At 37.8% G+C, this 72,089-nt stretch overlaps 5 protein-coding genes and 1 long non-coding RNA gene across 6 annotated transcripts; 5 read left to right on the top strand and 1 right to left on the bottom strand.

The window, feature by feature from the left end:
* The first annotated feature begins 24,375 nt into the window (after positions 1 to 24,375).
* Positions 24,376 to 25,575, top strand: LOC145126053 (uncharacterized). The gene is made up of 4 exons (XR_013716282.1): positions 24,376 to 24,462; positions 24,828 to 24,871; positions 25,000 to 25,143; positions 25,234 to 25,575. It is a non-coding gene; the product is annotated as an uncharacterized LOC145126053 (long non-coding RNA).
* A 3,136-nt stretch (positions 25,576 to 28,711) lies between these two features.
* LOC145127546 (uncharacterized) lies at positions 28,712 to 30,252 on the top strand (the record flags this gene model as incomplete). The annotated part of the gene is made up of 2 exons (XM_079062724.1): positions 28,712 to 29,279; positions 29,472 to 30,252. Coding segments are annotated over 2 exons (1,332 nt in total), but the record flags the coding sequence as incomplete, so codon positions are not given.
* A 16,755-nt stretch (positions 30,253 to 47,007) lies between these two features.
* Positions 47,008 to 49,223, top strand: LOC145123844 (uncharacterized). Its single transcript, XM_079059050.1, has 2 exons — positions 47,008 to 48,171; positions 48,364 to 49,223. Exons 1-2 carry the CDS (start codon positions 47,088 to 47,090, stop codon positions 49,125 to 49,127), a joined length of 1,848 nt encoding a protein of 615 aa, XP_078915176.1. The 5' UTR covers positions 47,008 to 47,087; the 3' UTR covers positions 49,128 to 49,223.
* A 2,256-nt stretch (positions 49,224 to 51,479) lies between these two features.
* LOC145127545 (uncharacterized) lies at positions 51,480 to 52,272 on the bottom strand. The gene is made up of 2 exons (XM_079062723.1): positions 52,227 to 52,272; positions 51,480 to 52,168 (listed from the first exon to the last, which is right to left on the bottom strand). The coding sequence occupies exons 1-2, from the start codon at positions 52,270 to 52,272 to the stop codon at positions 51,480 to 51,482; spliced, it is 735 nt and encodes a 244-aa protein (XP_078918849.1).
* A 2,494-nt stretch (positions 52,273 to 54,766) lies between these two features.
* On the top strand, positions 54,767 to 55,780 carry LOC145127544 (uncharacterized). Its single transcript, XM_079062722.1, has one exon. The coding sequence runs from the start codon at positions 54,767 to 54,769 to the stop codon at positions 55,778 to 55,780; it is 1,014 nt and encodes a 337-aa protein (XP_078918848.1).
* Positions 55,781 to 55,957: 177 nt separating this feature from the next.
* On the top strand, positions 55,958 to 56,980 carry LOC145127543 (uncharacterized). Its single transcript, XM_079062721.1, has 2 exons — positions 55,958 to 56,434; positions 56,579 to 56,980. Exons 1-2 carry the CDS (start codon positions 55,958 to 55,960, stop codon positions 56,978 to 56,980), a joined length of 879 nt encoding a protein of 292 aa, XP_078918847.1.
* Positions 56,981 to 72,089: the final 15,109 nt, after the last annotated feature.

The raw sequence follows: 72,089 nt of genomic DNA, 5'->3' as shown, positions 1-72,089 counted from the left end.
TGAGCTTAAGAAGAGGGTTTTGGTGAGCATTTTGGAGTTCTTTCAAGAAGGGGAGTTGCTAGGCAAGCTTAGATCGGTTTGGTGCCTCAAGAATCTGTATTCTGGTCATCTTGCAAGACTTCTAGAGGTAAAAAGCTTGCACCTGTCCATCTAAATCCTTAGATCTAACTAGGGTTTTCTAGTTTATCCCTTTTTGGTTGGTTTTGGACCTCTTTTGGTGAGTTAAGCAACTCCCTGAGGTGGGAATGTCAGATTTGAGGTCCCTTAGTCATTTAGAAGCATAAAAATGGGATCTTGAGGGATGTATTGGTCTCATGCATGGATTAAGGACCTTGGAAAGGTCTTAATGGAGGTGTTGGGTGTTTGTGAGACATGCAAGGGCATAAAGTTGGCAACTTTATGCCTTAGAATGTTTAAACAAGTCTAGATCTGACTTTTGGACGTGATGGAATCGAGCATTAAGCACTTAATGGAGAAAGTGCTTAAACTGATTGTACGCTGGGCGTAACCAGCTGTACGTGGCGCGTAGTCCCTAAACCCTTAGTACGCTAGGCGTACGCAGCACAATTGGGCCCTAAACTGTTTTGGGCCTTTGAGCCTTTAGGCTTCATTTGGTTTTTGGGCTTGATTGGATTCTGTGAGTTAGGGGCTTTTTCATCTGTTATGGACCATGGATTCAATGGTTGGGCCTTTTGGGCCAAAACGCCCATTAAGGTTATTGGACTTGGACTTAGGGGCCCATTAGCAAGGATAGGGTATTTGGGTCTTGAGTGAGGGTTTGGAGGTTGGGTTGTCCTCTTGGTTAATCTAAAGTCATAATATTGATTATGTTCTTATTATTCAGCTCGGGAGGTTGCGGTCGGTTAGGAGATCGGCTTTTGTATTCAGCAAACTAAGGTGAGTCTCCTCACCATACCAATGGGTCTAAGGCACCAAGGCCGACCCATTATATGATGTGTAGTATCCTAGTTGAGATTGTATTATGTGATTTGTTATTTGGTATGAGCTAGGAAGTATGCTATTGATATATGTGGTACTTGTATGGAAGACCATGGGAGAGCCCATGGCACTTGGATGTAAGACCATGTGGAGAGCCCATGGCTTTCCTATCAAATACCATGGGAGAGCCCATGGAACTTAGGTGTAAGACCATGTGGAGAGCCCATGACATCCTGGAGTAAGACCCTAGGGACGAGTCCACGGCATCCCTATCTGTTGTACGCATGGCTTATGTGATATGTGTGTAGCCTTGATTAGCTATCAGGATATGTGTATGTGTATTGTGTGTGGTATGCTCTGGGGAACTCACTAAGCATTAGCTTACAGTTTGTGGATTAGTTTCAGGTACATCGGAGCCCAAGGGCAAGGGCAAGGCTTGATGGCACGACGTGCACTCTCTCACCGATATTTTATGGGACACTCTGATGCTTTTGAATAAAGTTGTAATGAATATGGATTTGAAAACAATCTGTTTTGGGATTTCATGGTTAATGGAAATATGTTTGACTAATTAAAAATGAAAAAAAAATACACTTATAGTCTTTTGAAAATTTGGGTCGTTAAAGATAGATGTGTTGGGTTTTGATCATACTAACACTCCTATGGTGTACATACAACCCTAGAAACCTTGGATCTATGTTTTCTCTAAATACATGCAAATTTGATTTCCAAGGTTTACAACCTAAGTAGCATGTTATGGGGTACTTGTAATACAAAAACTTTATGTAGAATAATATACCTTTCTTTTGTGGTTGAATGCTTGGAGTTTTAGAGCCTAGCACCAATAGTGTGGATGCCTCAAGTGGTGTCACAAAACACCCAAAACAACCTGGAAATACTTGATAAAATATGATGCTTGCTAAAATCGACCCACCCTTGTTTCTCACACACTCTAGTGCCAATTCTAGAACGAAGGACCTCTTTATATACTATGGAGGATTGGGGTTACACCCTAATACCCATGACTCTTCATTTACCTAGGATCCATGGGTTAAAAGCTCCATGGACTATCCATGGACTTCCATATACTCTTAGCCCATCCTAAATAAATCTTAGCCCATTCCATATATATGCAAGAGTCCATATTTAATTAGTTCCATTTGATCATTGAATTAATTCCATAAATCAATTCTTGATCAATACTAATTAAATAATATTAATATATTATAACAAATAATATATTAATGGATCATAAACATCTTATTATCAGAAATATATCCATACATATTGTTAGGTGAAGTGCAACCCAAATGGACCATGCCGGGTCGGGTCAAGTCATACCAAATATAGTTACGGATTTAGACACCTTATCCAACAGTCTCCCACTTGGATAAGTCTGATAACTATAGCTACAAGTATAACTTCAGGAACCAACCAGCAATCGTAGATCTTTTAAAACTCTATTGAACTATCGTCATTTTAGATAAGTGATCATATAATCCTCTGTTCTCAAGATATCAGCCGGACAAATACATAGAACAATGTCGTACTTATTCTCCAGCAGTTGTTTCTCAATCTCTGATTTGTTTGACATAGAACTAAATTGAACACATCAATTAGGTTCTGACTGGGCCCGGTACATAGGTCAAAACCAAATCATCGAGGGGCCCAGATATCGCTACTAATCCTAGAAGGAACAGATAAACTTCGACTCATATGCTTGTACTGACTACTTATTGAATTATGAACAAAAGCACGTTTTATAACATCGAGTTACCAATGCGTTTTCGTAGAATCAATGCATAACCAACTCATAGTCAACAACTCATATCTCTAGGTTTGAAGATTTATATGATGTTACCATCTCACGATCACTCGAGATGAATTCCATGAAGTGATACAAGTGAGCGTGGGTTTAATCTAATACTCAGAACTTATGAGCACTCATGAATGTTGTAGCAACCATTGCTATGTCTAATGCACCTTAGAAAAATCTTACAAGCCAGATTCATGACAGTCTTGATTCAATACTTACTTCCAACGTATGACCGACTGTGGAGAGTTTGAATAAAATAATTATTCTAGAAGTCAAAACATGCAAAATTGAAACAATAGTAAACGATCAACATAGGAGAGTAACTCTTTACTCATAAATAAATAACAACTTTTATTTAATCATCAAATGTGAATTGCATTTTACAAGTTTCAGAAAACTATCTAATTATTAAAACTAATATCGTCTCTCAGCCCAATGCTTCTCGCATGCTGCAAATGCCTAACCCTAGCCAGTCCCTTTGTGAGGGGATCTGCAGGATTCTCTTCCGATGATACCCTCTTTGCCACGAGGAGTCCTTCTTCTATTTTGTGTCTTATGAAGTGATATTTTCTGTCAATGTGTATGGATCTACCGTGATCTCTAGGTTCCTTGGCTAAGGAAACCGTATTATTGCTGTCACAGAAAATCTCCATAGGCTCCTGTATAGCTGGTACAACTCCAAGGTCTCCAATGAAGTTCTTCAGCCATATCGCCTCCTTTGCCGCTTCACTTGCTGCTATGTACTCTGATTCACAAGTAGAATCAGCTACTGTCTACTGCTTGGAACTTTTCCAAGTAATTGCTTCTCCATTTAGGGTAAAGACCCAGCCTGACAGAGAGTGAAAATTATCCCTATCAGTCTGAAAACTAGCATCGCTATACCCTACTACTCTCAAGTCATCACTCCCACCGAGGGTGAGAACCTAGTCGTTAGTCCTCCGTAAGTACTTGAGAAAGTTCTTTACCGCAGTCCAGTGAGCCTTGTTGGGGTTTCCCTAATATCTGCTGACCATGCTCAAAGCAAAGGCCACATCAGGACGAGTACAAGTCATAGCATACATGATCGAGCCAACAGCGGAAGCATATAGTAATCGACTCATCTCAGCTATATCAGCTTCTGTACTCGGACTCTGATTTTTACTTAGTCTGGCATTGTGCTGGATCGGTAACTCTCCTTTCTTGGAATTCTCCATATTGAACCTCTTCAACACTTTATCCAAGTAGGTACTCTGACTAAGTCCAATTAGTCTTTTACTCTTGTCTCTCAATATCCTTATCCCTAGGATATAGGCAGCTTCTCCAAGGTCCTTCATCGCGAAACACTTCCCAAGCCAGGACTTTACTTCCTGCAAGGTTGGGATGTCATTTCCTATGAGTAGTATGTCATCCACATACAACACCAAAAAGCTAACTATACTCCCACTAGCCCTAACATGTACATAGGACTCATCCTCACTCCTCGAAAAGCCAAACTCTTTAACTTTCTCATCGAAGCAAAGATTCCATCTGCGAGGTGCTTGTTTCAATCCATAAATGGATGTCTCAAGCTTACACACTCTATTAGGGTACTTTGCATGGACAAAACCCTCTGGCTGAGACATGTAAACATCCTCAGCCAACTTTCCATTAAGGAAAGCGGTTTTGACATCCATTTGCCATATTTCATAATCATGAAATGCAGCAATGGCTAGCATAACCCTAATAGACTTAATCTTTGCCACTGGTGAAAAGGTCTCATCATAATCAACTCCCGGAGTTTGAGAAAAGCCCTTTGCAACCAGTCGCGCCTTATAAGTGTGTACATTACCATGCATATCGGTCTTCTTCCTTAAGATCCATTTGCACCCAACTGTCTTACGACCCGGTACATTGTCAACCAAGTTCCAAACTTGATTGTCATACATGGATTGTATCTCGATGCCCAAAGCCTCTTTCCATTTACCAGCCTCAAGGCCTGCCATGGCTTCCGTGTAGCAGTTAGGTTCATCCAGAATTACCAGTGTACTATCACTGATAAGCGTATCACCTTCCGCAGTAATATGGAAACAATAGTAATGCTCAGGTGCATTCCTAACTCTCGTGGAACGCCTCAGAGGTATGGGGTCATCTATCGGATCAACAGGAGTTTCCTCCTTAGGTTGGTCACTAGGGTTTGAGGTTCCTTCATCACTTGACTCTTGAATTTCTTCAAGGTCAATTTGCCTCCCACTGTCTCCTTGGCTTATAAATTCTCTCTCACAAAAGACTCCTCTCCTTGCCACAAAGACCACATTCTCACTGGGTATGTAGAAGAGGTACCCAAGGGATTTCTGTGGGTAGCCGATGAAAATACACCTCTCGCTTCGAGGTTCGAGTTTGTCGTGAGACTCGCGTCTCACGAAAGCCTCGCAACCCCAAATCTTGATGTGGTCCAGATTGGGAACTTTTCCGGTCCACATCTCATGAGGTGTTTTGGCAATCTTCTTTGTAGGGACTAGATTAAGGATATGGGCAGCAGTCTTTATGGCATACCCCCAGAATGAGATTGGTAACGAAGCTCGACTCATCATGGAACGAACCATGTCCAACAAGGTTCGATTGAGCCTCTCAGCCACACCATTCAGCTGTGGTGTCCTAGGAGGTGTCAATTGTGAGACAATCCCATATTCCTTAAGATAGTCAAGGAACTCAATACTAAGATACTCTCCTCCCCGATCGGATCGGAGCATCTTGACGTTCCTGCCCAGTTGATTCTCCACTTCCTGCTTAAACTCTTTGAATTTCTTAAAGGTCTCTAACTTATGCTTGATTAAGTAGATATATCCATATCTACTATAATCATCAGTAAAAGTCACATAATAGCGATTAACATCCCTTGTGGCAGTTTTGAAGGGTCTACACACATCAGTGTGTATGAGGTCCAACAAACCCTCACCCCTCTCACACGTACCAGTGAAGGGTGACTTTGTCATTTTTCCAAGTAAACAAGACTCGCAACTATCATCTGATTTTAGGTCAAATGATTCCAAAACTCCGGCCTTTTGGAGTTGGCCTATGCGCTTCTTGTTGACATGTCCAAGATGACAATGCCACAAGGATGCTTTATCCAAAGTAATAGAAGAATCAATATGAAATACATTATTTCCTAAGTTGTCTATAATCGACACAGTTTCATATACACCATCATAAGGTAATGCTTTAAAATAAAACACATCATTATAAAGATCATCAATAGCACTAATTTTATTATCAAATGAAAAGGTGAAACCTTGCTTGTACAAACTATGAAAGGAAATAATATTTCTCACCATTTCTAACGAGTAACAACAACTATTCAAATCTAACATTAACCCATTATTAAGCAATAAAGAATAAACTCCTATCTTGGTAACAGGTGATGCTTTCCTATTGCCCATGATTAAGTTTATCTTGCCGTGCTCCACTTCTTCACTATTTCTTAGGCCCTGCAAATCACTACAAATGTGAATACCACAACCTGTATCAAGCACCCAAGAGTTAGTATGCAATGAGTTTTTAGACAATATAGTGTAAATACATGCATGGGTAGGTTTAACTTTCTCATCCTTTACATCCTGCAAGTACTTAGGGCAGCTTCGCTTCCAGTGCCCCTTTTCATGGAAGTAGAAGCATTATGCTTCCTTTGGGTTTGAAGAAGGAGGAATGGAACCTTTCTTGGTTCCACTTGAAGAGAAGCCATCAAGAGGCTTTCCCTTGGTACCCTTCTAAGGAGTCTTCCTCTTCTTCCCCTTTCCCTGCCCAATTGCTAGTACAGGGGTTGTAGTAGGAGTAGGTGTAACAGTTGATTTACCTTTAAGACCACTTTCAGCGGTCCTTAAAAGTCCTTGGAGCTTACTTAGTGTGACTTCCTCCTTGTTCATATGATAAGTCATACGAAACTGATCATAACTTTGAGGTAAGGAATGGAGAATGATGTCAATCGCCATGTCCTCAGGAAAGTCCACATTAATCTTCAATAATCGGTCTACGAACCTTTACATTTTTTGCAAGTGACCGGTGAGGGGTTCTCCCTTTTTCATCCTAGCTGTTATCATGGAGGAAATGATTTCATACCTCTCCTGACGAGCACTCTGATCGTACCTATCCATCAGATCCTGGTGCATCAAAAGGGTAGAAATCTTCATAGGATTTCTAGAGTTCTGCTGTCATTGTGGCCACCTTAGTGGCATCTTTCTCATGGGTAGTGTACTCAGCAATCTCCTCAGGAGTAGCAGTTGACTCATCGATAACCTTTAGCTCCTTATTGAGGACATACCCTTTGCCCTCAGAGCGAGTAATCATTCTGATGTTCCTAATCCATTCATTGAAATTGGAACCATCAAAAGTGACTTTCCCACACAAGTTCATTAGGGAAAAGGAGCCTGTAGGGTTTGAGCCAGTAGCAGTGTTGGAAGACATCTGAAAAGAAAGAAAGACAAGTTTTATTAGATAAAGAGTCCCTAATAAGTCACCCAAATGAAGTATTAAGGCTAGTATCCCACAAACTATATCATAACTTGGAAGAGGGATGCCGTAATCCAAACTATAAAATATTTGAAGGTAGGTAAATGACGATTTACCAATTTCCACCACGAAAATGAAATATATTATTAAGTTTCATTGGATTTTAAATTCCTAGATCTTTTGAGATAGATTGAACTTTCAATGGCATGTTTGAATCTCGATTGTGCCCTCTCTAGTTTGTGACTGGGATGCCAGGATCACAAACAGGGTGTGAATAACCATGCAAATTGACTTGGTACCCTTAATTTTATCACCTAATTGATGTGCCGGTTAACCATACACGCTCCACCGATCTATGATAAAACTTAAGTCACCCTTTTCCACTCTTACTAGTCCTAGTTAGTGTGCCGACTAACCACACGCGCTCTACTAACGACTTGGTAAGGTACAAAGTGTAATTTCATGGGTTAGCACCTATTTCACATTTTCCTTAAGTAACTAAGATTGGGAATTAATAAAGGTTTAGTTACTTTATAACTTCATTATACTTTTAATCAGTATTAAGGTCCTATCCTACCTGTTCGGCTTTGTGAATGAGGCCTACTAACGGTAAGACTGACTTATTCTTATACATATAGATAATAATTAAACTATTAATATTATAGAAGTATAAGGGTTGAATTTTAAACTTTTAAAATTCCAAGGTTCAATTTGGAAATTAAAGTATTAATGTGTGAGACTTTACAAATTCCAAACTTGAGGGCGCGTATTGAAACTATTCAAGACTTTACATTTCATAACTTATGAGTTTAATGGTCCATTAAAGTGAAGACTCTTCACTTTGTGTAACCACTTATTCTTTAATGACATTTTTAAAGAAGTGACTTTGCGTTATCCATAACTTGAGGACAAGTTATGGACTCCATCATTAGCCATTAAGATCAAGAATCATACTTACAAGCAAATTACACATAATTCCTATGATCTTCTAAAACTCATAAGAACATGAACATTCATATCAAAATTTCAAGAATCATATTAACACATATAAAAGATGGAATTTTGATATTAGCCATTGTAAATGGATTAGCATAAGCATTACACCATCTAAAACAAGTTTTAAAACACCAAACCAGTTTAGGGTAATGTTTCTAGTCCATTTCCAGCAGCTAAACTCGAAAATATGCATTCAGGGGCTCCTACTCGTTGAATGCAAGAACCTACTCGACGATTAGGATGAATTATCACATGGACTTGTCAAGTCCCCCCATGGACTCGGCGAGTTCATGCTGCAGAGTGCATATTTTTTAGCTTTTTCAACAAGTTTGCATCAAGTATCAAGAAAACAAGCCTAGGCTCTGATACCACTGTTGGGTTTTGAGCATACTAACACTCCTATGGTGTACATGCAACCCTATAAACCTTGGATCTATGTTTTCTCTAAATACATGCAAATTTTATTTCCAAGGTTTACAATCTAACTAGCATGTTATGGGGTACTTGTAATACAAAAACTTTAAGTAGAATAACATACCTTTCTTTTGTGGTTGAATTCTTGGAGTTTTAGAGCCTAGAACCAAAAGTGTGGATGCCTCAAGTGGTGTCACAAATCACCCAAAACAACTTGGAAATACTTGAGATAATATGATGCTTGCTAAAATCGGCCCACCCTTGTTTCTCACACTCTAGTGCCAATTCTAGAACCAAGGACCTCTTTAAATACTATGGAGGATTAGGGTTGCACCCTAATACCCATGACTCTTCATTTACCTAGGATCCATGGGTTAAAAGCTCCATGGACTATCCATGGACTTCCATATACTCTTAGCCCATCCTAAATAAATCTTAGCCCATTCCATATATATGCAAGAGTCCATATTTAATTAGTTCCATTTGATCATTGAATTAATTCCATAAATCAATTATTGATCAACACTAATTAAATAATATTAATATATTATAACAAATAATATATTAATGGATCATAAACATCTTATTCTCAGAAATATATCCATACATATTGTTAGGTGAAGTGCAACCCAAATGGACCATGTCGGGTCGGGTCAAGTCATACCAAATATAGTTACGGACTTAGACACCTTATCCAACAAGATGAAAGATAGAGGTTAAGAGATAGAGAATGGAGTGGAACTTCATAAGTTCTTTATTTATTGTATTGATGTAATCCTCTTTTTCTTGCTATGGTTTGTATGATGTTTAATGGTAACATCCGATGTTTGTAAATGTTTTTATAGGACTAAATTTTTGTTAAATGTGGGTTGATTCCCAGAAGTTTTAAAACCATAGCATTTTAAAGTTTGAAAAAAAAATTGGGGTGTTACAAGGGTGGTGCTGATGGGTGGGTGGTGGCGGGTGATGGTGATGGATGGTAGTGGAGATGGGTGGTGGTTGGTGGTGGTGGTGATGGTGGTGGGGGTGTGGGTGGTTGTGGCGGGTGGTAGTAAAGATAGGTGATGTATGATGTGTGTTGGAGGTGGGTGCTGGTGGTTGATGGTGAGGGTAGTGGTGGGTGTGTGGGTGGGGTGGTGGATGTGAGTGATGGTGATTAGTGGTGGTGATAGGTGGGTGGTGTTGGGGGTGGTAGTTGGTCGTTGTGGTGGGTGGTGTTGGTGATGGTGGGTAGGTGGTGGTGGTGCTGATTAGTAGGGGTGGTGGTGTTGGGTAGTAGGGGTGGTGGTGGTGGGTGGTAGTTGGTGGTAGTGACGAGTGGTGGTGGTGATGGGGGTGGTGGTAGTGGTGGCGGGTGGTGGTGGTGGTGGTGATGGGTGGCGATGGGTGGTGGTGATGGGAGGGTGGTAGAGGGTGGTGGTGATGGGTGGTGATAATTGGTGGGTAAGCGGTGGTGGGTAAGCGGTGGGGGTGGTGGTGGTTGGTGGTGGTGATGGGTGGTGGTGGTGACGGTTATGGTGGTGGTGGTTGGTGCTGATGGGTGGGTGGTAGAGGGTGGTGGTAATTGGTGGGTGGTGGTGGTGGGTAAGCGGTGGGGGTGGTGGTGGTTGGTGGTGGTGATGGGTGGTGGTGGTGACGGTTATGGTGGTGGTGGTTGGTGCTGATGGGTGCTGGTGGTGGAGGATGGTGGTGATGAGTGGTGATGGTGGAAGGTGGTGGTGATAAGTGGTGGTGGTGGCAGGTATTGGTGATGTTGGTGGCGGGTGATGATGTTGGGTGGTGGTGGGGGTGGTGGAGGCGGGTTGTAGTTATGGGTGGGTGGGTGGTTATGGGTGGGTGGGTGGTGATTGGTGGTGGTGACGGGTGGTGGCGATGGTTGTGAGTGGTGGTGATGGTAGTGGGTGGTGGTGATGGTAGTGGGTGGTGGTGGGGGTGGTTGTCACACCCCCGAACCGGGACGGCGAAAATGTCTGGGGTGGATGACTTCATGTACAATATCATAACAATTAAATATGAATGAAACATAGCAACCAAACATCATACATTGGAAATACTCACTTACATAGTTTACATATTGAACTTGTTCATCAGTTACACAAAAGTAAAATAAATAAAAGTAAAATTTATTGATGTCGCACCACTTGATCTCATAGTCAAGCTTATTACAAGTACTGGGTCCCTGAGAATACAAGTCGTTTTGAAAAGAATCAACTAAAAAGGTGGTGAGTTCATAAGCATTTTTGTAGAAAAATGGTTTTGTACTTGTTTAGAGTAGTTCTCATAGTGCTTTCAGAAAATCTGATATTTTCTATAAAATAATTTGTAAGTCTCATTCTAAAACTGTGAATATACACATGCATGTCCTTTGTTATCTTTTGTTTGTAGAAGTAAAGCAAACGTTCCCAGAAAATCCGATATTTTCTAAAAAGAAATGGTTTGAAATGTTTGTGTCCGATCTTATATTAATACATATGTGTTAATGTTTGCGAAAATAAAAACAGAATGATCCCAGACAACCCGATGTTGTCTGCGTAAGAGAATGCTGGAATCTCAACCATCGAGGTTGAGTACCAGCGCGTATAGGTTACAGTTTTATCCAAAAAGAAGGTTTCACATAATTTTTATAACGTTAATTCCTCTAAGTGAGCCGTTATAACCATACTTGATAATGACAATTTCGTCTGTCATGACCTCTTTGGGACACCGAAGAAATAAGGTACAGTTTGTCACCTTAGACTGGCCTAGTCTAACTGTAGCGAACAGCTCAGGTGTGGGGCGTCACCCCCGTATAGATCTATACACAAACTCACGCTCTCCCTCCAAGAGACTCTGGTTATAACTACAGGCTACGATCATACACTCAATAGGTGTCAACCAACACGTCTCACTAGATCCTTAATCGAATTTACACGAAGAGAAACATATAAAGCATATTCCAGGCCCAATGAACATGTAAGTGAACAACTAAGGCCCACTCAGCATGTAGATCATTTCAAGGCTCATAAGAAATGAGTTTGTATAATCTGGGCCCAATATACATGTAAAATGACAACTAAGGCCCACGAAACATGTAAAAGGACACTAAGGCCCACTAAACATGTAAAAGGACATTAAGGCCCACTAAACATGCAAAAGGACACTAAGGCCCACTAAGCATGTAAAAGGAGACTAAAGCCCACTAAACATGTGTCACACCCCAGAACCGGAACGGCGGAAACGTTCTGGGGCGGAGGACGTCATGCGTAGTATCACAACAATTGTATCATAGCAAGCATAGTAAACACAACCAGACATTGAATACATATATGAAAAAGGTTTACATTGTTTAATACATGGCTTTGTTTATATCAAAGTAAAATAGAAAGTCGTGACTCTAATGCTCCGACTTCTCCAAACTCCTAGAGATTCCTGTCTACTAATTCCCTGAGAATACAAGCAGTTTGAAAGTCAGCATAAAGCTGGTGAGTTCATAAGCATTTAGTTTTGGATAAAATATTCTTTGATCCCTTTTAAAAGTGTTTCTCAAGAAAATCCGATATTTCTTATGAAAAGCGTGTTTGAAAACCCGTTCCTTCCACGACTTCCAGATTCATACAAGTTATGTACAATCCATGGTGTCGTGGAATGAATGTGAATATCCGTGAGTTACATGTTATCAATTTGTTTTGAAAAGCCGAGTTATCCCAGGAAAATCCGATATCTTCCCAAAAGTTGATGATTGGTTATCCATTTTCAACTGAGATGTACAAGTATCTACCATACTTATATTGATAAACGTAGTTTTCTTTTAAAAACTCTGATTACTCCTAGTGAGGTATATTAGTCTTATTACATAAATAAAACTAAATAAACGAAAACGTGATGAACTAAATCCCGAAGGTATTATTAATACCCTCCAGTAATTAAATCGGTTATTGCATTGAAATTAGTTCACTTGATTCATTATTACCAAGTAAATTTGTGTTATCTACGTTGCGAGTTTCATGACCATAACTGACTGGATACAGCACGTATCGGGGCCGGTATCCTTAATGACTTTGTCACCCGTAGACCTTCCGGTCCTACTGTAGCTAGCAGTAAGGTGCGCAATTCTCAGTCCCATATAGATCTATACACAACAGTCACGCTCTCCCTATAATAGATTCTGGTCACAAATGCTATTCCTCCACTCTATTTATCTGGGGTGAGTGTTACCGAGGACTTGTCTCCAACTAGGCTAACAAATTTACAAGTAATAATACTGAAAACCCTTTTGGTGAATAACATGAATCCTTTACGAAATGATACATTTTCTTTACGATTCATAAGTTTATTACCTTAGTTCTGAAAACTATTTCTGTGATTTGATTTCATAACTGTTTGGTAAAACTGTTTTCCGTGTTCAAAGTATACTGAAAATATATTTATCTTAAACAAAATAATATATTTTGAGCACAAGATTCCTTATGCTTTTGCTTATATTCCCCCCCCCCCTTGAAAACATGAAAAACTCGGAAAAGCGTAGCGGTATGAACTCACCTCGGGTGATTTGAATGAAGGATCGACACGAAACGCTGGATGTTCAAGTGAAGCCTTGAACACGATTTTGATCCTAATTAACATGCAATGACACATAAAGGAGTCAAATGAAGGTATTTCACCACTAAATGTGATGGAGGACCACTCTAGGAACTTGGGACTACTTGCACTAAGTGTTAGGACCTTAAAGGATTGCATGAGGGAGGTGTATGGCCACCTTAAAGGTGTGTACGGCCATGGGTGTGCGGCCCAATGGGTGTGCGGCCCTACATTCATGATGGAAGGTGTTCTTGGGGTGTTTCAAAGTCCATACTTGCAATCCATGAAGTGTCCTAGGGTTATACTCAATTGTAGTGCAAGTTAGGGGTCCTAGGAGTGGGTTTATGGTCCTAGAATGAGTGTGTGGTCGCACACTTGGGTGTGTTGCCGCACACTTGGAGTGTGCTGCCGCACAAGGGTGTGTGCGGTCGTACACCCCACACACAAATGTCCAAAAATGCCATTTCCAAGGTACCACAAGGCTAAGGGCATGTCTATCTCGAATATGGAAATCAAGCTCTCACTTTGGAGGGTGATTTAGGAGTGTACGGCCACCCTTATGAAGGTGTGCGGCCGTACTCCTTCATATGAAGAACATGATGAAACTTTGATGAATCAAGGCTTAGATGAAGTGGTCCTTCTAGTACAACAAGATAAGGGATAGATTACTCACGTTTTGAAGCCTTGGGAGGGTTTGTGGTTGAAGAAACTTGAGAGAAATGGTGTTGTGTGCTGCCAAGATGTTAAAGGAATGAAAGGAAAGGGGTCTACCCTTTATATAGGGGTGAGAGTGCTACCTAAGAGTGAGTGTGCTCCCAAGGGAGTGGGTGTGCGGTCGCACACCCATGTGTACGGCCGTACACTCCTTCAAAAGGTGTGTATGGCCCGGTGTTCTCACTATGTGACATGCTGGCTCATTCCTAATCTCAACCTTGGTCAAATTCAAGCTTAGAACACTTAAATGAACCCTTAAATAGCGCCAGAAATCAACAAAACAAGTTGAATATTGATTGAATTGACTAAGTGTACAAGATAGAAGTTCCGGGTTGTCACATCATCCCCCCGTTAGAGGAAATTTCGTCCCGAAATTCAAGAATAGAGGTATAACTCATGGACTTGGAAAAGATGAGGTACTTCGGTTTCCTTGGATTCTCGTGTTCCCAGTGAATTCAGGTTCCCTCTTGGTGTTTTGGGCGGACCTTCACTATCGGGATGTGACGCTACTTCGTTCGCTTGACTTCTCGGTTCGTGAGTTCAAATAATTCCTACACGAAGCATATACTCTCTTTTAGCTCGTTATAGTCGAGGGGAATCGCAAGTGTCTCATCGGACAGACACTTCTTTAGATTTGATACGTGAGAGGCGGAATGGAATTTGCTAGGTTCTCGAGGTAACTGGAGTTCCTACGTTTACTGGACCGATCCTAGCAAGGATCCCGATCGGTCCAACGTATCTTGGGTTTGGCTTTCTATGCTTTTCAAAACGTTTCAGTACTTTCCATAGTGTGGCCTGCGAAAGGACACCTCCACCAATCCGGAATTCCAATGGTTTTTTTTACTCTCAATCGGCGTAGCCCTCTCGTACGATTTCTTCCGTCGTTTCTCGGATGATCTCAGAATTCGTACGGGTGCTGTCGGGGACTTGACTCTTGACTATTTGCGTGTCGCCCGCCTCAACCCAGCACGGAGGGGATCTGTACTTTCGACCGTAGAGGGCTTCGAACGGTGCAACCTCGATACTGGGAAGGTCACCGTTGCTGCAAGAAAGTTCAATTAAGGGTAGATGTGTGTCCCACGACACATCTTCAATTGTCCGGATTGTTCCCCTACTCTGTCCTTCACTTTGCGGATGATACTCTTCGTATGAATACTTTCGAGTTTCGAAGAGAGATGAATTTTTTTCGAAGTTTGCATCTAGTTTGTCGTTACGAGCGACGGGAGTTTCGCGATCGAACAATTCAAGACAAATGGGTTTGATATGACGTAAACTTAGTCGGACTAAACAGGATGACGTTGTAGAATCATGCGTTATGTTAGTCCGGGAGGGTCGTTTGGTTAACACATTGGTGTCCCTAGATGAATGTCTCTGGTGTTTTCTGGAACTATGAACTCTCGGAGGAATGGTTCCCACTAGATTTTTCTATGATTTCTTGGCGTATACAAGTCATGTATAAACACAACTGATTCTAATGTATACACCAGGCTACCATAAATTTACTCGTTGGGCTATAAATATTATAAGAACGTCATGATTTAATTTGGACGAGAAAGAAATCACGATTATGAATAATTATTAAGGTTTTTGAAAACGTACCCAAAACACGATAGGGTTCTTTGATGCTTCCCTTCGTCTGAGGTCAGACTCCTCATGTCTCCTCATCATTCTTCTCGGTCGGGCAGTCTCTTTTGAAATGTCCTTCATTACCACAGAGATAACAGATTGGACTCGCCCCGCCATTGGTAGTCATAGTGACGAACTTGACTAGGGTCCTACAGTTACGGGAGGTATGTCCCTTCCGGTTGCATCTAGTGCAATACAACACCCGACAGACTTTATGATGATGGAAGTTGCATTTGCTGCAGAGCGGGAGGTTTCCCAAATAGGGTGAGGTAGAGTTGACTGGGGTATTGACTATCCCAATCCGTTGCCTTTCCATAGGTCTTTGGGTTGAACAACTTCCGTGGATCTTCCGTTTCAGTATGTTAGGTCGGAGATCAGAGGTGTCCTTTCTGGTAGGCATGGCTTGCTGAGATTGGTTGACACTAAGGTTTGATTTGCCATTAACACGTCCACCCAAATTTGTGTTGTTAGCGTTAAGAACAGCTAGGGCGGCTGCTACGGCTGCTGTGACAGTAGCTTGGAACGTAGCTGAGTCCATCTGAAGGATTGGTGTCTTACCGGTGGGTTGGTTACGTTTCTTTGGAGGCATGATCTGCTATATGTCAAGGAAAGAAGTTTGTGAGCGACAAGAGTTGCCTCTGGATATATATGCTAAACGTTTATCTATGCATTGATACTGTCCGTTTTGCTATCTGACTCTCATCAATTTGACTCACATCCCCATGATGTGATCCTAGCAAAAGTAAAAGAGATTCGAGCATAGTAAAGTTCACATATGATAAACTCACTAGCTCCTTACTGCTCAGCTCATTGGGCTGGCCGAGTAACTCTCCTATTCTCTCCGGCTCCAAACGATATGGAGGGTTAGCTATAAGAGTAGCTCCGGGAGTCAAGTCGATACAGGATTCAACTTGACGCTCGGGAGGATTCCCTGGAATGTCTTTGGGAAAGACATCAGGAAAGTTGCAGACTTCGGAGGCGCTCTCGAGGTCTTTAACTTTTTGCGTCACATTGACAACATGAGCCGGAAATGCGTAGTATCCCTTTCGTGGATACTTCTGGGCTGTGATGCAGGAAATGATACGAAGGTTCGAACAGTCTTATTATTGAGTCTAGTGAGGTCCTTGTCAGAGGGAAGATCGAGAATAATTGCCTTCTTGAAGCAAAAGGACGTCGGCACGAATAGAGGCTCAATCGTCCTATGCCGATTAAGACATCGAAGCTTTTCATGGAGACCAATATGAAATCGATGGGGAAAAAGAACGATCGTCTAAAGTGAGGATACATCTTATGATATACGCTTTAAAGTCAAAACAATGATAGAACTTTGATAAGTTTGCTCCATTTGCATGTTACCGACCTAAGATATACCTTGACAGTGATAATCTTTAACCGAATTATGGTTGTTGCCACTATTGTTGGTATTAAGATTAAACAGAGTTCGGAAAATTTGACCTAGGAGTAGGTCTACAACATACCAACAGAGGAACAATTTGACAACATAAAGATCTAGTGAATCGGTACTTGCAAAACGAGAATGTCTACAGGGAAAAGACTTACTTAGAACATAACTATGAAAGTTATTCTTTAAACCAAAAGGAAGAATGAGCAGAATATTTCCTACTGGCGATGGGCACTCCTCGGACGGAACCTTAAGTTAGCCAGCTGGCGCTCCATGTCAAGCAGGCGGCTCTCGTATATTGATTGGCGTGCTCGGAGCTCTATGACCTCAGCTCGAGTTGCAGCTAACTCTCGTTGCTGGGCTTCATGGTCTCTCAAACTTCTCCCATGAGCAACTTCGATATTGTGAATACGGTTTGTGTTGGCATCCGAGTCTGCCTCAAGTTCCACAGTTCGTTGAATGGCCACAACGTTTAGTTCAACATTGCGGGACACTCGGCGGATTATGATTGGAAGGGCTCTATCTGCGGAGCCTCCTCCGTCCACATTGTAGAAACGGCGATCCCCATTGTACGGGCGGGGTTAGCCTTGTTCATGACTCCACCTATCCAAGCTTCCGACCCACATAGGCGTTGGGCCTTCGAATACAAGCTGAGCGTTGGGATTTGGTATTGGGACCACTGGGGGTAGGTTCTCGATTTTGGGTTCCGAGTCCATCTCTTCAGGAAATGGTTCGGCAAAGCCATCGTCAAAAGGGATTTCATGGTTTCCTTCTGGCTCTGGCTCGATCCATCCGCCATCTCCTTGGTTTGGAAAATACGGGTCGCCAGGAAGATGAAATCCAGCCATGCTATCTACGAGAGGTGATGGTAAAGGAATAGTTAATAGGTATTGAATCTAATAATACTTCCAATGTATTATAGCTGCCTGATTGGTTCTTGAAGAAGTGATTCTTGGGTAAGTTTCCGGTTTGGTCGTTATAGCATCCTAAAATACTCCTATAGTATTTTAATCCTTATCTTTGGCTCTAAGACTCTTCTGACATCTAGGTAAGTTTTAGGCTTGCTGCAACACCACAGTCACTCCCAAGCACATGTTGGTCATGTCTCGACTGAATATAGTTGATCAGGCTATATTCACCCTAGACATGATTACATAACTCCCCAGGTTTAACCGTGATGTCCAACATCCAAATACTTTTGTTTTGTTTTACTTACGTCACGGATTCTGATACTCGGGTATATTTATATACCTTATAAAAATACTTGTATTTTTGAAAGTATACTTTTAGTTTAGAGCACTTAGGCCCCTTAGTATTTATAGTTGTATACCATGTAAGGTTCGGTATACTTAGTTCGCTATAAACAAGGGCTCTGATACCAATCTGTCACACCCCAGAACCGGAACGGCGGAAACGTTCTGGGGTGGAGGACGTCATGCGTGGTATCACAACAATTGTATCATAGCAAGCATAGTAAACACAACCAGACATTGAATACATATATGAAAAATGTTTACATTGTTTAATACATGGCTTTGTTTATATATCAAAGTAAAATAGAAAGTCGTGACTCTAATGCTCCGACTTCTCCAAACTCCTGGAGATTCCTGTCTACTAATTCCCTGAGAATACAAGCATTTTGAAAGTCAGCATAAAGCTGGTGAGTTCATAAGCATTTAGTTTGGAGAAAATATTCTTTGATCCTTTTTGAAAGTGTTTCTCAACAAAATCCGATATTTTCTTATGAAAAGCGTGTTTGAAAACCTGTTCCTTCCACGACTTCCAGATTCATACAAGTTATGTACAATCCATGGTGTCGTGGAATGAATGTGAATATCTGTGAGTTACATGTTAACAATTTGTTTTGAAAAGCCGAGTTATCCCGGGAAAATCCGATATCTTCCCAAAAGTTGATGATTGGTTATCCATTCTGAACTGAGGTGTACAAGTATCTACCATACTTATATTGATAAACATAGTTTTCTTTTAAAAACTCTGATTACTCCTAGTGAGGTATATTAGTCTTATTACATAAATAAAACTAAATAAACGAAAACGTGATGAACTAAATCCCGAAAGTATTATTAATACCCTCCAGTAATTAAATCAGTTATTACATTGAAATTAGTTCACTTGATTCATTATTACCAAGTAAATTCGTGTTATCTACGTTGCGAGTTTCATGACCATAACTGACTGGATACAACACGTATCGGGGCCGGTATCCTTAATGACTTTGTCACCCGTAGACCTGCCGGTCCTACTGTAGCTAGCAGTAAGGTGCGGGATTGTCAGTCCCATATAGATCTATACACAACAGTCACGCTCTCCCTACAAGAGACTCTGGTCACGAGTGCTATTCCTCCACTCTGTTTATCTGTGGTGAGTGTTACTGAGAACTTGTCTCCAACTAGGCTAACAGATTTACAAGTAATAATACTGAAAACCCTTTTTGTGAATAACATGAATCCTTTACGAAATGATACATTTTATTTACGATTCATAAGTTTATTGCCTTAGTTCTGAAAACTATTTCTGTGATTTGATTTCATAACTATTTGGTAAAACTGATTTCCGTGTTCAAAGTATACTGAAAATATATTTATCTTAAACAAAATAATATATTTTGAGCACAAGATTCCTTATGCTTTTGCTTGTATTCCCCCCCCCCCCCCTTGAAAACATGAAAAACTCGGAAAAGCGTAGGGGTATGAACTCACCTCGGGTGATTTGAATGAAGGATCGACACGAAACGCTGGATGTTCAAGTGAAGCCTTGAACACGATTTTGATCCTAATTAACATGCAATGACACATAAAGGAGTCAAATGAAGGTATTTCACCACTAAATGTGATGGAGGACCACTCTAGGAACTTGGGACTACTTGCACTAAGTGTTAGGACCTTAAAGGATTGCATGAGGGAGGTGTATGGCCACCTTAAAGGTGTGTACGGCCATGGGTGTGCGGCCGTACACTCATGATGGAAGGTGTTCTTGGGGTGTTTCAAAGTCCATACTTGCAATCCATGAAGTGTCCTAGGGTTATACTCAATTGTAGTGCAAGTTAGGGGTCCTAGGAGTGGGTTTATGGTCCTAGAATGAGTGTGTGGTTGCACACAAGGGTGTGTGGTCGCACACTTGGGTGTGTTGCCGCACACTTGGAGTGTGCTGCCGCACAAGGGTGTGTGCGGTCGTACACAGGTGTGTGCGGTCGTACACCCCACACAAAAATGTCCAAAAATGCCATTTCCAAGGTACCACAAGGCTAGGGGCATGTCTATCTCGAATATGGAAATCAAGCTCTCACTTTGGAGGGTGATTTAGGAGTGTACGACCACCCTTATGAAGGTGTGCGGCCGTACTCCGTCATATGAAGAACATGATGAAACTTTGATGAATCAAGGCTTAGATGAAGTGGTCCTTCTAGTACAACAAGCTAAGGGATAGATTACTCACGTTTTGAAGCCTTGGGAGGGTTTGTGGTTGAAGAAACTTGAGAGAAATGGTGTTGTGTGCTGCCAAGATGTTAAAGGAATGAAAGGAAAGGGGTCTACCCATTATATAGGGGTGAGAGTGCTACCCAAGAGTGAGTGTGCTGCCAAGGGAGTCGGTGTGCGGCCGCACAGCCATGGGTACGGCCATACACTCCTTCAAAAGGTGTGTATGGCCCGGTGTTCTCACTATGTGACATGCTGACTCATTCCTAATCTCAACCTTGGTCAAATTCAAGCTTAGAACACTTAAATGAACCCTTAAATAGCACCAGAAATCAACAAAACAAGTTGAATATTGATTGAATTGACTAAGTGTACAAGATAGAAGTTTCGGGTTGTCACAACATGTATATTGTTTCCAGGCTCAATAATGACGTAATTATATATATATATATATATATATATATATATATATATATATATATATATATATATATATATATATTAAGTTCATATAAGCTAACATGTCTAGATGTTTTAAAAGTATACATATATATAAGTTATACAAACTTGCATCTAACTCATGTATAAGAGCTTTTAGCATGATAAAAATAATTTCTTGTTTTTAACCTTTATGTCCCTGTTTTTAGAAAAATTATAGAAAAATCATCGTAAGTCGAAATTCGGATCGGTAAACTCTGAGAGTTTGGAAAATGAGACTACTTTATTAGAATTTTAATGGCCTCAAACCATTGTGAAAATGTTCATCTTCACAGACTGGTCCGAAATCATTCCTGAAATGATAGACAGTTTTGTAAAAATCGCCAAAAATTGTAGAAAAATCGTATGAACGCGTGCGAGTAGTCATTTTAAAGGTATAAACCTGAACGTTTTGCATGTAAAACAGTTTTGAAAAATATTATCATTAAGGTGGTTAAAACAGTCCGTAATTAGACCAAAACATTCTTGTTAAAAGCTGATTGTTGAGTTTAGGTTATAGATGTTTGAACATAACACTTGTTTTTGCTATTTAGAGTGTATAATCTCAGATCTACAAGTTTATATGTATTATATATGACAACACATACTTTTCTCATGGTTTTTATGAAGATCTAAGTGATAAACTTCATGTTCAAGTAAAGATCTAAAAGTTAAACACACAACACAATGGTACATGCAAATATCCAACGGTTAAACGAGAGTTGACTTGTATTCTCCCCTGAAAACATGAAAAATATGAAAGATATGGAGGTATGAATCTCACCTTGGGGTTTTTGAGATGTAGATGAAGAAGAAGATGAAACTTTGAACCTAGCTTAAGTTTTTGGTGAGATCTCGAAATGGAGGTGGTTCTAAGGTCCAAAATCACGAAAATGAAGTTGTAAGAGGAAAGATCTTAGCATAGACTTGAAATAGAACATCTATAGATGAATATTGACTTACCAAGTTATGATCCTTGAAGAGAGCTTCTTGAAAACACACATACCTTCCACGAAAATTGAAGGAAAGAATGAGGGAGTTTCTTTGAGTTTGAGAGAGAATAAACTAAGAGTTTGAGTTTGAAAATCAAAAGTGAACAGGTTATGGTGGTGGTTTGGCCGAATTTAAGGAGGAGAGGGAAGTGGTGGAGTTCTTACATGTTGGTCAAAGTTTTCATGCATGGATACATGATGTGTAATTAACATGTTTATATGTGTTGTAATTATGAGGTGTCACAATTATAAACCACTTCTTATTTTCTTTCTTTCTTTATTTTTTTTGGCCCAAAGGTGGCCCAAAAAGGATAGTAGGCTTCGATCTTGTCTTGGCCCAAAGGATTTTTCGGCCCACAAATACTCTAGAAAAAGTATTGGCCCAAATATGAGTTTATGGAGGGTGTTAGCCCAAACAAGTCTTAAATAAATTCCTCATGGTCCAATAAGGCCCATTAAGAGTGTTTTAGCCCTAAAATAATGCTAAGATTGAGTATTGAGTCCACTATGACCTAAGAATGGTATTTGCGGCCCAATAAGGAAGCATTGGTCCAATAAAGGTTTTGGGTCGAAAATTATTGGGCTAAGGCCCAAAAATGATTGGATTTGGATTATTGGATCGAATTTTGGGCTTATACAAGGAGATTATATTGTTCAGGAATTCATATCTTAAACTAATTTTGTCGGTTGTGACAGTGGTCGTGATAGATGAGTGGCAGTGGGGGTGATGGGTGGGTAGTGGTGATGGTGGGTGGTGGTGGGGCGTGGTGGTGGTTGGTGGTGATGGATGGGTGGTGGTGGGTGTTGGGGGTGGTGTTGATAGGTGGTGGGTTGTAGGTTTTGGTGATGGGTAGTTGGTAGTGGTGGTGGGTGGTGGTGAGTGGTGAGTGGTGAGTGGTGAGTAGTGGTGGTTGGTGGGTGGTGGTTGGTGGTAGTTGGTGGTGATGGGTGGAGTTGGTTAATGAGTTTTTAACGTTTTTTAATTATTTTTTGATATATATGAATATTATTTTGTAATTTTAATTAAAAAAAAATTATGTGGTTCAAATTTGTTTTCAAATGTTTTCGTAATAAAAAATGTTTTCAATTAAATATATATATATATATATATATATATATATATATATATATATATATATATATATATATATATATATACATATATATATATATATATATATATATATATATATATATATATATATATATATATATATATATATAGGGCTAGGTTATAATGTGGATGAACATCTATTGTGCGGACGTGTGGACAATGTTATTCTATGAAAATAACTAAGAGAATAGGTTGTTTAGTAATGTGATATGTTCAACCTTACACAACTATCGTCATTTTCATGCATTCTCATTAAATTTTATTCATTTTTTATCTCACGCATCGTTTTCACTCGTTTTCATTCTTACAGAATACGATTATCAATAACACATTCTGATAACATTCTGACAGAATGAGAATCATAAAAAAAAAAATCTATAGTATCGTTATAAATGTTTTATGTAGTGAGAATGTGTGATAAAAACAATACTTATGTGATGTTGAACGTATTCACATTACGAAAGAGCATATTTTCTTAGTCATTCTCACAGAATAGCCATAGAATAGCATGTGTCCATACGTCCACACAATAGATGTGCATCCACATTTGAACCTAGCCCTATATATATATATATATATATATATATATATATATATATATATATATATATATATATATATATATATATATATATATATATATATATATATATATATATATATATATATATATCCTAATAAATAAGAGCTTTCTTGCCACGTGTCATACTCTAAGCCCCTTCCAATCTATTTTTCCCGCTCCAATGTTTAAAGTGAAATACCAACACTGCCCTTGTCCTTACCCCTTATCCTTAGGTTACGATTATGATTGCGATAAACTCCATCCTTCGCTTCATCTTCACATTCTTTTTAATTCTCCCTTCATTTTACCTCTGATCCTTCTCCGATGTTTCTTCTTCTCCATAAAATCAAAATCTAAATTCTAACTCTTCCAAATGAATTCAGGTATATTACGTTTTCCCCTAATCTTAAATATGAATAATTTTCTTCCTCTTTTTTTCTCTTGCTTCCAACGACCTTAATGGTGAAACCTTCAATATTAATCATTTTCCTAATGTACTTAACAATCTCTATATTTATACTATAGAGATTCCATCCAAGCCATTCGAAAATTAGTAATCGGCCCATTCCGTTGTTGGAAGGGCTTCACGTTAATTTATAGGTTTTTAGGTTCGATAAGATGTACAACGAGTGCCAATGTATTGATTTAAATCAAAATTCAAACTCTCTCAAATGAATTCAGCAAGTTACGTTTTCCCCTGATCTTTAATATCAATCCTTTTCTTCATCTCTTTTTCAACGACCTTAATGCTTAAACCTCCACCCACTAAATCAGGTATACTAGGGTTTTAGTTGAATTGCGACCTTTATCACATTGTTCTTCCCAAACCCATTTCTCATCTTACATCTTTGTTGCAGGTAGGGTTTTAATGAGTTTACACAACCCGTATGACTCCTCATCAGTTCAATTGCGAAATCGTGTGCATAATGGTCTTGTGCTTGGAGATGCAGTGCTGGTAATTTACTGTTTCTTTCTACTTCCACTTTACACACCAACTGTTTGATATAATGCCCAAGTGAAAGTTGTGTTAATAGTTTTCTAATTTTGTTTAAGAAATTAGCTCATCATTTACTATGTATTTGGGAATTCATTCTAATGTATAACATTTACGAAATGTTATTAGCACATCTGTGCTTCAACATCCTTTATCACATTGTTTTCATCCATCTTATTCAAGAAAAACATAAAAATTACTTTTATGTGGGATAAAAATGAACTGCTGATTATAACTTTGAATGTAGCTAAAAATTACTTTGATCTGCATATATAATTCTGCTTTATTTCTTCTATCTGTTTTCATTGTTTTGTGTATCCACATAGCTAAAAAGAACTTCTGGAGATGTCACACACATGGGATATCGTTGGTAATGGCCTTGTCTACTCTATATGATATGGGAATCTTAAAAAGACCAAAATGTCCTCATTATATATGTTTAAATACGATTCAGTTTTTTCACTGAATTGCATTCCATTTCTTTGACATTTTCTGCAGGTGTGGATTTAATTTCTACCGTCTCTTGTAAGAAGCCTTATGAATGGGTTGGTAAGACCGATATGGAATGGGATTTTAACTCCAACAAAAGGCATGGCGAGACTTTTCATGTGATTTCTTTTATAAACGCAACCAAGTGTCGATGTACATGTTCTGAATTGTTGATTATAGCATCTTACTTTCATTTCTTCTTAATAGTTTTAACTTATTTATTAAATTCCTGTTTAAATGAAGGTGGTGGCATATGATTTTGGAATCAAGCACAATATATTGAGGCGATTGGCATCCTATGGGTGTAAAATCACGGTTGTTCCTTCAACATGGCCAGCATCTGAGACTCTTAAAATGAAACCAGATGGGATACTTTTCAGCAATGGACCAGGTGACCCTTCTGCTGTACCTTATGTTGTTGAGACAGTGAAGGATATTATCGGAAATGTTCCTGTTTTTGGAATTTGCATGGGACATCAGTTGCTTGGTCAGGCCTTGGGTGGGAAGACATATAAAATGAAATTTGGTCATCATGGAGGAAATCATCCTATTCGTAACCTCAGAAATGGAAGTGTTGAGATTAGTGCCCAGGTATTATATATTAGTATCATTATTGTTATTAATAAATATTATTAACTTAATGGGGGGGGGGGGGAATACATTTGTTGCATAATCACAATTATGTGGTTGATCCTGAATCACTTCCAAATGGAGTGGAAGTTGACCGTTAGTCAGCTGACTTTTTTTTTCTTTTTTTCTTTTTCAACATAAGATAAAATTATTAGGTTTAATTTTTTGGCAATTAACGTGTAATTGTTTCTTCATGTGTTGTTTTTTCTTTGGCATGGTATTCGTAATTGAATTCCAAACATCAATGTATCTTTAAACTTTTCTTTAAAGGGCAAATGAAAAATCTGCAAGTAAAAATGCTTGAAAAACAATCCCCTTAATACAAAAAGTGAAGTTTTTCAATCTTAAAAAAACAAGAGTGATTAATGTAAACTTAATTAAAAAACTAAAACAAACGTTTACGTAAACAACTATTAACCGACTTAATCATTGTAATTGTATCATTGAATTTTGAACACATGTCGAGGAAAGTTGAAACAACATCATTAATCAATTCCTTTTAAATGTTTAATAATGCTTTATTAGGCTCGTCCAAAACTAATGCTAACAATAATTAGTTATAAATGGAGACTGATACAAATTTTAAATAAAACAAATCAATTAAAAGAATGTCGATAGACATCATTATACATTTTAGATGAAACAAATTAATTAACAAAATAATTTAAATTTTGAGATGAAACAAATCAATTAACAAATGTATCATGATTATTAAAAAAATACAATATTACAAAGTTATTAAAAAATACAATATTACAATTCATAAGTTTTCTAAATTAATGAAATATTATTTTATTACATAATTAAATTTTAAATTCTATTTAAAATTTACACTCGTAGGTTCCATGGGTTTTAACCTACTATATATATATATATATATATATATATATATATATATATATATATATATATATATATATATATATATATATATATATATATATATATATATATATATATATATATATATACAAACACAAACTTGATACGAAGGGATGACATGGATGTTAAAGGCAATAATGCACATAAAATAACACTAACCACATTTGTTGTTTGATGAGATGACTTTGACTTTGATGAGCATGTGAAACTAAGATATATGGCTTATAATGAACATATTCTACGAGAAAATATAATATGAAATGGCTGTTATTTGGAGACGCTACTCATGGAAGTCAATGCATATAGAAAATGGATCGCTTCGTATTACAACATACTTCAATATTTTGAGATTTTATGAAGCCACGATTTAAAGTCTGTTATCTTTATCATGTTATTTGTGGTGATCGGGCCCATGTTATTTTTTCGCTTATAGATGACAAAACTGGTAGTGTAAAGTACTACTAATATCTTAAATATGAATTGTAAAAACTATCACCAAGATATTGACGAATTTTTGAAATAAAGTGATTTTGAAGATGGTATATAATTGTGTATATTTCGGGTGACGTTTTGATAGTTTGACTCATTTCCTTCTAGTACTTTATCAATTCCACAAATGAAAACATATAGCTCTAGGAACTCACTTTTATTGAAATAGGTTAAAAACTCATTCTACCGATTTGGGTTAAAAAACTACCATATATACAACTTTATTTTTATAAAGATTACCACAACCTGAATCGCGATTGGTGCCATGCTAATTGATCGTTAACATTGGTGTACTATCTCACAAGCTGGATTCAGTTTGTAGAAATTAAGTATTGCATGTGTCATGTGCCATATTTACACAAAAAGCAGTATGAAGGGGTCTGAAAGATACCTTGAACTGAAGGTACTTAACTGTTAGATGACAGATTATATATGGAGATGCATGCATTCATTTAACTATATATATGGAGATTATCAGTGTCAATAAGCACCAATTATCCAATTCAATACATAGATAACAATTCAGTATACCTTTCCATTACACTATTTAGAGTTCTAAGTCTGGGCTGCAATGGCTCAGTCGATGGTTTGTCATGTTACGCTAGTTGTCATGTTCATTCTGGTGGCTCTTGGTGAGGCACAAACTCCACCGGGAATTGCTAAAAACCCTAGTCATGCAACTTGTAAGGACCCGAGTTACAAAGAATGTCATAACTTGGTGCATGTTTGTCCTAAGTTTTGTCCAGATAGCTGCACTGTTAATTGTCAATCGTGCAAACCTGTTTGTGGTGGCGATATTGCATCATCACCGCCAGAGATAGAACCACCTCCCACTGTTACTCCTTCACCGCCAGTGTCCACTTCTCCAACACCATCCTCACCACCTCCCACCACACCTTCACCACCAACAGAGTCCACACCACCCACTACTCCTTCTACACCAATAGAGCCTACACCTCCAAACCCAACACCGTCATCACCACCTCCACCAACCCCTTCACCATCAACTCCCTCCTCACCACCTCCCACCACCCCTTCACCACCAACGGAATACACACCTCCGACACCAACACAATCTTCACCACCTACTACCACCCCTTCACCACCTACAGAGTCCACACCGACTATACCAACACCATCCTCACCACCTCCCACAACACCTTCATCACCAACAGAGTCCACACCACCCACTACTTCTTCTCCAACAATAAAGCCCACACCTTTAACACCAACACCGTCATCACCACCTCCACAAACCTCTTCACCACCTACTACCACCCCTTCACCACCTACAGAGTCCACACCACCTACACCAACACCATCCACATCACCTCCCACTGCCCCATCACCACCAACGGAGTCCACACCTCTAGCACCAATACCATCCTCACCACCTCCCACAATACCTTCACCACCTACAGAGTCCACACCACCCACTACTCCTTCTCCACCAACAGACCTCACACCTCCTACACCAACACCTTCATCACCACCTCCAATAATCCCTTCACCACCAACTCCCTCCTCACCACCTCCCACCACCCCTTCACCACCAACAGAATACACACCTCCGCCACCAACACCATCTTCACCACCTCCTACCACCCCTTCACCACCATTAGAGTCCACACCTCCATCACCAACACCGTCCACACCTTTAGCACCAACACCATCCTCACCACCTCCCACAATACCTTCACCACCTACAGAGTCCATACCAACCACTACTCCTTCTCCACCAATAGACCCCACACCTCTAACACCAACACCGTCATCACCACCTCCACTAATCCCTTCACCACCAACTCCCTCCTCACCACCTCCCACCACCCCTTCACCACCAACAAAATACACACCTCCGACACCAACACCATCTTCACCACCTCCTACCACCCCTTCACCACCAATAGAGTCCACACCTCCGATACCAACACCATCCAAACCACCTTCCACTGCCCCATCACCACCAACGGAGTCTACACCTCCAACACCAACACCAACACCATCGTCACCACCTCCCACCATCCCTTCAACACCAACACAGTCCACACCTCCAACACCAATACCATCCACATCACCTCCCACCACCCGTGCACCACAAAAAGAGTGGACACCACCAACACCATCCATACCTGCACCTCCTACATGGTCTACTCCACCTTCTCAGCCAAAGAAAATCAAGTGCAAAAACAACAACTACACAAAATGTTACGCGTTCGAGTATGTTTGCCCTGCTTCTTGTCCTGGTCAATGTGAAGTTGATTGTGTTAGTTGCAAGCCAGTTTGCAGTAAGTTCTTCATAACTCTATTTTTTCATTTTATTTCTAAATACTAAATATTTTGTTTTATGAAGAGTCACATTGATAATATCCAATAGATTTAATTCCATCATTTACACATGCATGCTATGGTTAAATATTACATTAACACAGCTAGCATTTAATCTCATAAGTGATTTATATCTATTTGGTAAATTACAGATTGCGATATGCCTGGAGCAGTGTGTCAAGATCCTCGTTTCGTTGGTGGTGATGGCATCACTTTCTACTTCCATGGAAAGAGGGATAAAGATTTTTGCCTTGTTGCTGATAACAACCTCCACATCAATGGCCACTTCATTGGCAAGAGAAACAAAAACATGGGTAGAGACTTTACTTGGGTCCAATCTATTGGGGTTCTTTTTGATAACCACAAAGTACAAATCAGTGCGGAAAAGACTTCCTCTTGGGATGACACCATTGACCGTATCTCTGTTACATTTGATGGGGAAATCATCTTTCTCCCAAAAAACGAAGGTGCCAAATGGCAATCTTCTACGACATCAATCACTAGGATTCATGACACCAACCATATCATTGTTGAAGTTGAAAACCTCTTCAGTATCACAGCCAAAGTGGTTCCAATAACAAAAGAAGAATCAAGAATCCATAAATATGACATAACCAAGGACGATTGCTTTGCTCATCTTGATCTCAAGTTCAAGTTCTTCTCCTTAAGTAACCAAGTGGACGGAGTTCTGGGACAGACGTATAGGAATGACTATGTGAGCAAGGTGAAGATGGGAGTGTTAATGCCTGTGATGGGAGGAGATAGCAAGTTTGTGAGTACAGATTCATTTACGACTGATTGTTCTGTTGCAAAGTTTAAGGGTAGCCAGGAAGACGGTTCCTCATTAAACCTACAGTTGCCAAGCTTGAGGTGCCAAAGTGGTTTAGAAGGGCGAGGTGTCGTATGCAAGAGATAGACTTTTTTTTTGTTGTTACGTACTGACAATATTTATATTTTTACCACGTCTTTAATGGTGTAATAAAGAAAAATAATTGATAATAAAATGAAGGATACTGGTGTTAGAAAATATATACATAATATGGCCATAGGACCATTTCTGTAATATATTTATGTTTTTGGTTTATTTACTGTTTATTAACCATGGCATCATCTTTCATCAACAAACCCCACTCCAATCGAAATCGGATTCCCAAGTAAGTTTCTTATGTTTTACTCCCAAGTAAGTTTCTTATGTTTTACTGTGACATTGATGTTGAATTGGTTGAGAAAAGATCAAATTGGCATAATATAATCAGCATGTGGTATCAGAGCCACGATATTTCTAAATTTATTCAACCAAATTCTTATTTAAGAATCCTATTTTTGGATTTCCAATTTTGCCTTATATCCGAAGTGTTCTTGGCCAAACGGTTGAAATCATGTTCACTGAATACCCAACACTTTAATTTATGGGAAAAAAGAATTGCGCCGCGAAACATGGAATTCCTCACCAAAATGTTAATGAATTATTAATTGGTTTAAGGAGTTTTTCCATGAGGGCCCAAAAATTTATCTAGAAGATCAATTTATTGAAAGGTAAATGAAGTAATATGCTTAAATGTAGGAATCGAATTTTGCACTGTGTTGTTATATCGATGCAGTCAAAAGGCCATTGTCACTGGGTTCTATTTTATCTTATTTGATTAATTCTCATTATTTAATTAGTTGAACGATGAGTTTTGCATTAAGAAGCATAACACTTTTAATTAATCAGGAACATTGATATGGGTTTTCTTTTGACGGTGAATAAACCTTGCAACCAACCATTATGACTATTAAACCTTTCTCCTCTTTTGATTCTTATATGCAGTACACCAATAGCATGTGTACTGCATATATGAAATTCTCCCTTTTTAGTTTTTAAATCATTATAGCATGTGTACTCTTGACATGCCACCAATATAATATGTGTACTCTTTGGCTGATGGATTCTAATTTGCCACAGTAATTGGCCTTTTGTACTCAAGTAATTGAATTAGATTCTAATACTTTAATTTGCTACTGTGATAAGATTTGACCATATTAAAATAATGGTACACATAAATTGTCTTTTGCAAATTTGTGACTTTACTTGTAAATTCATGGCACTTTACAAGAAAAGTTTCAATTAGATGATTAATTTAAATTTGCAATATCCTATATATCTCTTTAAATTAATATATGGTTATCTTCAATGACAACTTGAATGACAAATCCAAGGATATGCCATTTCGATTTGGCATTGAGGATTAAATGATACCATATTACGTAAGCATATATACGTCATACAATAAACCCAACGGCTAGTTGTTTGATGGTATATATGAGGAATTACTAACATAAACACATAAATGTTGCATTTCTGTCCAAGGGTGATGTGTGATATTTATGTTGCATAGCTTAATGTCTAAATATGTCTTTATGTTTGATTATTAGCCATAGCGAACACGAAGCTCACAACAAGAATACATAGTATTAGGGACGTCGCTTTTTGCGACGACAAGACCTTTAGCGACGACAGCAGACAAGCCACGCTTGGTGTCACCGCTAAAACACCAATGTTGTCGCTAAAGCTATGGATCAGAGATCCGTCGGAGACACGCCACTTTCAATCCTGGCCCTTGGTTTGGAACATGATCCAACCAATAGGGTTTGTTCATGTGGAAGGCAATAGAGATGACTCATTTAGCGGCGACATGTCGTCGCTATCGGTGTCGATCCGTTGACCCACATCGGACGAAATCTTGGCCATACGATTCTCACCCGATCCAACGGTTGATAGTGTCCAGAAAGGGCGTGTTGAGTTCCCTCCAGAATGTCACCTCTAATAGCCTCTACGTCGCCGCTATTAGGGTCACCGCTAAAGGGTTGCCCCTTTTGTTCAGCTTCTTCATCCCAGACGTATAATCTGTAACCATCTCCAATAGGTCTCTCTGGCGATCATTTGCGACATCACTGCTGACGCCACTGCTCTCCACCGCTGATTGACCTCCAAATCCAACTCCCACCGCTAATTAACCTCCACAGCCGACAGCCACCTCTCCATTGCCGACTGTGACCTCCAAATCCGGCAAGGTTCGTTTTCTCTACCCATTTATTGGGGGTCACTGAACAATCGGATATGTGCGCGGTATAGAGGCCGCAAAAATGTTGCAAAAACTCGTTTGACTGGTTTTAAAGGGGATGTGGAGGCAGCAAGGGCCCAAGCCCCTGCGGGTATGGATCTGCAGCATTGGAATGCTGCTATTGACCACTTATTAACAGAAAAGCATCAAAAACAATCCTCTGGAAACAAAGAATGCCGAAAGAAGCAAGTAATTAAGAATCGTGGAGGTACGTGCAACTACGGTAGTGCTTGTTTTAAGAACGTAAGTTACAATAATGTTTATTCAGTTATAACATATTTTTTAATGTTTATTCAAGTATAACATATTTTGTAATGTTAAACAGAATTTAAATAGACTTGAAGCATGTCATCGTGGGCATGTGAATAAAAAAGGGGAATTTGTTGATCCTTTAGTTGAAGACCAATATGTAAGTTATTATTACTTAAAAATGAAGTAGATTGTTTTTTTTTTGTGTTAGCTTTAATGTATATTGACAATCTTTGTGAAATACAGAATGCCTTAGTTGGTGAGGTTGCTCTACAGTTTCATTACATAACCGACTTCGATGGTGATCCAGACACCATTGATTGGATCACAATATTTGAGAAGGTGTTAGGTACTCGAAGGGGGCATGTGAGAGGCATTGGCCCTAAACCTTCTTCAGCAGCGGGTACAAGTGCTCAATCCCAATGGTAGTCACAGTCACAAACACCGCAATCAACACAGGTACTTGTTAAATTCTTAAAGAATTTGGTAGCTTTGCTATATTGTTAAGAACTTGATGCATTTTTAGTAATTTTTGGTAGTTTGGTAGTTTGTTAAATTGTTAAGTAGTTAATTCATTTGGTGGTTTGATGGTTTGATAGTTTGTTAAATTGTTAATGACTTAATGTGCTTGTGACTTAATTGTAGGATGTTGATGTGAATGCTTTTCTTCAAAACCCGTCGTTTGTGACGGCCATTGGAGACATTATCCGTTCTATTAAAAACCAAGTCAACAACATGGAAACAATGATGAGGAAGATGCAAACACACAGTATTTCTTGTTTTATGTTATGGATGATGTTATTTTGGATTTATTAGATAGTTTATGGATGATATATTTGATGTTTATTTGGGATTTATTAGATAGTTTATGGATGATATATTTGATGTTTATTTGGGATTTATTAGATAGTTTATGTAATGTGGTATATTTGATGTTTTATATAATGTGGTATGTATTTTTATTAAAGTTGTATTTGATAATATATACAAACTAATATCATAAATAAATTGTTTTAAAAAAACCATTAACAGCGACACCTTTAGGGACGACATTGACCAATTGCGACGACAACTGATTCCGGGAAGAGTAGCCAGAAAAACTCTGATCGGTGGCTGGAAAGGTAATAGAGACGACGGCAATAGCGACGACAGTTACCATTTAGCGACGACGAGCATTAGAGACGACGCTATTTTCGACGACAAAGGAGTATTAGCTACGAGGTAATAGCAACGACATGTCGTCGCTAAAGGTATTAGGGACGACAGGTGGCATCAATTGCGACGATTTTTGTCGTCGCTAAAGGGTAGGTTTTTTGTTGTGGCTAATAATTAAATTAGCCATTTTAAGACCTATTATTTGGTGTTGATAATAGGTTATATTTAATTATTGACATACAAATCATTAGTTTTTATCCCTTGTGCATCTAATGTTAATGTAACCTCAGCATCCACTTTACTAAAAATTCTAGAATTGAAACTCTGATGGGTACTAACTTCGCTTCATGGAGAGATAGGGTGATGTTAAACCTTGGAATAATGGAGTTGTATCATGCATTAAGACATGATCTTCCTTCTGCGCTCACTACTACTAGTACAGAAGATTAGAAATGAGCTTATGATCAGTGGGAGCGACCGAATCGTATGTTACTCATGATCATTAAGAACTCCATACCGGTAGCAATTTGTGGAGCCATCCCTGACTTCGAAAATGCGAAGACCTATTTGAAATCTCTGGAGGAACAGTTCAAACGTACGTCTAAGGCTCATGCGAGTACTTTAATATTAAAGATGTTGACAACTAAGTATGATGGTATGAGTGGTGTGCGTGAGCACATCATGATGATGAGTGACATGGAAAATAAGCTACATGACATGGACATAAAGATTAGTGGGGGCCTCTTAGTCCACTTCATTATGATGTCTCTCCCTACACAGTTTGAACCATTCAAGATCAACTATAACTCTTAGAAGGATAAGTGCCAGGTGAGCGAGTTGATCGTCATGTGTGTCTAGGAAGAGGAACGCCTGAAAGTAGATATGCCAGATGTTCCCCATGTCACTACCACAAACACCGGAAAAAGAAAGATCAAGGGTCAAGTCGGGGAAAGTTCAAAGTCTCAGAAGGCAAGTACAAGTGACACTCCAAATTTAAGCAAACCAAAGGTTCCTCCTCATTGTAAATTTTGTCATTAGAGGACATTTCCAGCGAGAATGTCCCGGTTTCAAGGAGTGGATAACAAAGAAAGGTAATACTTATTCATTTATGATTTATGAGTCCTTTAATATAAATATTCCTTTAAACACATATTATGTTGATTCCATTTCATAGTACATATTACAAACTCCTTACAGGGATTCCATATGATCCGGAGGTTGGAAGGAAACCAAAGGACCATTAATGTCATAAATGGTTACAAACTAAATGTTGAAGTCGTAGGTACCTTGCAATTAGTTATGGAAGGCAGCTGTTGTTTTAACTTATATGATACTTATTATGTACCGAGCATGACTCAGAATCTAGTATCTGTACAAAGTTAGAAAATTATGTATATAATGTAACATTTGGTAATTAGTAAACTAGTAGCTTAATTCAAACATTGTTGGTTATGGTTACTTAGAGGGAAACCTCTATAAATTGTACTTGGATATTTAGTTCTCAAAAACAATGTTTTCATATAATGTGAATGAAAATTTTAATAAATCAAGTTTTGGAATCTTATTCATGTTATGGCATTAATGTTTAGGTCTTATATCATGCGACCAAAAGTTAAGGCTCATGTGAGTTTAGAGTGTCTCAAACTCTTGATTTCACTGTTTCAGACATGTGTTAAATGTATCAAAGGAAATATGTTTAAGGGAAATAATAAAGGTACCACTAGTTCCTCTTTTGGAACTAATACACATTAATATATGTGGACCTTTTCCTGTAGGAATTACATGACATAAATCATTTGTTACTTTCTTAAGATGACTATTCACATTTAGATGTACTTATACTTGATCAATGAGAAACTTGAATCTCTATAAATGTTTAAATCCATATTCTTAATCTCTTCATTTCTAAGCTCGTGCAAAACCCTTTTATTTTATTTTTTGTATGGTATCCCGAACATGCGCATGGATATCAATTCTATTGTCAAACACATAGTACTCATATTGTTGAAACTCAACATGTCGAATTCCTTGAGGACTCATACATTAGTGGGAGTAGTAAACCATGTATCTTATGATGTAGGTACATGATATGGGCATATTTAGTTATAAAATTCATGCATTATCTTAATACTTTATGTTGATTTTATCTCATTTAATGAACAAAAGATGCTTAATTAGCTTTAAAATTTTATTTTCAACAATAAAGACATGCTCGGAAGGAAAAGGAAGCAGAATTGACGATTGGAAGCTTGGATCTTGGATTTTGAACAAAGAAGGATGTTGCTGGACAGCTTGACCCCTCGTCAGTGTTTTGACCATATCTCATGACTCGTTACTCCGATTGTCGAGATTCAAAATGTTCTGAAAACCACACACAATTTCGGACGACTTTTGTGTTTTGAGAAAATGTTGATTCCAAACAAACGCGACGAGTTGGGTCAAAAAACTTGACGAGTTGAGATGAAAATTCCCGACAAATTAGTGCCTTCCCGTACACGCGTTCTAAGTAAACAACTCGGCGATTTTTTCCCAAAAACTCAACGAGTTGGAGCTGATTTTTGGAATATATATATATATATATATATATATATATATATATATATATATATATATATATAGATTGTTTATTCCCGAAACCCTAACTAATGCTGGAGACTTTGAGCGAGTTTTGGAGGCCAGAGAGGTTTTTAGAAGCTGTGGTTTTCGAATTTCAATTAGAGTCTAAGGATTGAAGAGATCAAAGGCATTAAAGTATCACTTTGCTCTTAATCTTTGTTTTGATCATGTTTATAACATTAGATTTCGAGTTTATGATTGTTTTTGCTAAAGTTATGGGCTAAACTCCATACTTCTGATTAGATGTAGATGATCTTATGAATATGGTTTGATTGAGTGGCTTGGATTATATTGATTTGGTTATTTATCGTGTTAAGCTCGTTAAAAGATCCTTATGTGTTAATGATAATTATTTTTTGTTAATAACTAAGTATATTGAGTTGCATGAACATCTTCTTGATTACTTGAATCATATAGTTTTGTGAAAAGAAGATTGTATGCCTAGTAGTAGTGAACATGAACCTAGGGTTAACTAGAAAAAAAGTAATTTAATGTGTGAGCATACGTGATGAACAACCTCATATGAGTTAATTGAACCAACCAATTTGATTAACTAATTACAAGTCTTACTTGATTCGAACTAAACACTAGGAAACCTATTAGTTTAATCAACTGATCACTGTTTGAATTAACTTGTTTGCTAAAGGATTAGTAATAGTGAACATGAATCTAATCACATTAGAAATCGGCAACCATTGATATATTAATCCATTGCACTTGCCACGAAATCAACCATAGGAATAAGTGAATCGAATCTAAACGGAAGTCTCTTTATCTTATTGACTCTAGGTTTCTTTTGTTTCTCCTTAGTTGTTAATTGTCTTTTGTTTAAGTATTTAGTATTTGCTTAAGTTTCTAGTCTTGCAAAACTAGAGAAAACCCCTTTTTATTACTTGTTTTATTTAGGTAATACTAGTATTTATTTTAATTGTTTACCGTTCCCTATGTTCGACACCCTACTTCCTGAACAAAATTCCTAATCGGTAGGTACACTGCCTTTCGTGTGTTTGTCTTTGTGTTTAAGTTAGTAGGATTAAAAATAGTACATTCCACACGTATCAAGTTTTTGGCGCCGTTGCCGGGGAACGGTTCTAAATAGTCAATTTTATTTGCTAGTTTTATCGATCCTTTGTGTGAGATTTATCTCATATAAAGTTACACATTTTCTATTTTCAGTTTTATTATCATTTTATTATGTATTTTCCAAATCTCGATGCTCTTGATGCTTTTCTTGAGGAAGTAGTACATGAATTTGAGCAAGAAGATGATGAGTATGACTCAAATGATGATTTCAATAAATTTGGAAGATGGTTAGATAACACCTTGCCTAATGAACAAGAACAATCTGTGTTACAAGAGCTAGAGTTAAAAATGAAGAATTAAATCCAGAAAGAGACTTGGAGGAGCTGGAAAGATTGTTGGCAGACGGGTCAGTGAAGAACAAGAACAAGCTGAATTGCAGGAACCAAGCTATAGTTTGACCATTACCACGACGTGTCCTACTATTTTTCCGGTTTATGTTTTGAAGGATGGGGTGACGATTCCAAATTTGGAGAAAGTTCTGAGGCACGATCCATTTCTAATTAGTATCGTACTGGTTCCAACCCTTGTCAAGATTCTTGGCTTACATGAATTGAAGCTCGTTTGGCCAATTTTTGAAGCAAAGAGCCAAATTTTACGAATTGGTCCAAAAAAGATATTCAATGCAACAGATGGATGGGCTTTGAGTTTGTTGGAAGTTTATTAAGTTGAGAGTCCAGCTCAAGACTCACACAAAAAGAAGCGCTTGCGGGAGGCAACCCGTCGTTTGAGTTTGCTTTTCTTTTCCTTTTACTTTTCTTGTAGGATTTGAATTTGATGTTTGTTTTTTTCCTTTTATGATGTAGTTTTTTGTTTTTGATCTTTGCAGAATTTAGTGTGATAATTCATCCAATTATTAAATGGTGAGGGAATTAAAGTGAGGGGCCGAGTCGTAGACGAGAAGATTAGAAGACTCGAGCGATATTTTGAGTCCGATGTTCATAATTGATAAATAGAATTAAATTACTCAAGAATATAAGGAGGTGTATTACCTTAATACCCTCTTTGACCACAAAATCGGAACCGAAGTAGGAAGAAGAAATTACCTAAACAGAGCCGAAAACTCGTCGAGTGTATTCTAATAACTCGACGAGTCCCAGAGGAATTTCGAGTTTTCTGCCTGTATCACGATCCAACACGACGAGTCTTCACTTACAACTCGGCGAGTTTCTCATTCTTTTATTTTCGAGTGTTCGATTTGAGTCCATTCAAGGCGGGCACTATATACATTTATGAAGTCCATTTCTAGGCGATTCCAAGAAGCTTTTTTCCTGAATACTTAGAGCTGTCAACCACACGTGACATTTGACACCCAAGGCATGGATGAGCTGTTCCCATGCCAAAGTCAGCTGAAGATGGAGCTAAACAAGTAGAAAATCAACCTTGCAAGTTGCAACTTCCATCCTAGGGGAGTCTGTTCCAATTCTCTCTCTTTACTTTTATGTTCTTTATTATGACATGCAATGGGGACATTACATAACTTAAGTTTGCGGAAGGGGGTTGATTACATTAGTTACATTAGAATCCTAGGTATAATTTTAAAAAAATTTGCATAAAAATTGCTAGGATTAATTCAAAAAATTATGGTAAAGCAATTAGGATTCCATGCTAGTATTATGTTTGATGATTCTTTGAGGACCTAAATGTTTAGTTGAGCCAATATACGTTATAGTGCATTTGTGGCCCCCTTTATTCTAGTGAAATCATTGAACAAAAACACAACCTTGCTTAGTTTGAGGGACACAACATGTACTTGAAATGTATTCAGGAAAGCTTAAGTAGTCATTGCACATGAGACTAATGCCTTTAATCAATAAAGGATGAAGTTAAATCCCCTTGCTTAAGCATATATTTTTCTAGGTTTTTAGTTTGAGTGAAAAAGTGAGTTTGTTAAAAAAAAAGAGTGATGAAATTTTGAAAGAATCTACAAGTATGAAAACATGAAAAAGAGCTACAAAGTATCAAAGATTCAAAATGAAAGTTGTATTTTTATTTTTATTGTAATTTTCTTTTCTAGCTTATTTTACCATATGTATGCTTGGGGGTTTAAGAAAATATTCCTTGAGGTTAATAAAGTTTTCTGGGGATGGATTTGGAGGGATGCATAAAATGAGAGTTGTTCAAAAGAAGTGGGTGAATGTTTATGAGCATTGTTAGTATTTAGGATTAGGGGGGTCCTTAGGAAAACTTTTAGACACAAATGCATGCGTTGCGGTCTTCGCATAATGGTTGGGTTCGATTGGAATTGTCTTATATGATATTGGTGTGCTAAAATTCAGATTTGCTTGGTGGAAAGAAAAATTCAAGTGTGGGGTATTTTGATATGGGCATATTTGGTTATAAAATTCATGCATTATCTTAGGGGGTGTTTGGATAAGGAAAAAGAGGGTGCTTATTGCTTATTGCTTATTCCCACCACAATAAGCTAAGTTTAAGTGTTTGGATAGGAATCCTTAAAAATCAGTTTATTGTGGTAGGGATAAGCTAAATAAGCTGATTTTAATAAGCATCTCCCCCTTGCTTATTGCTTATTGCTTATTCCCACCGCAAATAAGCTAATAAGCAATAAGCTAATAAGCTATAATCTAATTTATCCAAACACCCCCTTAATACTTTATGTTGATTTTATCTCATTTAATGAACAAAAAATGTTTAATTAGTTTTAAAATTTTATTTTCAGCAATAAAGACATGCTCGTAAGGAAAAGGAAGCGGAAGTGGCGATTGGAAGCTTGAATCTTGGATTTTGAAGAAAGAAGGATGTTGCTGGACAGCTTGACTCATCGTCAGTGTTTTGGCCATATCTCATGACTCGTAACTCCGACTGACGAGATCCAAAATGTTCTGAAAATTAGACACAATTTCGGACGACTTTCATGTTTTGAGAAAATGTTGATTCCAAACGAACTCGACGCGTTGGGTCCAAAAACTCGACGAGTTGAGATGAAAGTTCCCGATAAATTAGTGTCTTGCCGTACACGCGTTTTAAGTAAACAACTCGGTGAGTATTTCCCAAAAACTCGACGAGTTGGAGCTGATTTTTGGAATATATATATATATATATATATATATATATATATATATATATATATATATATATATATATATATATATATATATCAGTGTTGTAAAAATCGGTATAGGCGGCCGATTAATCGGGGATTAATCGCTAGGCGGTCTTCAACTGAATATGATTAAGGCTAATCGGTCGGCTTAATCGGTTTTGGTCAAAGGGGGTCAAAGTCGGAGCTAGGCGGTTCTAATCGGTCCTAGGCGGCCCTAATCGGTCCTAGGCGGCCTAATCGGCCAAATTTTCAAAATTTCAAAATTTCAAATATTAAACCAATATTTTCAAGATTTCAAAAGTTCATACTATTTCAATGTTCAACTAATATATAAAAAAAAATTTTAAAAATTAAAATTTTTTCTCCAAAATTTTCAAATTTTCTATGTTTTCAAAAATACAAATACCCAAATTTACTTCTTTTCTTAAGGTATATTAAAATTTGAATAACTTTTCTTATTAATTGGATGATAAATTGTTGTGCTTGTTAAACTTATTTTTAAACTTTTATGCTTATTTATTTATATTCTTATGATTAAAGTTAGATTTATAAATTTTTGAATAATTTTCTTAATATTAATGGTCCCCGATTAATCCTCCGATTAATCCCCGCCTAACCGATTAATCCCTAGACCCCAGTCCACCGACTAGCTAACGTCTAACGTTTTCTGCAACCTTGATATATATATATATATATATATATATATATATATATATATATATATATATATATATATATATATCGTTTATTCCCGAAACCCTAACTAATGATGGAAGCTTTGAGCGAGTTTCGGAGGCCATAGAGGTTCTTAGAAGCTGTGGTTTTCAAATTTCGATTAGAGTCTAAGGATTGAAGAGATCAAAGGCATTAAAGTATCACTTTTCTCTTAATCTTTGTTTTGAATGATGTTTATAACATTAGATTTCGAGTTTATGATTGTTTTTGCTGAAGTTATGGGTTAAACTCCATACTTCTGTTTAGATGTAGATGATCTTATGAATATGGTTTGATTGAGTGGCTTAGATTATATTGATTTGATTATTTATCTTGTTAAGCTTGTTAAAAGATCCTTATGTGTTAATGATAATTATTTTTTGTTAATAACTAAGTATATTGAGTTGCATGAACATCTTCTTCATTGCTTGAATCATATAGTTTTGTGAAAAGAAGATTGTATGCCTAGTAGTTATGAACATGAACCTAGGGTTAACTAGAAAACAAGTAAGTTAATGTGTGAGCATATGTGATGACCAACCTCGTATGAGTTAATTTAACCAACCAATTGTTGGCTTTTGAGCATTCTAACACTCCTATGGTGTACATGCAACCCTATGTGCTTTGATTCTATGTTTTCTCTATTATACATGCATACATTCAAAATTCCAAAGCATCATCCAAACTAGCATACAATGGAGTATTTCTACTACAAAAGTCTAGTTAGATTTCATACCTTTTGATGGAGCTTGAAGTCTTGAACCTTTAAGAGCTTAGTGCCCCAAGTGTTGCACCTCAAATGGAATCACACAACACCACCAACAATTGGAATAACTTGAGAAGAGGTTACTTGGTTCACTCTATGAAATCAACTTTGCCCTCTTTGTGTATCCACTAGTGCACATTTCATGAACCATGGGGTCATTTATATAGTGTGGCTCATTTAGGGTTACACCATGTAAACCCTAATGTGCATGACTTTCCATTTCCTTCATGATCTATGGGTTTTAACCTCCATGGAGTATCCATGGGTTACCACATGGGTTAATCCCAACATGAAGGACTATGGATCACAAGACCACATATATAAGAATGAATGATTTACACAATCAATCCTCATATATTTAATTAGTCTCTTTTGATCACAAATTTAATTCCAAATTAATTCTTCATCAATACTAATTAAATAATATGATTTCATATTAATATATTAGAACTTATAATATATTAATATAAATCATAAATAACCTTTTCTCATTTGTCTATCCAATTGTTCCGATGCCATGCAACCCAAATGGACCATGCTACTCTCGGGTCGAGTACAATGCCATCACCTCCATTCTCCCACATCGCCTTCCTAACCAACACAACAACCATCACCCATCACCACCACTACCACCTCCGCCATCAACCGACTTCACCACTACCATCTCCGTCACCTCTATCTTCGTCACCTATGCCACACCAAACGTTTCTACCACCATAATCATACATGGCTAGTACACCTTAGAAATGCCAAGTCATGTTGTTTCAATAATTGAAAAATGTTCAAGTGATATTCACTGTGGTATTTCATAGCTTAAATGTTGGCCTTGATGGCATGCACCTCAAACTGTGAGTATCGCTTTAAATTGTAAAGTTTTTTGTGGCTGTAATTCCATTTATATCAAGACGTTGTCTTTTGAAAAATCTACCCAACTATAGCGTCATACTTTCAAAGTTGAATGGTGTAATAGGAAAAAACAAAAGTAGGATGCTATGATAATCAAACCAATTCAAATTCATTGCCATTTTTGCATTAACCAGGTGTAGTTTTTATAATAAGGAATTAGTAAGTTAATATGAGAACCATTTTCCATTGGCCTGAGTGTCAATATAATATCTAAATAAGAAAAGTAACCGAAAGTATAATGCTCTAATTTGGTAGATTATTTTTAAGTACATAGCTTTAATAACAAACAATGCTGTAATAGAAAGAATGAAAGTAAGGCAATATGATACATAATTAAATGAAAGTTTGTTGTTATTTCTTGAATTTACCCATGCATTAAATTCTTAAAATTGAAATAACGTCCACATGTATCATTAAAATTGCAAGAGGTGTCATTTAAAGAAGGAATAAAAGTCATATGACCGACTTATGGAACTCTTTGAGCATGTATATATTATTATTGGGAGCTGATTCGTACACAACTTTTGAGCGTACACAACAATTTTTCATAAATAGACAATTTTACCCTTATTTTTATTTTACATTTTACTCCCTCCCTCTCTAGAATCTATTCCTCAATTGTACACTTTACGCCTCCCATTATATAAATATATTTATACCTCCCATATATAATTTTTTTTATGCAAAACCTTAAATTTATCTTTTCCTCTAATTTTTTTTTCGTCCCGTTTCCTATATGCATATTTCTGCCTACCACAAAGTACATACAAATTGATAATAACTGAAAAATTAAAGACTTAGCTATATAAACAAACTTTTTCCAAATAAATATTATAAAACAACTCTTCAATCAAATGATCATCCACATAAAAAAACTATTATGACGGATTTGAAATAGACCGTTCGAGTAAAACAACCATCCAAATCAAAAATAAAAAGTATTATGACGGGCTTGAAAAGGACCGTCTAAATCAAACGTATCTAACGGATATACTTTTAAATCAAATAAGTTGTTTCCATTATCCATCTCGTTGCGTTTTTGTGTTGATTCCACCAACTTAAATTTTGAAGGATCTCGTGTCGTGGATGTTATTCCCCTTTTCTTTTTTGATTTTGGAGGTCTTCCTTTTGGTCGTTAAATCACGGGCTCAAAAACAGCATCAGACTGGTCCACAAGTTTAGTAATAACCGAAAGTGCATGTTCTTTCTTGTTTGAGGGCCACCTTTTGTATCTTGATCGCAATTCATTAAGCAACTCATCGAGTCTACCAATGCCTTCATCATGCAAATCGTTTTGCAAATTTAGTGATGATGTGTCAATCCTCCATTGCGGATGGATTAAATCCAATGGAAAAGTAGCTCCTTGCCAATATTTTATCTTGTGAGCACATGGAAGACCCATAGTTGCCATATAGTTCCTGAGTCATACCACCTAAAATACCAAATAATTAATGAATGTTAGTAAATAATAAAAGTTAATAAACAATAATAAATGTAAATATTACCATCTTTTGTTAAACCATATTGCGTATATATCTCCTTCAAGGAAAAGTGAAATACGTGATAATGAAGTTCTCTAAATAATGTCATATTGCCATTATGATGAACATTAATTTTCTCACGTGAGAGTTTTACTTTAATCTCATCTGTTACATAATTGGAAACAAATTCAGAAATCAGTAAAAAATAATTAGTGACAAATTGGAAAATGTAGTCCAATCAAGTTAACTAACAACATAAACATTAGTATGATAAGTTGATAGATTAAACTGTACATTTATATTCTTGATTAACATTGAATTTGAGTGTTACAGAAAGTAAGGCATCAAGAAAAATAGTAGAGTATTTGATGAAATTAGTAGAAAAAGTAAGGATATTGCATTCATTATTTTTTTGGACGAGTAAGGAAGAAATTAGGGTATAGGGTATTTGCTATTATAAATATATAAGCATTGATCCATAATAATAATAATAATAGAAGTGACGGCGATGTAATAATAGAAGTGACGGCAGTGTAGTGATGCAAACAATTGATTTTTTTCAATCACGAACAACAAACGGTTGATTTGATCTTTTTCAGTCGCAAGTCACAAAATAGAACTGAATTTGTAATCATAATAGCAGTGACGAAAGTGGTGTAAACAAGAATTGAATCTAAAATCACAATATCATAAATGAATATGTAAATCAATTAAATCAAAGAAATAGAGTCGTAATATAAAATCACAAACTAGTAATAGTGGAGCAAGCCGCTGACGGAGGTGGAGCAGTTGACGACGGCAATGGATGAGGCGTCGATGGGGTGAGGCAAACCGGAGATAGAAGGTAAACAATGATCGATAGCGGGAAGCGAATACTCGTTTCCTTGTTTCCGTGATTGAATATTTGGAAGGGTTTTAGATGAGACGAGGTAGACTGTAAAGTTTGTTAAAATAGAGAAAAGGGTAAAATTGTCGTTCTAAAAAAAATGTTGTGTACAGTAAAAAGTCAGCTCCCATTATTATTTGGTTAAAAAGAAATTGACCTTACTTTTATATTATTATTTTATCATTTTTTCCGGGTACTCATGATTCATTTGCCAACTAAGCCGTGTTGAAGTTCCAGTTTTCAAGCATTTTTCTGAAACATAAATAAAGTTCATGCAACATGATAGATATATTTATTATAGACAGAGCACTTCATGTTTTACCAACAATAGCGATGTGTGATACATATCCTTATTGATAATAGCAATGTACTTTCATTTCTTTACTTTGATAACCTTCCATGGATCGTGCTTAATGCGAGCCTTAGAACATACCTATTGTTTTTGTGTGTGTGTCTATATATATATATATATATATATATATATATATATATATATATATATATATATATATATATATATATATATATATATATATATAGAGAGAGAGAGAGAGAGAGAGAGAGAGAGAGAGAGAGAGAGTTTGTTCTTTGTTATACGAACTTTTAGATCTGGGATAATATAAGTTTTGAGTGATCTAAGTGTATTTGTAGTGAGGTATTCCCTATGTTAAAGTAAAAAAGTCAATAAAAGTATAGTTTGTATTTTTGTAGTCTTTGACTGTGATGAGTACGTGACATTAAGATGCCTTGTAGGGAACAAACATTATGATCAATATAATATGGGATGGCCGGTTCTTGAAGACACTACTAATAAAAGTCAATGCATAGCGAAAAAGGGTATCTTTATACTATAATTAAGTTACTTCAATTTATTGATAGTTTTTGGAAGCCTCGGTTTTAAGTCAGCTTATGTTACTTTTAATCATACTTCGGATGACATTTAATTTTTTCTCTTCAAGTAATGTATGGTAAAGGTGACAAAGAGGAAGGATGCAGCTACATCCGTTTAATCAACACTTCAACACTTTTCTCCAGTTTCATCATTTAACTAACTTTTTGAGAACGCCTAAGATTCAACCCTACTCTTAAACTACATCTTTAGTTCCAAAGCATATTTGAACCATCAACCTGTTATTGAAATTTCCCCATTAACCTATCTATCCGGATTCACAAAGTAGAATATATCTTTATTTGTAATAGGATTAGAATACAAAATTTGTTTACTTGGAGTTTTTCCTGTGTCAATTATGTCCCAAGGTTAATTTAAGATGGGGAACACCGGAACATCACCAAAAATGTGGCTTTCCATTGTCAATTCTACCATTTGTTTCCCTTTCAAAACATCTTTTCACCACCCTTTTTGTCATCGCTAATACTAATTGTTTTTTTTACTGAATGCTATGTTGCGATGCAAGCAGAGTCCCAATTGGTGCCATTCTATATGCTGGTTAACATTGGTGGAGTATTCCACAAGCTGGATTCTGTTTTTACAAAGTGTTGCATGTGCCAAGGGATGCTAAATTTACACTAAAAGCAATATGAAGGGGTCTGAAAGATACCTTGAGGCTTGAACTGAAGGTACTTAACTGTTACATTACTGGTTTTCATGGTTTCATTTTACTATAAATAGAGAGACTGCGAGTGTCAATAAGCACCAATTCAATATATAGATAAGATAACAATTGAGTATAACTTTGCACAACATAGCAGTTCAAAAATTTTCGAGTTTCTTCTAGTCTGGGCTGCAATGGCTCAGTCGACGGTTTGTCATGTTATGTTAGTTGTGATATTCATACTGGTGGCCCTTGCTGAGGCCCAAACTCCACCTGGAATTAACAACCCTAGCCATGCAACATGTAAGGACCCGAGTTACAAAGAATGTCATAATTTGGTGCATGTTTGTCCTAAGTTTTGTCCAGATAGCTGCACTGTTAATTGTCAATCATGCAAACCTGTTTGTGGTGGCGACATTGAACCATCACCACCAGTGTACACACCTCCAACACCAACATCAGAACCGCCACCACCATCGTCACCACCTCCCACCACATCTTCACCACCAACAGAGTCCACACCACCAATGTCTCCTTCTCCACCGATAGAGCCCACACCTCCAACACCAACACCGTCATCATCACCACCTCCACCAACCCCTTCACCACCAACATCCTCCTCACCACCTCCCACCATCCCTTCACCACCAACAGAATACACACCTCCGACACCAACACCATCCTCACCACCTCACACCACCACCCCTTCATCACCAACAGAGTCCACACCTCCAACACCAATACCAACAACATCCACACCACCTCCCAACCCCCCTTCACCACCAACATCCACACCTCCAATACCAACACCATCTTCACCACCTCCCACCACCTCTTCACCGCCAATAGAGTCCACACCTCCAACATCAACGCCATCCAGACCACCTCCCACCACCCCTTCACCACCGACATCCACAACTCCAACACCAACACCATCCTCACCAGCTCCCACCAACCCTTCACCACCAACACAGTCCACACCTACAACACCAACGCCATCCACACCACCTCCCACCACCCCTTCTTCACCACCGACATCTCCAACACCAACACCATCCTCACCAGCTCCCACCAACCCTTCACCACCAACATCCACACCTCCAACACCAACACCATCCTCACACGCGCCTCCTACATGGTCTGCTCCACCTTCTAAAACAAAAAAAGTCAAATGCAAAAACCAAAACTACCCAAAATGCTATGCCTCCGAGCATGTCTGCCCTGCTTCTTGTCCTGGTCAATGTGAAGTTGATTGTGTTTCTTGCAAGCCAGTTTGCAGTAAGTTCTTCATAACTCTATTTTTATATTTTATTTATAAATACTAAAACTTCATGTATGTGAAGAGTCACATTGACATCAAACTATTGAGGTTTAATTCCATCATTTACAAATACATGCTATATGGTTAAATATTAGGTTAACACAACTATCATTTGATCTCATAAGTGCTTGTATATTTCTCTTGTACAGATTGTGATATGCCTGGAGCAGTGTGTCAAGATCCTCGTTTCATTGGTGGTGACGGCATCACTTTCTACTTCCATGGAAAGAAGGATCAAGATTTCTGCCTTATTGCCGATAACAACCTCCACATCAATGGCCACTTCATTGGCAAGAGAAACAAAAAGATGGGCAGAGACTTTACTTGGGTCCAATCGATTGGGGTTCTTTTCGACAACCACAAAGTACAAATCAGTGCACAAAAGACTTCTTCTTGGGATGACACCATTGATCGAATCTCTGTTACATTTGATGGGGAAAACATCTTTCTCCCAAAAACCGAAGGTGCCAAATGGCAATCTTCTGCGACATCAATCACTAGGATTGATGACACCAATCATATCATTGTTGAAGTTGAAAACCTCTTCAGGATGACAGCCAAAGTGGTTCCAATAACAAAAGAAGAATCAAGAATCCATAAGTATGATATAACCAATGACGATTGCTTTGCCCATCTCGATCTGAAGTTCAAGTTCTTCTCCTTGAGTAACGAAGTGGACGGAGTTCTTGGACAGACTTATAGGAATGACTATGTGAGCAAGGTGAAGATGGGGGTGTTAATGCCTGTGATGGGAGGAGATAGTAAGTTTGTGAGTACCAATTCATTTACAACTGATTGTTCTGTTGCTAAGTTTAAGGGTAGCCAGGAAGACGGATCCTCATTGAACTTGCAATTGCCAAGCTTGAGCTGCCAAAGCGGTATAGAAGGGCGAGGCGTCGTATGCAAGAGATAGACTTTTCTTGTTCTTGTTATTACAATACTTATATTTTTACTACGTCTTTAATGGTCTAATAAAGAATTAATAATAAAATGAAGGAACCTTCCAATATAGGTTTTTCTTGTTGTTGTTACTAGTTATTACAATACTTATACAACAATTCCAATTTCATACAAGTATACTACAATTCCAATAAATACAATTTTATACACTCAAACTATTCAACCTAAATATCACATAATCATACATGTATACAATACATTCAATTCCAATTTCCATTTCATTTTAGACATACAATACCACTTTCATATTTCAATTTCATACAATTAAGCATATAATACATCCAATTCTAATTTCATACAAATATGTACAAATCTAAATACAAAATCAAACAAATCATGCCCAACAAATTTCATCATTCATCATAGTATGCATTTTCAAAGAATTATAAATATGAAATTAAACAACATATATTAAATTTCACATTTTCATACAACAATTTCCAACCTAAAAAAAACAGAATAAAAAAAAAACTTACCTTTTCAGTGGCGGTGGGTGGTGTGGTGCCCGGAAGTAGTAAGTCGGTAGTGGCCGAAAGTGGGAAGTTGACATGGTGGCTGGTGTTCAGGAAAAAAAAATGAAAAATCAAAAAACCTTACCTGGAACGGATACTGTGGTGGTCGGATGTCGCAATAGACATCGTTGCAGGTGGTCAAACCTCCGGTGACAACCATAAGGAGACACAAATCAAAAGCAGAAAAAAAATCCCCCAAAATCTCAAAAACGAACCGGAAAAAGAAGGAAATCAAAGGAGTGAACTACGACATACCTGTGTCATCGGCGGTGAAGATGAGTGGCCGGAGGTACTCTGGACGGACACACACACACACACACACACACACACAGAGAGAGAGAGAGAGAGAGAGAGAGAGAGAGAGAGAGAGAGAGAGAGAGAGAGAGAGAGAGAGAGAGAGAGAGAGAGAGAGAGAGAGCTTTTGGTACGACACTGCAGCTGAGAGGGGGTCGAACGAAGCAGATGAGTTAAAACCTTATACCGACGACATGTCGTCGATATAGAGTTAAGTCAGAAGACGTCGAATACTCTTTTTGTAAATGAAAAATAAAATAAATAAGAAATATATTTACCGACGACAAGTCGTTGACACTGAGTCAACACGTAGTATCACACGGATCGCTATCATTATATACCGACGACTTGACGTTGGGATAGCCCACTAAAACCGATGTCGTTTCTATTTTTTGCAAAATGGAATATAAATAAATAAAAATTATATTTGGCGTAAGCTATACATACGACTTATATCTGCAAAAGTTTTGAGGAAACCACATAAACACGTTTATGTTTCTTTCCCGCATAAGGTATACTGACGACTTATTGTCTATATATTCTCAGGTCAAAATAATTTAGTAAACTCCATACCGGTGACATGTCGTCGGTATAGATGAAACAGTACCAGCGACGTCGTCTGTATAGGCCTTATTTCTTGTAGTGATGATTTCCATCCGTCGTTAGTTAAACATTTTTTTCCTGATCTACATCTCGTTGCACATTGGTTAATTTTGTATGTGACTGTGAGCCTATCACACTATTAGAAAAAGCATGTAAAAACAATAGACTAAGTGACGGAAACTATCTGACACTTATTAGTGACGGTACTTTTTAAAACAAATGATAGCCAGAAATTGCATCCATATAGGCGTTTAGTTGGAGATTATCGATGTCAAACTATTTTTTGGCTTATCGCTAGTTTTTTGCTATTAGTGGCAGAACCGACAAAGCAAGGGCCAAGGGACTATATATCCTATCACTTTCCCGTCGCTAAAGAAGACATATGCCGCTACCGTCGCAATGATTTACAAGGTAGTCCTTTTCTACCTTAAGTTCATGACACTTGTAATTTTTTCATTGACGCTTATAAACTCCAACCGAGCCAACTTTTGTTGAAGTGGCAAAGGAATTCCGGGCTCAAGCAATTCCTTAGACCGGAGGGTATGGATGGGGAGTTTCCCTCACTTTTTGTGGGTCACACCATCATTTCCCTCACTTTCTTTTCCCTCACCTAAACCCAAGGAATAGGTGGGAAGTTTCCCTCACTATTTTGTTTTCTTATTTTTTTAAATAAAATTTGTTCTTTTTTATGATTTATAATTTTTAAATTAATAATAAACATAAAATTTAATTAAAAATAAAAAGCATTTCATTAATTAAAATAAAAATTACATTAAAACTAATATTTAAATAAGTAGAAAATGAAAAAAAAAATCTCAAACACAAAATCAAACAAACCACAACATAGAAAACATAATTAATATCCTAATTTTTTAAAAAAAAAATACCAAAATACGTCACTCGGAATCCTCGTCCTCGTCATCGACCTCATCGTCTTCATCATTCTCCCGAACGTCACTCTCGTCATCGGAATCTTCGCTCTCGACGAACATATCAGAATCCTCGTCTGATTCATCAAACAAATCATCGTGAGAAGACTGTATCGGCGGCTGAATATGAGTCCTATAAGCGTGCTCCACCAAATCAGTACGAACGGCGTGATGAATGTCGCAATAGTGTATTTCTCTTCTATTCGCCCTATACTCTTGTGTATCAACGGCTACTCCTTCGACATTTGGCAAAACTTCATTTTCGTTGTACCGACATATCGCACTTCCTTCGTCTTCAAGAATCATAGTATGCAATATGATACATGCATACATTACGTGTTGTAACCTTTTCACTTCATATGACATTGCCCCGGCTGCTAGTACTTGCCAACGTCTCTTAAGTACACTAAATGTTTGCTCCACATCCTTCCTAGCTGACTCTTGCGCCTCTTTAAACTTTTTCTTTTTCGGGTCGTTAGGACATGTAAACGATTTCACAAAAAAAGACAAGGGAGGATATATACCGTCAGTAAGATAGTATCCACGGTTATATGCTACCCCATTTTCTTGAAAATGTACATCGTGCGACTTTCCAAGGTAGATATCGTTGAATAACGACGATTGGTCTAGCACATTGATATCATTGTTTGCACCAGCTGCACCAAAGAATGCATGTCATATCCAAAGATCATGTGATGTGATAGCCTCTAGAACGATCGTCGGCTCTTTGTGGTCGCCTCTCATGTACTGACAACGCCATGCGTTGGGACATAATGACCAACCCCAATGCATGCAATCGATACTACCAAGCATTCTAGGGAATCCATGATTGCCTTCATGCACCATGTATAATTGGTGGATATCGTTCATAGTTGGTTTGCGCAAATATCGTTGCCCAAAAACCAAACAGATTGCTTTGCAGAACTTGTACACACACTCCCGCACGGTATGCTCTGACATCCTAAAATACTCGTCTCATTTGTCTGAGCCCATGCCGTATGCTAATTGATGAATTGCAGCCGTGCATTTTTCAATTGGAGAGAAACCTTTTATCCGTCTCGCATCCATTTTCCATTGGAAATATGGAAAGCGGCCTTCCAAATCGCCAACAATACGTAAGAATAGTTCCTTCCTCATCCGAAACCGACGTCGAAACTTTACAGCGTAGATGGCGTCATCTGCAAAGTAATCTTCTATAAGACAATCATGTCCGGCTTCGTGATTTCTACGCAACCGCGACTTTTTTGGTTTAGATCTTGCACGTGATGTTTCACCTACTCGGTTTTAAAAGTATGCAACCGTTTTCGCCATGACGATACCGATAAACTTAGCCTCCTCTAGAGCCGTCGAATCGGATGATGAAGATGATGACTGTTAGATGCATTTTATATGCATCTTTTAGCACAATTTCCTACGTATTTCACTATAGAAAGGTAACTAATCCCCGATTATTCTTATGTATTTCGTGTTTCATGATTATTTTATAGAATGCCCGTACTGCTCACGTTTGTTATGACTTTTCAGGGCCATTTAGAGCACATGGATGATTGCACAAGTTCGGGATGCGTTTGTGGATGCTTTAGAGCTTAATTGGAGTCTAGACCAAGGAAGGATGCCAGGAAATGATCAAGAACTGCTTGGAAGGAGGAACGACGATCAAAAGAGCCGAAAAAAGTAATATGCGATCGAACCTTACACACCTGCGATCGCAGGTATGCCTTTGTGATCGCAGGTTGGGTCGCAGGTTGCCTTCGAGGTTTTGTGGAGCCAAAAATTCATCAGCTGAGAAAAAAAAGAAACCTGCGATCGCAGGTTGTCCCTTTGCGGTCGCAGGTTGGTCAATTTACGTCGAAATGGCAACGTACTTCATTAAAAAGTCCCATGACACAATTTCGGTGACACATGCGATCGCATGTATACCCTTTGCGATCGCAGGTACGACTATTTGACAGCTAGATGTATAAATACAGTCCCATACTCTTCCAGTAACCCTAATGGGCGATTCCTGGCGATTCAAAGGCGATTTTCAGAGGGTTTCAAGTGAAGAACGCAGATCTAAGGGAGACGATTCAATTTCTATTCGTAGCTTAGTAATATTTATCGTTTAGACTCTATTTCTACTGCTTGTAATTCGTTTTTAGCCATGTCAGGCTAAAAACTCAGATTTCAGTTTCGCAAGACGTAACCTTTTCGTATGATTAATCATTAGGCACTATGTTTGACTATGATTACAGTTTAGTTTGATCAATTCTGTGTTAAATTGAGTGTTTGATTTTGATTTCTGTTTCTGTTGGCCACTTTAATTGTTTGTGAATCATTCTAGTCATCTAATTGTTTAGATCCGTAATTGTCTAGATTAATTAGTAAAAAGTGACATATATTGGATTAATTCTGAGATTAGGGTTAAGTCTAATATGAACTGATCAAACAAGTTTTAACGCCTCCGAGCTTATGAGAGGTATTGAACTTTAATGGGAATTACACTTTTCTTTGTTAATCAAGAGCTTGTTTGGTTAATTTAGTAAAAGTTAGATTCAATTCAAAAAAATTATTTTGATTAAATGATTTTTGTAATAGAGGTCCTTAGAGCTTGTTAATGAACTTTAGTACCAGTTTAAACAAGTGCATAGTCACCGCGAAACTGGAATTGCTTTCTCTTATTTGAATTTTCATCACTTTAAATTTAGTCATTTTCTTGTCATTTTCAATTTCTATTAGTTTAATTTTCAGAAATAAAACCCCCTTTTTATGTTTATTGCATTCATCAAGAATTAGTTCATACCTTACACAAAGAGGTGTAAACGTTAGGACGTGTCCCTGAGGATCCGACCCTACTTACCTGTACTACATGTTAGTGCAATAAAGCAGTTTATTTTATATTTTTATTTGTTTAAATCGTGTACGACAACGGTCTTAACAAACTGGCGTCGTTGCCGGGGACACGGTAAAACAATAATAGTTTTATGCCAAGATCTTCACGTACAGGTAATCTGATTTTTGATTCAGAGATTGAGAAGACTGCTAGGAAGCTAAAGAAGGAGGCAAAACTTCGAAAGCAACAAACAGGAACCTCAACCTCACCCACACCACAAGGCACTCCCTTGTAGAACGAACCTGAACACTCATTTCAACCTTTTCCAAAAGCACCACCTACCTCACCCATTAACAGACCATTCAAAACCTACTCCTCATCATCTTCAGATAAACCCGAACTCACAGACTCTTCTGAAACTAAAATTGAATCAGACTTCATCATGAGCAAAAACGGAGATGAAGCTGAAAAAACTCTCCGTGAGTGGGCAACACAAGAGGTTACCCAGCAGCCCTTGTGTATCACCTTTCCAGAATCTCGAAATTTTGAGCTCAAATCCGGTTTAATCCATCTGCTGCCCCCGTTTCGAGGCCTTGAGAATGAAGATCCTCATAAATTTCTCAAGGAATTCCATGTTTTTTGCTCTGGAATGAAACCCCATGGAGTTACTGAAGACCAAATCAAACTCAGGGCGTTTCCCTTCTCAGTTCAAGATGCAACAAAGGAGTGGTTGTATGACCTTCCATCTGGTTCAATAACAATCTGGAATGAACTCGCCAAACTCTTTCTAGAAAAATATTTTCCCAAGGCGAAAGTGTCAAATATACGCAGAGAGATTTTAGGTATAAAGCAAGGCAAAAGAGAAGCTCTCCACACTTATTGGGAGCGATTCAAGAAACTGTTAGTCCGATGCCCACAACATGGCATTAGTGATTATCAGTTATATCAGTGTTTCTGCGAAGGACCGATACCTATGGAGAGGCGACTAATAAATGCATCTAGTGGATGGTCACTTTCAGACATGACACCAATAGAGATCAGGGCACTAATAGAGAAGCTGGCCAATGAATCAAAACATTCAGCAACTGAGGAAGAGTGGTACCCAGACAATCTAAGAGGAGTCAAGGAGATGAGCAACGCCCACCTGGAATCCCAGATTTTAGAATTGACTAAAGCTGTCCTTTTGTTGACAAAAGAAAAATGTATTAAGTCAAAGGTCAAACCTTGTGGGATCTGCTGCAAAACCGGGCACCCAACTAATATGTGCCCACTACTTCAAGAAGATAATGAATCTGTGCAAGCTATGGGAGGATTTCAGCAAAGGCCTTTTGATCAACATCGCAACAACCAAGCTTGGGGAGGGCCTCAAAATAATAATTTCCAGTCAAGACCTCAACAGAACTTTCAGCAAAGAAACCAATATCAAGCTCCACCCGGGTTTCAACAACCTTTTTAGCAAAATCAGCACCAAAACAATTTTCAGCAACCACCTGTTCTGTCAAAAGCTAGTAGTTCCAGCATGTCTTTGGAAGACATAGTTAAAAATCTTACTACCAGTACCTAAGCTTTCCAGAATGAAACAAAGTCTAGCATCAAAAATCTGGAGCAGCAGGTATCGCAACTCGCGAACTCCATGAGCAAATTAGAAGCACAAACACAAGGAAAATTCCTATCCCAGACCGAGAAAAACCCAAAGCACAATGCTTGTGCTGTTACTCTCAGAAGTGGTAAAAATTACAAAGGACCAGATCAAAAAGAAGATGAGGAAGAAGAGATCGTGGTTGAGCAAGAATCTGAGGCAACTGAAGAGGTGCAAAAAAAAGATAGACCTGCTGAAGCTGAAGTGAAAATTACCCTTCCTCCTTTTCCCTCAAGACTGAAAAACACGAAAAAAGAAAAGGAGGATAAAGAGATTATGGATTTCTTCAGAAAAGTTGAGGTAAATATTCCCCTACTTGATGCAATTAAACAACTACCCCGATATGCTAAATTTTTAAAAGAGTTATGTACTTCAAAAAGAAAATTAAAAGGAAACGAAACAGTTAAAGTAAGCGAGAATGTTTCAGCTGTTTTACAGAAAAGGCTACCCCCAAAGTGCAAGGATCCAGGAGTATTTACTGTTCCTTGCCAGCTGGGGAACCTTTTATTTCCGCGAGCTATGTTGGACTTAGGAGCTTCTATAAATGTTTTGCCATATTCACTTTTTAAAACTATCGGGGTAGTGCCTTTAAAAAGAACATGAGTCATCATTCAGTTAGCTGATCGTTCTCTGGTGCACCCAAAAGGTGTGCTAGAAGACATTTTGGTTCAAGTGAATGAACTCATATTCTCATCTGATTTCTATGTTTTGGATATGGGAGATGGCGACTCACCAAACTCAGGTTCCATTCTTTTGGGGAGACCATTTTTAAAAACTGCCAAAACCAAAATAGATGTTTATGATCCTACCCTTTCAATGGAATTTGATGGTGAAGTTATCAACTTCAATATTTATGATGCCATGTGTTATCCTGATGATGTTTCAGCCCTTAATTTTATTGATGTAATTGAACCACTAACTGCAGAATATTTTGAGATTGTTAACTTTGAGTCACTAGGATTAATGCTCCATATAAATTTATCTATTAATGCAGCTCAGGTTATTGATGGGTTTTGAGCACTACAACATTCCTATGGTGTACATACACACCCTAAAGCTTTGGATCTAGTTTGTCTAATGAACATGCAATAATCATCCAAAGCCATAAACCCTAGATCTAGCATGTGATAATCAATATAAACATAAGAATAGGGTTTAGATCTTACCTTGATTGTTATGTAGCAATAACAATCTATTCCTTGTTGTAATTGGCTTCTGAAAAGCTTAGAGTCACAAATGTCACTCCTCTAATGGCTCACAAACACCAAGAGCAAGAGGATGAAGAAGGAGAATAGGAGAGGCACTCAAAAACATCTAGAAACCCTAAGGAATCTCTTAGCCACGTTTTTGGTGCCCTAGGGGTGCTTAAATAGTGAGGCTATTAGCGTTATCTAACAAGGAAACCCTAATTTGACTGCTTAGGCCCTAAGCAACCCATGGACTCCTCCTTTAGACGCCTTGGACGATTTCTAATGGGTTTCCCCATAGATTTCATCCACCCTTCTAATAAGAAGTCCATTAGCCCAATATTCAACTATCACACAATTGATAGTTCTAGTCCCCTAAGTTTAATTAATCTCTTTTAGCCACAAAATTAATTCTTAATTAATTATTGACTAATATTAATTAAACAATATGATTTCTCCTTTAATATATTATTCTCATAATATACTAATAAATCATAATTAATCCTCTCTCTCCATAATTCATCCTATCAAGTTGCTTTGGTGAAGGCAACCCAAAAGGACCATGCACCATCGGGTCAAGTACATACCAAAATAGTTATGGACTTAGACACTAATCCAACAGTCTCCCACTTGGATAAGTCTAATAACTATTCTGCGTATGACTTCAGATCCCAATCCGCAATCGTAGCTTTCAAAAGCCGCTGTCAACTCTGATCTTATTAGATACGCGTCCTTTAGATAACGGATCATATATTCCTCCATTCTAGATATCATATAGATGTGAGACATGGATTGAAATCATTCTCTCAGTCTATGTGTCGTTTCCCGATTTCTGATTTATGACAACTGACTAATTGAACAAATCAAATCAGTCCTGGCCCGGCCGATCACTTTCCTTTGTAATCACTAAATCATCGAGGGGCCCACAGATATCGCTTGTATCCCACTTTGGGTAAAAGGAACAGATAAACTTCGACTCAATGCTCGCTTGTACTCACTCACCGAATTACACACAACAATATGTTTTATAACACCAAGTTACTGGTGCGTTTACACATTATCAATGTGTAACCGACTCGCAAGATACAACTCACACATCTTGGTTTCAAGAATACAAGATATTATCGTCTCACCAATCACTCGTGATAAAAATCCATGAAGCGATCCAAGTGAGTGTGGGTTTAATCCAATGCTCAAATCATATTCGTAAGCACTCATGAACCTTGTAGCAAACTTTTGCTATGTCTAATACACTTTAGACAATCTACACACCAATTCATGACAATCTTCTTTCATACCTACTCCCAAAGTATGAGCGACTGTGGAACGTTCAAATAATTCGATTATTCTCAAATAACTCAATTATTTAGGAAGTCAAAACATGCAAATTGAAACAAAAGAATAATACTAATCTTATATGGACCCAAACTTTTGGTATAAATAAAACACTTTTATTTAATCACCATATTGATTACTCATTATTTGTTGTTTTGGGTAATCAACTTCTTACTTGAATTATAACGACAATTGTCCCATGCTCTTAGCATGCACACTATGTTTACTTATGGTCCTTGCTCTGTGAAATAGTATAATTGAATAACATTTTAAATCACACTCATTTTACAATTCTCAATCCTTACCACAAGTGTAAGAATACCAAATTCTTGCCACTTATAGAATATGTTAGATTCTAACACTTTATGCAACAGTCCTTTCATAATGTCATGGCACAAAAGTCACAAAGACTATTGCCAATTAAATTACAAAGTCTTCTATTGGAGATTGTTGCAAGACAATTTCATAGATGTGAAGTCTCACATTCAAAGTACATTCTTTTGAACATCCTTCTTGCATAAAAGTTTTTCTAATCTACACATAAACTCATAACGTCCAACTCCCAATATGGAAACATTTCCATATTTGCCATATGATAACTCATTATTAATAGAATCATATCTAATAATAATATCAATAATGCTTATCAGTCTTTTGCTATAATATTTCTATTTGCCATGTTCTCACGATTCGAACTATGAAAAGGGATGCCGTAATCATTATCGAGTGTGAGAACGCAACAAATATTTCCATATATAGAATTCTCTTACGTTGAATCCTTTCAACATAACATTCATATATCTTTTTGACTAAATTTGATTAAAATTTCTCGATCTAAACCTTTAGATTTGAAACGAAGTATACTATTCTCTCCCTTAATTATAGCAAATCAACTTTTCAACCTATGCAACTTTGCAAAGTGAAACTTTTGTTTTCTATAATTAAATTGCTAACTTGCAATAATAGTCATGATCCCACTAACATGACGATTATATCCATACCAACATAACATTTATGCTCCCACTAGCTTTGACATGTATTCAGAAACCAGCTAAACTTCTAGAAAACAATACTTATTGACTTCCAAAGTTCATTGTTTTTAATACGATATTCTTTGATAAGCTTTTATCTAAGCATCTCAAACTCATACACCTTACTTTAGACAACTCACATGTGTGTCTAAACAATTCCAGAACTTATAGCAATAAGTCTCGATTGTTCAAACTAATTGCCAAATCTCACAATTCGAACTATGAAAAGGGATGCCGTAATCATAATCGAATTTGAGAACGCAATTTACATAATTGCTATCTCCTTAAAATCTCTCTTAGTGAAAGCGTTTCGTCACAATCATTTTCATGAAGGAGAGAAACCTTATGACACTTAGATTTTATGGTGCATGTGTTCATATCCATGCAAATTTGTCATAAGCATAATCGTAAGTGACAAATCCAAACTCTTATGGACAGAACTTGTTCATTCTTAATTTCTTGCCATCAAGGGTCCCACCATTGCTTCCAAGTTATTTAGCAGCTCACCTATGTCAGTCAATGTACTTTCATTGATCAAGGTGTTTACCCTTATGCATTCAATTGAGAACTCGTAGAACTCATATGCATAATCACTCAACTGGATTGGCACAGAAATAAAATTTTGTCAACACGATAGGTTACAATCCTCAAGTCGTGTGCTAGTGTTTAATAGGTTTACTTCTTGATTTGTTCTTGAAACTTTTCAAGATCTTTAGACTCCCACTGACCTCTTGACATATAAGATTCTCTTATCAAGAACCATTTCTTGACAAAACAAATATTCAAAAGTCAGTGTGTGTCTTTATCGAGACAAACCTACACACAATTTGGTACTAGTTGGTCTTTGTCTTATCCAAGACATCACAACTTACCAAAATGTGCTTGTGTAAGAACATTCCTACTTAAGATTATGTCACTCAATTCACAATCTTGGAGTATGACTCTAAAAATTGATTTTGGTACGAAGCACGAATCACCTTATTGACTTAACCATTTTGACAATTCTCGACTCCTCTTCTTAGCCATACTAGTGCACTAAGGTGTCCTTAGAGGATGAATTGTAATATGGTTCTTATAATCTTTAAGAGAATCATAAAACATGATACAAAAGTACTCTCGCTTCTTCTTAGATTGGAGAAACTTTTATCTTTCTTGCCTAATTTATTCTTCTTATTCATTCTGCCATTCATTGAAACTTTTCAATGATTCAGAATCATACTTAATATTTTAAGTATAATCATATTTACTAATCTTTTAGCAAATCATAACGAACATTTTATCGTTCTTTGTGGTGGACTTGACTAGTGCACAACATTGTGTACCAGATCTCATCATCATTCACTTGACTCACATACTTATGTGAACAAGGAATTGGTCTCAATTTTCCAAATACGAAGGTTCTCATTCGTCACACAATACTAGTTGCGTGATTCCAAGTTTCTGTCCAATTGAAACTTGGGTGATGAGAAACATTCCTAAATTGGTAAATTTATGACATTTCCACAAATAACATAACTAAGAATCAAATCCATTCACAATATTGCTAACAATAGAACCATTCAAACACCAATTTTCATAAATCCATCGCAAGGAAACATAAATAAGATAAATCAAAATCTATTTTATTGCGGAAAAATATTGTCCTTACAACCTGATTACAAATGAAAACTATGTAAATATTATTTAGCAATCTATCCTAACTCTAAAGTAGTAGCTTAAATATCTGATCCTTGAATCATGCGATCGAAATCCATTTCTTTGCGATCAGACTCAGCTTGCTTCTTTCCTTTTAAGCTTCCTTTTTCTTCGATTCTACAAAGCACCAAATGTAATCTTATCACATCATGTGTTAAGAATCTAAAAAGAACTTAATAGAGTTAGATAGTGGATTTTACCTAATGCAGAGTCATACATCTTGACTCTCCCATCTCTTAGATCTCTCAGGTAGTCAGGGCAGCTTCGTAACCAATGCCCCCTCTTTTGGCAGTAGAAACATATGGATTCTTCTGGAATGGTACACAGGACTATCTCAGACTCAGCTTTTCTCTTGCGTAGAAAAAACTTTTCTTGACTTCCAATGTTACCATTGCCCATAGAGGGTTGGGATATTGATTTACCAGACAGATTTGCTGACCAGTGCACCATATCATTTCTGATTCAGGAGCAATGAGCAAATAAGTCAAATCAACAAGGGTCATGTCGTGGTCCATCATATAGTACTATCTAACGAACATACCATATGATTCGGGAAGTGAATGAAGAATCAAGTCAACAGCCAACTTCCTTGAGACATAGAGACCTAACATTCCCAATCTATCAGTATGTAACCTCTTATCCAAGACATGAGCACATATAGAATTTCCATTTTTTTCATGTCTTTTGCCAATAGGGCTTGAGTGACCTTGAACTTTTCAAGTCTTCGAACACGTGGGTCAGGGAGAATTATTAGAGGAGGTGGAGGAAGTGAAGCATGATTTCTATTTCCATAATACAATCGTGGAACATCATCTTCACGTGGAAATTTTTTTCCAACGGATTTAGAAAGACCATAGTTATCACACTTTGACATCTATAAAACGGGAGAAAATTCAAGTTTAGTTGATTGAGTCCTTAATAAAACACCCAAATGAGATATTAAGGCTAGGACCCAACACAATATCCTACAAATTGGAAGAGGGTTGTCGTAATCCAACTCGTAGAACATTTGAAGGTAGGTAAATGACGATTTACCAATTTCCACCATGAAAAAAATGAAAAAGAATTTAAGTTTTAAATGTATTGAAACTCCTAGATCTGTTGAGATTCATTGAACTTTTCAATGTCATGTTTAATCTCGATTATGCCCTTTATTTGTGACAGGGATGCCGAGGATCACAAATAAGGTGTGAATAACCATGCGAATGTACGTGGTGCCCTCAATGTTACAATCACCTAATCGACGTGCCGGTTAACCACACACGCTCCATCGATCTAGGACAAACATCGAGTCATCCTTCGCTACCAATGCCAAACCCAACTTAGTGTGCCGGTTAACCACACACACTCCACTAATTGTCTCGACAAGGGTACAAAGTGTAATTCCATGGAATTGCATCGATTTCACTTTTTCCTAAAGTAACTAAGATTTGGTAATTTAGTAAAAACATTTAGTTACTTTATTCATTATACTTTTAATGAGGAGAGGGGTTTGCCCTATCCTACCCGTTCGGCTAACGACCCTCCACTAGTCAAGAGTGCGGTGGGTAAGAGTGGATACCCATTCAATCGTCATTTTATAGGCAATTTTCTTAAACACCCCTTATAGACCAGCTTCATGAATGAGGCCTACTAACGGTAAGACTAGCAGTTTAAGTTATACATATATAATATTAGACTTTTAATGTTATATATAGTATAGGGTGTATTTTACACTTTTAAAATACTAGGTGGTTTAATTTTATAAATTACACTTTTAATTTAATTAAATATACACCATATCATTATGGATTTATTAACTCTCTTTTAATTATACTATTAATTAACTTAATAAAACCATAAGGGTGTGATTTGAACTTTTTAAAAACTAGGGTTTTAGAATTTAAAATTTCAAAAAATTAAACTTTTAATCAAAAAATTTATATTCCAAAACTTGAGGGCAAGTTTTGAAACCTTTCAAAAATATTAGGGTTCAACTATTTAAATTTCAAAACAAAAAAACTTTTAAAGTTTAAATTTAAACTATAAAACCTAAAGGGAGAAAATTGAAAATTTTCCAAACTTTATCAAGAACATTCTAGATCAACTTACAAATAATAACAATTAAACAAAATTGGTGATTATCTAAATATGATCTAATTCAATTTCTTGCAAGACAATCTATCAAATAATTCAAATAAATCAAGTTTATCGCACAAGGCAATGATTATCTAGTTAATTTGACAATTATCTTCTATTCTAGCAAGGATAATCAATACCAAACATAAAAAATCGAATTTTAAGAGTTAAAAACGTTTTTGGTAACTTATCCAAGCCAAATCAGCAAAAAATCCAGAAGATACCTCTGTCTGACCTTGGGACTCGCCGAGTCAGGGACTGGAATCGTCGAGTCGGCCTGACTCGCCGAGTTCCTCCACTGACTCGCCGAGTCAGTCAGGCAGATAGCAAAAAAATGATTTTTCAAGCAAGCAAAGAATAAAAGCATCAATTCCTCATACAAACAGCCTAGGCTCTGATACCACTGATGGGTTTTGAGCACTACAACATTCCTATGGTGTACATGCAAACCCTAAAGCTTTGGATCTAGTTTGTCTAATGAACATGCAATAATCATCCAAAGCCATAACCCAAGATCTAGCATGTGATAATCAATATAAACATAAGAATAGGGTTTAGATCTTACCTTGATTGTTATGTAGCAATAACAATCTATTCCTTGTTGTAATTGGCTTCTGAAAAAGCTTAGAGTCACAAATGTCACTCCTCTAATGGCTCACAAACACCAAGAGCAAGAGGATGAAGAAAGAGAAGAGGTGAGGCACTCAAAAACATCTAGAAACCCTAAGGAATCTCTTAGCCACGTTTTTGGTGCCCTAGGGGTGCTTAAATAGTGAGGCTATTAGGGTTATCTAACAAGGAAACCCTAATTTGACTGCTTAGGCCCTAAGCAACCCATGGACTCCTCCTTTAGAGGCCTTGGACGATTTCTAATGGGTTTCCCCATAGATTTCGTCCACCCTTCTAATAAGAAGTCCATTAGCCCAATATTCAACTATCACACAATTGATAGTTCTAGTCCCCTAAGTTTAATTAATCTCTTTTAGCCACAAAATTAATTCTTAATTAATTATTGACTAATATTAATTAAACAATATGATTTCTCCTTTAATATATTTTTCTCATAATATATTAATAAATCATAATTAATCCTCTCTCTCTCTCTCTCTCCATAATTCAACCTATCAAGTTGCTTTGGTGAAGGCAACCCAAAAGGACCATGCACCATCGGGTCAAGTACATACCAAAATAGTTATGGACTTAGACACTAATCCAACAGTTATATTAGAAAATTATGTGGTTGATAGAGAAGTTCAAGAGATGGTAGCTCATATGGACCAGCAGAGAAAGTTGAGGTATGGTACCCAAACTCTTAAATTACCAATTTCTAACTCCATGCTTTTTTCCTTTTGTAGTGCAAGCTCCCATCTTGGAGCTGAATACATTTCCAGAGCACCTGAAATATGCATATCTTGGAGAAAAAGAAACATTACCAGTTATCATATCCAACAAGCTGTCAGAAAAAGAAGAGTTAGAGCTGATCATAATTTTGAAGGAGTATAAAAGCGCAATTGGGTGGACTATTGCAGACATTAAAGGACTAAGCCCATCTCTTTGCATGCACAAAATTTTGATGGAAGAAGATTATAAGCCATCGCGAGAAGCCCAACGCAGATTAAACCCACCAATGATGGAGGTGGTTAAAATAGAAGTTATGAAGTTACTGGATGCTGGGATGATATACCTAATTTCTGACAGCAAGTGGGTCAGCCGAGTTCAAGTTGTTCCCAAGAAGGCTGGAGTGACAGTGGTAGAGAACAAAGAAGGAGAGATGGTTCCAACTCGAGTTTAGAACGAATGGTGTGTTTGTATTGACTACAGAAAATTAAACGCAGCCACCCAGAAATATCATTTTCCTCTCCCATTTATAGATCAGATGCTAGTGAGACTTGCTGGAAGATCCCACTACTGCTGCTTGGATGGATTTTCAGGTTTCCATCAGATTCCAGTTGCTCCAAAAGACCAGGAGAAAACGAATTTCACCTGCCCTTTCGGGACATTCGCGTATAGGCGTATGCCCTTTGAACTCTGCAACGCACCCGCTACCTTTCAAAGGTGTATGGTTAGTATTTTCTCTGAGTATGTCGAAAATACCATAGAAGTCTTCCTGTATGATTTTACCGTCTATGGAGACTCCTTTGATATTTGTTTGAAAAGCTCACAAAAATTTTACAAAGATATATAGAAACAGACCTGGTCTTAAATTTTGAAAAATGTCACTTTATGGTTGACCAATGTCTGATTCTTGGACATATTGTTTCAAAAAGAGGTTTGGAAGTCGATAAAGCAAAAATAGATGTTATAAAGAGCTTACCCTACCCGAAGAATGTTCGGGAAGTGCATTCCTTTCTTGGTCATGCAGGGTTTTACAGGAGGTTTATAAAAGATTTTTCAAAGATATCAGTTCCCATGTACCAGTTATTGCAGAAAGACGCTGAATTTGACTTCAATGAAAATTGCAAGAAGGCTTTTGATGTGCTGAAAAGTATTCTTACTTCTGCCCCCATCATTCAGCCCCCAGATTGGAGCTTACCATTCGAGATAATGTGTGACGGCAGTAACACTGCTGTCGGAGCTGTTCTAGGATAGAGAAAAGGCCGGGCTCCCCACGTTATATATTATGCATCAAAAACTTTGGACAGCGCACAAGAAAATTACTCCACCACAGAAAAAGAGTTGTTGTCAATTGTTTTTGCATTGGAGAAATTCAGAAAATATTTGTTGGGCACAAAAGTTATAATATTTTCGGATCACGCAGTCATTCGGTACCTTTTTGCCAAAAAAGACTCAAAGCCAAGGTTGATTAGATGGATTTTGCTGCTACAGGAATTTGATATAGAGATTAGGGACAAAAGTGGGAGAGAAAATTTGGTAGCTGATCATTTGGGCCGACTCACCCCACCTGAAGACCCGACACCGATCCGCGAAACATTTCCTGACGAGCATCTATTCGCTGTTCAGAACCCTCCTTGGTTTGCTGATATAGTAAACTACTTGGTTTCCAGAGAACTCCCTTCAGATCTCACCCAAGTCCAAAAAGATAAAATAAAGAAGGAGGCGAAAAGATATGTTTGGGACGAGCCGTATCTATGGAGACATTGTGCTGATCAGGTGATTAGAAGATGCTTACCTCAAGATGAAGTCAAGTCAATCCTGAATATATGCCTTTCAGAAGCTTGTGGAGGGCATTATGGTCCACAACGAACCGCACACAAGGTCTTAGACAGCCGTCTTTATTGGCCTCATATTTTTCGTGACTCTTTTCTATTTTGCAAAACCTGTGAAAGGTGTCAAATGACTGTCTTTGACATCTCGTAATCAGATGCCACTTACTCCAATATTAATATGATAAATCTTTGACATTTGGGTTATAGATTTCATGGGTCCGTTTCCCCCTTCTTTCGGGTTTGTGTACATCTTACTTGCTGTGGATTACGTGTCCAAATGGGCCGAGGCAAAAGCTACACGAACAGGCGATGCCAAGGTTGTAGTTGATTTTGTCAAGAAAAATATATTTGCTAGGTTTGGTACACCAAAATCCATTATTAGTGATCGGGGTATGCATTTCTGCAACCGTACCCTCGAAGCAGTACTCAACAAATATGGTGTCACACATCGGGTATCCACAGCGTATAACCCGCAAACCAACGGGCAGGCTGAAGCTTCAAACAGACAGATCAAGGGTATTATAGAGAAAAACATCAATCCAGTCAAGAAAGATTGGAGTATTCGATTGGATGATGCGTTATGGGCTCACCAGACAGCATACAAGACTTCTATTGTTATGTCACCATATAGAATTGTTTTTGGCAAACCTTGTCGATTGCTGGTTGAATTGGAGCATCGAGCATATTGGGCTGCCAAAAATTTGAATATGAGCATGGATGAAGCTGGCAAGAAAAGAAGATTGGATATCCAAGAGTTAGAAGAAATTAGGAATGATGCTTACGAGAACAAAGCAATCTATAAGGAGAAGACGAAAGCGTTTCACGACAAGATGATCTCGCAAAAGGTATTTACTACCGTTCAAAAGCTACTCTTATACCATTCTCGTTTCAAACTTATTTCTGGTAAATTGAGGTCTCGTTGGGTGGGACCTTTTGTTGTTACTAACGTGTTTGATCATGGTGCTATAGAAATTAAGAGTGAACAAACAGGAAAGGTTTTTAAGTTAAATGGTCACCGTGTCAAACCATTTTACGAAGGGTTTCAAGTTACAAATGAAGAAGTGGAGGTAGTCGAGGTCCCGATTTACCGCAAATGAGGAAGCCAAGTAACAACGTCGAGCCAACAACAAAAAAAACGGGCAGCTTACCGGGAGGCAACCCGGGCGTTTGTTTTGGTTTTCGTTTTTTGCAACTTCTTTTTAATTTTTGTGTGTTTTTAGCTATTTAGGTCGTCTCTTTTTAACTGAATCGTGTTTTTTAAAATAAGTAGGAACAGAGAGAATTTGAAAAAATTTGAAAAATACAGTTTTGGTGGAACCTGCGACCGCAAGCCCAATCTTTGCGATCGCAGGTTATACATTTTGGGGTTGCAGCACGTCATCGAGGTTTTTTTTGGAACATTTTTTTCACGAAAAAGACAAACCTGCGATCGCAGGTCCAGTACATGCGATCACATGTATTAGGTTTTTGTGCCTGGAACACTTTTGAACACTTAAAAAGTCGAATAAAGCACATTTTTTCAAACCTGCGATCGCAGGCCCCTTACCTGCGATCACATGTATCAAGATTGTATCACACGACCGTTACTTGCCTAGAAAAACGTGTGCAATGGTTATTTTTTAAAACCTGCGATCGCAGGTTCCCCCCTTGTGGTCGCAGGTTGTGTTTTTGCTATATATATTGATCGCAGTCTCATTTGTAACCACCACACTTCAAAAATTCTCTCTGAAATCCACTACATTTCGAGTTCTTTCACCAATAAACACCCAAATCGCTCATTTTTCATCTAAATCAAGCAAATAAGGTATCAATCTCTTCCGTTTTACTCCTACAACATGTTTACGGTAATGAAATCATGTTTTCACGAATGAAATTCTCCAAAAATCTCATTTTGTTCATTTGAAATTTGAATTTTTTGTGAGTTTCTTTTTCAGATCTACGTTCCGTTAGTAATCCGCAGGCCACGAAAAGTAGAAACGTTTGCTCACAACGCAATTCAGAAGAGATTCATCTGGACGAAATTTCAAAAATCAAAAGAAATTTCGGCACGAAAAATATACTGCTGCTCAGCGCACAGTCAGGTATCTTCGTTCTGAAACTGAATTTTTGTTTTGTTATATATTTGTGCGGACTTGCGTATCCGCTTGGGAGTAGTTAGAGATAATTATTTTTTCTTGATTATTATTTTCTTTTACCTAGAAATTCTGCATTCCTTATCCCGCTTTTGACCTGAAAAAAAATGCCCCCTAGACCATCTTGTTCACGCAGACAGGTTGACGCTCCAGAGCCGTCATACACTATCCAGGTGGACAATGTCACTGTAGATTTAGGTTCACAGGCTGCACTTGACTGTTACCAACGGCTTCTTGACCGCGAGATTATGCCACAAGCCTGGGCCCCTAGCCGCACACTAATGCGGGAACTCCATATTATGATGGTGTTCACGCTCTTTTTGCCAATATTGGTTGGGAGCGCCTATTATCTCCGAATTTTGCCACTTGTCCCCTACTGACCCGAGAGTTTTTAGCTACCTTGAGTGAGGTAAATCATGAGGGAAACTTGCTTTTCGCATTTTTAGCACCCCTCACACTATTCACGTAGACCAGTTATGTACTATCTTCCATACCCCCATCACCAGTTTATCCCATCCCACCCCGCCTTTTGACGTACACGAGTTTTGGTACTCCATCACTGGTTTGGAGTCTTATGATTCAGCCCAATCCGTACAGACTAGTATCGTGCACCCTATTCTCAAAATTGCATTGAAAATTATATGCAATATCATTTATGCACAGCTTGAGACTACAAAAGCCGGCAAAGCCGAGCATTTTCTTTTGTGGTGCATGATCATTGGGTCGCACCGCCCGAATTTTGGTGATATTATCATCAAACGATTCCATAAAGTTATAGCCCTTCGCACCGGCGGTGCAATTCGCTGTGGTGGTTTGATTTCTGTAATTGCCTACTCCCTCGTGCCGCAATTTCCTCCGGGGTACACATTCTTTGCAGGTGATTCTTTCCGTTTGACCCTGCAGACCTTTAGGGCTATGCATATGCTTCATATTGCCCCAGGTGGGTATGTTTAGATGCAAGGTCGCTCCACTTACTTCAAGGTCACTGGCCCTGATGACATCGCCCTCGCTGACCCTATTAGCGACACTGTGTGGGTTCTTCAGTCGAACATCCCACCACCTCTTCGCCCACGTAGGGCATAGCAGGCCCGGCAGCCACAATCTGATCGACCATCTTCGTCCACTCAACACCCAGATTACACGGACGCCACACCTATTTCCTTTAGCCAACCTGATCCCATGCAGACTGACTTTCAGGATCAGCCCCCACCCACCCAACCATCTCACCCTGACCCAAACTCCCCCTTCACTTACCAGCATTATCTTGACCTCCATCAGGATATTGCTTCCCTTCAACAGACTATGACTGGTCTTCGCCTCGACTGTCAGCTATATAGCACTTAGGTTACCGACTATCATGACGAGCTCTTAGGTTTGCGCGATGATTTTACCGATTTCCGTGACGATTTCTTCCGTCGCTATGCACCCCCGTCCGAGTAGTCGTCTTCCACTCCTCCCTAAGCATTGAGGGCAATGCTTAATTTTAAGCTTGGGGAGGGGATTTCCTATTTTTTTGTAAAAAGTTTTTATTTTGTCATTTTTATTTAAAATAAATGTATGAGATGATGACATTCTTTACATACAATAGCTCCATGAAGTGGGATATTGAGAATTGAAAATGAAAAAAATCCGAAGCAACCTGATTGTTATTGGAAGTGTAGAATCAGCTGTCATAACCAGGGGACCCAAGACATTGTGATTCGAGACCCCGGCCTTAGATAATAAAAAAAATGGCGTACTGAAACGTTTTTTGGGTGGTAAAAATAGCTCTAGGATGATTTGCTTATTAATGTTTAAAAAGAATCTTTATCAGCAACTCTGAACCCAGAGAACTTAGCCACACTTGTTGACACGCGTTACCCCTCGCGGTAACAGAGAGCTTAAGTATCAGATCCACACAGTCAAGAATGAAGGAAGGGTACAAGGTCATATCCAGTACCCAAATCAAAGAATTTCAAGCGCTCAATTGAAGAAACTTCAAGAAATTCCAAAAACAAAAAAAAGATTGAAGAAATCAAGCTTAAAACGGAGTATAAATCATAGTTCAATCAAGTTAGAAGCCGTTCCAAAGTTACATCTGGCGAATAAATAACTGTGTCATATGATACTTGTGGCTCTCGAAAAAGTGAAAGCATAGAGCTCGGGCTCCTACGGGGGTTGGCCCTTGCTGCTTCGGCGAAAGCTGATTTGGTCATGCGGATTCTTAAGGATGCGTCGATTCTGATTCTTGGCCATCTAGTCTTAAGGACATGAGATCCGGACTATGTTATTTTCGCTCATAAAGCTAATTAAGGTACAGAGTTTAAATAAAACTAGAGTTGGATTATTGTGTTACACCGTTTTGTGGTCTTCCTTATTATGGGAGTCTGTGATACATGAAAGGTAGCAGGATGGTTGCTTTGATGTTAGTGATTGGAGGCCATTATCAATGTAAAGTCTGATCGTAAAAAGAAAAAAAATATAAAATATAAAAGTAAAAACAAAAAGAAGCATGTTTCATTTTAGTTGTTCGTTTTTCATTTGCATATTATTTTGGTTCATTGTTCATTTTCTTTATATTTGCATGCATAATTTATGTTTAGCTTTAGTAGTTCTCGTTATTTAGGTTGTCATTTAAAAGTTGACGTGTGGTTAGGTTATTCCTTTATTGCCCTTAGCCTCAATTCCGTTTCCAAAGTTATCGTTTCCTTACTTGAGGGCAAGTAAGGTCTAAGCTTGGGGAGGTTTGTTAGATGCATTTTATATGCATCTTTTAGCGCAATTTCCTACGTATTTCACTATAGAAAGCTAACTAATCCCCGATTATTCTTATGTATTTCGTGTTTCATGATTATTTTGTAAAATGCCCGTACTGCTCACGTTTGTTATGACTTTTCAGGGCTATTTAGAGCACATGGATGATTGCACAAGTTCGGGATGCGTTTGTGGATGCTTTGGAAGGAAGGATGTCGGGAAATGATCAAGAACTGCTTGGAAGGAGGAACGACGATCAAAAGAGCCGAAAAAAGTAATATGGGATCGAACCTTACACACCTGCGATCGCAGGTATGCCTTTGTGATCGCAGGTTGGGTCGCAGGTTGCCTTCGAGGTTTTGTGGAGCCAAAAATTCATCAGCTGAGAAAAAAAAGAAACCTGCGATCGCAGGTTGGTCAATTTACGTCGAAATGGAAACGTACTTCGTTAAAAAGTCCCATGACACAATTTGGGTGATACATGCGATCACAAGTATACCCTTTGCGATCGCAGGTACGACTATTTGACATCTAGACGTATAAATACAGTCCCATACTCTTCCAGTAACCCTAATGGGCGATTCCTGGCGATTCAGAGGCGATTTTCAGAGGGTTTCAAGTGAAGAACGCAAATATAAGGGAGACGATTCAATTTCTATTCGTAGCTTAGTAGTATTTATCGTTTAGACTCTATTTCTACTGCTTGTAATTCGTTTTTAGCCATGTCA

Source organism: Lactuca virosa, chromosome 7 (assembly GCF_052849685.1).
Source record: "Lactuca virosa cultivar CGN04683 chromosome 7, Lactuca_virosa_CGN04683_v6, whole genome shotgun sequence".
Classification (NCBI taxonomy): Eukaryota; Viridiplantae; Streptophyta; class Magnoliopsida; order Asterales; family Asteraceae; genus Lactuca; species Lactuca virosa.
This window is presented reverse-complemented; position numbering and strand designations above follow the sequence as displayed.

Bases quoted from the DNA above. Each gene is read 5' to 3' on its own strand.
- LOC145123844 (XM_079059050.1), top strand. From the start codon at position 47,088: ATGGCTCAGTCGACGGTTTGTCATGTTATGTTAGTTGTGATATTCATA. The intron at 48,172-48,363 runs GTAAGTTCTTCA...TCTCTTGTACAG, and splicing joins TTCTTGCAAGCCAGTTTGCA to ATTGTGATATGCCTGGAGCA.
- LOC145127545 (XM_079062723.1), bottom strand. From the start codon at position 52,272: ATGGCGTTGTCAGTACATGAGAGGCGACCACAAAGAGCCGACGATC. The intron at 52,169-52,226 runs GTTCTAGAGGCT...TCTTTGGTGCAG, and splicing joins ACCACAAAGAGCCGACGATC to CTGGTGCAAACAATGATATC.
- LOC145127544 (XM_079062722.1), top strand. From the start codon at position 54,767: ATGAGCAAAAACGGAGATGAAGCTGAAAAAACTCTCCGTGAGTGGGCA.
- LOC145127543 (XM_079062721.1), top strand. From the start codon at position 55,958: ATGAGCAAATTAGAAGCACAAACACAAGGAAAATTCCTATCCCAGACC. The intron at 56,435-56,578 runs GTATTTACTGTT...GTCATCATTCAG, and splicing joins CAAAGTGCAAGGATCCAGGA to TTAGCTGATCGTTCTCTGGT.